This window comes from Castanea sativa, chromosome 2 (assembly GCF_040712315.1).
Source record: "Castanea sativa cultivar Marrone di Chiusa Pesio chromosome 2, ASM4071231v1".
Classification (NCBI taxonomy): Eukaryota; Viridiplantae; Streptophyta; class Magnoliopsida; order Fagales; family Fagaceae; genus Castanea; species Castanea sativa.
In genome coordinates, this window is record NC_134014.1 from 20411686 (window position 1) to 20464686 (window position 53001).

General features: G+C 36.3%; 3 protein-coding genes and 1 pseudogene across 3 annotated transcripts; 2 read left to right on the forward strand and 2 right to left on the reverse strand.

The window, feature by feature from the left end:
* The first annotated feature begins 364 nt into the window (after positions 1 to 364).
* Positions 365 to 1614, forward strand: LOC142626253 (metalloendoproteinase 2-MMP-like). The gene has a single exon (XM_075800054.1). The coding sequence runs from the start codon at positions 394 to 396 to the stop codon at positions 1333 to 1335; it is 942 nt and encodes a 313-aa protein (XP_075656169.1). The 5' UTR covers positions 365 to 393; the 3' UTR covers positions 1336 to 1614.
* Positions 1615 to 3504: 1890 nt separating this feature from the next.
* Positions 3505 to 17296, forward strand: LOC142625036 (metalloendoproteinase 1-like; annotated as a pseudogene).
* A 2538-nt stretch (positions 17297 to 19834) lies between these two features.
* Positions 19835 to 20767, reverse strand: LOC142623479 (metalloendoproteinase 2-MMP-like). The gene has a single exon (XM_075796905.1). The coding sequence runs from the start codon at positions 20765 to 20767 to the stop codon at positions 19835 to 19837; it is 933 nt and encodes a 310-aa protein (XP_075653020.1).
* A 20183-nt stretch (positions 20768 to 40950) lies between these two features.
* Positions 40951 to 42120, reverse strand: LOC142625037 (uncharacterized). The gene has a single exon (XM_075798747.1). It carries the CDS (start codon positions 42118 to 42120, stop codon positions 40951 to 40953), a length of 1170 nt encoding a protein of 389 aa, XP_075654862.1.
* Positions 42121 to 53001: the final 10881 nt, after the last annotated feature.

The window sequence follows — 53001 nt, forward strand, 5'->3', positions numbered from 1 at the left end:
TGGAGACTAATGTGTTGGACCGATCGAGGCCAGTCCAAGAGTATATGTTAAGACCCAATATTACAGAATTGGTCTCCTTTTTATATTCTTTCCTTTGAGAAGAGTCTCCTTTTAATATTATAATGCTAGATCCTTGTTTCTCACAAAAAAAAAAAAAAAAAAAAAGAAAAAAAAAAGAAAAAGCTCATTGTAATGGTCTTTAATTAATTGGTCTATAGCATTACTTCTATGAAGTCTTTCATTTTGCTAGTAAAAGTCATGTACATACGACTGACTTTGCAAAAGATCTATCAATTCCCCCCTTCTACCTAATAATCTATAAATAGCAACCAAACTATAACACTTTGCACCATTAAGTTCTAGCTTCTAGCTTTATTTCAAACTTTCTCAGCAATGTCTTATAAAGTTTTTTCTCTGTTTTCATTCACTCTCCTCCTTCTTCTCCTTTTTCCTCTCCATTCCCATGCAACATCAAGAAACATCCATGACAAAAAATCATCACCGTTTGAGTTTCTCAAAAATCTTCAGGGATGTCACAAGGGAGAAAAGGTCAAAGGCATCCATAACCTCAAAGCCTACCTTGAGAAATTTGGTTATTTGAGCTATAACCATTCTCAAAATCAAACTCATACCAATGATGATGATTTTGATGAACTCCTGGAATCTGCCATTAAAACTTACCAACTTAATTACCATCTCAACGCCACATGGTCAATGGATGTCAACACAGTATCAACAATGATGATGCCTCGTTGTGGGGTGGCAGATATCATCAATGGTACAAATTGGATGCGCTCAGGCAAGAATAAACATCACCATCGCCATGGCTCTCTTCATACTGTCTCTCACTATACTTTTTTCCAAGGAAATCCCAAGTGGCCAACTTCTAAGTACCATCTCACCTATGGATTTCTCCCTGGCACCCCAACTGAAGCAATGAGTCCCGTTACAAAAGCTTTTGAAACGCGGGCTGATAACACACACTTCAAGTTCTCAAGGGCTCAAGATCAAACAAATACAGATCTCAAAATTGGTTTTCATAGGGGGGACCATGGAGATGGGGCCCCTTTCGATGGAGCTGGTGGAACCCTAGCCCATGCTTTTTCACCGACTAATGGGAGATTCCATTATGATGCAGATGAAAAATGGAGTGTGGGAGCAGTCCCAGGTTCATATGACTTGGAGACAGTTGCCTTGCATGAAATTGGGCACCTTCTTGGGTTAGGGCATAGCGAAGTTGAAGGGGCCATCATGTGGCCTGCCATACGTTCAGGGGTGACCCAAGGTTTGCATAGGGACGATATTGATGGCATTAAAGCCTTATATAATTTTTAAGTGTTCAAGGATGTGCAATATGCAATTATTAGCAGGTAGAGAATAAAGCATAGTGCAAATACATGGCACTGGGACTATGAAACATGAAGAGAGAAAGTAAAGTTTTAACCTACTCTTGGTAGAAAGTGACACTTGATTGTATTTTACTTCAAATTGTAATAATACTATTTCATTTTTTCAAGAGCTTTGCAATTCAATTGAGATCTTTTGATCTTTACATCGAAGATGAACAATGTTCAAATCCTTCAATCCCAATTATCAAATCATAAAAATAAAGTAAAATAATAATGCTTCATTTTTATACTATCATGGAATTATACAACTTGGAAATTTGTATTGTGATAAATAAGACTTTTTAATTTCTTTTTAACTATAGTAACCAAAAATAATAATTTTTTGAGGACTTTTTATGATTGAATTTTAATATAGATGTACCATTTCAAGTGCATTAAATAGCGGCTATCAGCCACATGTTGAAGTAAAAGCGTCCCCAATCTCAACAACATACATAGAAAGTAAAAAAATGTCAAGCTAGTGCAATTGCAAAAACAGTTGCCAATATGATCAGTTCATCCTCCTTGCCTTTTTCTCAAAAAAAAAAAAAAAAATTACAGGTTCATCCAACATCTTTGACCCTACAAATTTTAGGTACGCCTGATCTACTAACGACCTCGATCTTGTACGTTCTCTTTGTGCTTAATTTTATGTTCAACTTCAACTGATTTACATCCGTTTGCTCTTTTCATTTCGTTTTTTTTTTAAACATCTCAAACTGTCTCAATTGATCCTCCTTTTTTTTTTTTTGGTCATCGATAGAGGCTAATCTACGGAGCCATAGCATTATAATCTCTTATTTATACCATATCATTTGGTATGTATTTTTACTTATGTATCTCAACATCTTCTCTATTATTCCGGAATCCAGATTATTTGATCCTTGGGTATTCACCCATTCAAGGAGCCTTACTGGTGCATATTTCATGGCTTCATAATTTAATTGACAGGTATATTTGAAGTAACATGCAAAAATAACCAACATGAAAAATAAAAAGTAAGATTGTTCTTGTGGTCTAGCCTCAAGCGATTAATATGTTCATGTGTACTTTGCCTGCAGCAGAGAAGAGCCTCCTCAAATATTCATACACAAAATCGAAGATAGCAACATTGGATCAGCTAGTGTCTGCTGGAAGTTCGAGTAGGAATTGACTGTACGTGCGGCCATGCAATGAAAATAATGACACATATCTGTATCAATATCATCGACTCTGTAACTGCTTTTTGCCTACGTTAAAGACTTAAAGTTGCTCTATAGCTTCCTTGACATCCACCATGCTTAATTGTGTCATTGTTTCCAATATCAAGATCCCATAACTTATATTGTTCTGTTCAGACAGATGCCAGCCTCTGAAGCATTGACGCGGCAAAATGGGTGCAGCACCTGCGTCCAACGTAGCTTGACGCGGGGTGTGGTGGGTGACGCCGCTGCCCATGCGTCGATGCCGCGTCTAGATTTTTTTTCCCAAGACGCGCCGATACGCACCAATTCAGCGCCGACTTGGGCCAATTCGTGTCGAATCTTTCCGTATTATCCAAAACAAACCGATTAAATCTGTACCGGCGCCGAACCGGCTGATTCAGGCCGAAATTAAAAAAAAAAAAAAGGGCAAAACACACCGTTTGAATTAACAACAAAACCCAAATGCTTTCTCCTATTCATTCTTGTCTCATGTCTCAGACTCTCAGCTTGGCTCCTCTCACTCTCATCTCTCTGTGCGCCTCCAACTCCACGCCTCCACTGCTCCCATTCCCTTCCCCGTTTTGCTCTCTACTCTCCGCCTCCCCTCTCACAATCTCACTCTCCGTCTCCCTTCCCCTCTCTGCTTCAGAGTTCTTTGCAAGTCTCAAGTCTCAAGCTCACCTCACCTCACCGACCCACTCTTAACTTAGGTATCAAACTAATCAAAGCTTTCAATCTCAGTTTTTCAATCTCAAGCTCATTATACTCTCACATGCTCTATTACAATCTGTGATTTGATTTTTTTTTTAAAATTTTTTATATAAGCTGTAATAGTGTAATGTTGTGACTTGGGTTTGATTTTTTACTTAGTTAATAGTTATTATATATTTTTCAAATTATTTGTAAGTTAAATTGAATCTATTGAATTTGCAATGGATGAAGTTACTAGAATAGAAATTTCACCTTCATCTAATGAAGAAGTGCCAAATGATGAAGCTCCTCTTTGGCAGTATGTGACTAAATTAGAAAAACCACCTGGTTCTACTATTAAATTAGCTGGAAATATACAGTTTAAGTGCAACTATTGCGGTGGAGTTTTTTTTGGGATCCTATTCTAGGGTTAAGGCTCATTTATTAAAAAATAGTAATAAAGGTATTAGAGCATGCCCTAAAGTGACACTGAGCCATAGGTTGGAAATGCAGTGAATGCATGATTAGATTGAGAATGATAAGTTAGAGAGAGAAAGCAGAAGTCAAATTCCCTTACCCCCACCTCCCCCAGGCCATGGGCTTATCCCCTCATTTCGGAGATAGGCAGGGAGTGATAGTATAGATCCAGCTGATGGTAAGAGGAGGAAGGTGATTGCGAGTTCTCCTTTGGAGAGAGCATTCCAGAATAATGTTAGACATGAATTGTATAGTAGAATTGGTAGGATATTTTACACCAGTGGGCTTCCGTTTCACTTTGTAAGGAACCCATATTATCGTAGTTCCTATGCATATGCTGCTACCCATAGCATTTCAGGTTATGCTCCTCCTGGATACAATGCCTTGAGAACATCAATTTTGCAAAGAGAAAGAGCTCATGTTTGATTTTGGGCTAAATTGATTTGTGATTGGGTGTACAAGATTTAAGCCAAGTTGTGCGAAAATATTTTTAAGGGTAATTAAATTAATAAAAAATATTATATATAGATAAATATATATATATACACACACACACACACATATACATATATATTTTGAAGTCAGGGGTTCATTTGAACCCCCTGAATTACAAGTGCAGCCGCCCCTAGTTTGTGGGCCAAGAAGACATCCTGATAGGGAAATGTGATTCTTGAAACATATTTTCTAAATTTACAAGAGTAACGATCATAAACCTAGATCTAGGCCACTTATGAAAACAAGCCCTAAAATGTCACCCACTAGTGCACCATTGGTGTCCTCTATTGATACCTCATTTTGTTTGTTCTCGATTAATTAAGCTCATAAATTTTCAAAAAAAATGTGTTTAATTTTTTTTCCTTCAAATCAAATGAGTCGAAAAAATTAAGTTGATTTGACCCAATTGAATGTCAAATTAACCAAATTCAAGAATTAAGAGCCAAAATGAGCAAAATATTCCTCGTTGATCAAACCTAGACAATAGTCAAATGGACAAGAATTAAGCGTTCAAGGATTTGCAATATGCAATTATTAGTGGGTAGAGAATAAAGCATAGTGCAAATGCATGGCACTAGGACTATTGGACCATATAAATAGAAACACGGAGAGGGAAAAATAAAGTTTTAACCTACTCATGGTATAAAGTGACACTTGATTGTATTTTACTTCATGTTGTAATAATATTATTTCATTTTTTCAAGAGCCTTGTAGTTCAACTAAAATCTCTTGATGTTTACATCGAAAATGAACAATGTGCAAATCCTTCCACCCCAATTATCAAATCATAAAAATAAATTAAAATAATAATGCTTTATTTTTATACTGTCGTGGAATTATACAACTTGGAAATTTGTATTGTGATAAATAAAACTTTTTAATTTCTTTTTAACTATAATAACCAAAATTAATAATTTTTTTAGGACTTTTTATGATTGACTTCCAATACCGATGTCTTATAAATTTGGTGCTTTCAAAAATAGGAATTAGTTAAAGTAGTCATCTTACTAATAAAGTTTATAAAAATAATATGGATAAAAACGTATTTGTCTAAGATCCTTATCCATTGAGCCATTGTGAATGCCTCAAGTAGAGCTTAATGACTAAAAAAACAAAGGAGTTAGAAGATGAGTTTGTGGGATAGACTACCCCTAAGACCACCTGGGAAGACATCTTGATAGGGAAATGTGATTCTTGAAGCATGTTTCCTAAATTTAGGAGAGTAACGATCACAAACCTAAATCTAGGCCACTTATGAAAACAAGCCCTAAAATCTCACCCACTAGTGCACCACAAGTTTCCTTTATTGATTCTTCATTTTGTTTGTTCTCAATTAATTAAGCCCATAAAATTAAAAAAAAAAAAATTTGTTTAATTTTTTTTATACCTTCAGATCAAAGGAATTGAAAAAAAAATTAAGCTAATTTGATCCAATAGAATGTCAAATTAATGAAATTCAAGAATTAAGAGCTAAATTGACCAAAATACCCCTCGTTGATCAAACCTTGACCAGCGGTCAAACCAACAAGAACAAATCATCCAACCACCAGATTCTATCATATCACACCAAAATACATCTCCCACAACTTGTTCCTAACATTCATTGAGTTTTACAACAAGAAACCAAAATTTGACCGAAAGTTGACAAAACATTAGCTCATTCAATCAGCATAAATTCATGCTCACATAAAATGTTAAGTAATTCCCTTTAAAATAATTATTTGCAAGCCCACATTGGACATAAAGCGAGCAAGGTATTGAAAATTATCCAAATACGTGGCCATTTTTGGATAAAGTGACATAAAACTTGATCATGATTAATTGAGGTTAAATCTCAATTAAATCACAATCAAACAACCTTGGCTTAGTGCAAGGTGTCATTGAAAAGGTCTTGTGACTCGATTTGGTAAGTTCAAATCACAAAAATTCCACTCAAACAAAAAGAATTCGAGAAAATACCAAAGTGGAAATTTTTGGACAAAAACTTGAGTTTGATGCTACTTTCCCAAACTTCTAGCTTATCAAATTTGAAAAGAAAGGCTACAAAGTTGGTATCTTTAGAAAGAAGATGTCACAAGCTTTCCAACAACACCTTGTTTGAGTTAAATAGAGGTTGGAAATGCCTAAAAGTATGTTTGCAAAGATGGAAAGAAAAAATCATGCCAAACTCACAAAATTTGGTCCAAAACAAGTTGGGTGCCCTCTTTACGCACAAATTTGTCATAACTCACCCATGGTTGATCCAAAAAGTTGATAATTTCGTAAACAAGGAGAAATTATCTACATCTTAAAAGAAAAAAAAATGGCATCTCAAGATCATGTCTTTATTTATAGATATTGCTAGTACAAGAACAATAAAAAACCTACTTTGAATACATATTTCCAATGTGAACCACCCTTCTTCTTGACTAAATAACCTTACCAAACTACACAAAGTTGATACCTGTATAAAGACTGTTGTATAAGCTTTCCAACTATTCCAAAAAATGCCTAAAACAGAGTTTGGTAAGGCCTCCATTCCAGTACGCGAAGTTATTACCTCAAAATTGTAAAAAAATGAACAAAAATCAAACTAGGATAGTGGAAAAATTGAAACCAAGTGCATGCACACAAATACCCTGCGCATGGGCCCTGTTTCTTAGGTAAGTGTGAGAAAGTTTGTTACTTAATAGCTATAAAAAATTAACTACAGTACCACTCCCACTAAAAAATGCAAGCAAAAAACCCATAAAATTATCCAAACTATTCCCAAATTTCTTTAGAAAATTCATAAAGAAGTGTCCTATAATCAAAATCAAGATATGCAAGGGTATTAGAGAGGCAAAATTCTCAACCTATCACAAGTAGACATATCATACTATCAAGTCCACAAAGTAAGGCCAATTACAAAGCGTCACGTACTACAACTAGGTTCTATCATCACCATTCAGGAACCAACAAAAATTTGGCAAGTGTCATGAAATAAAAACATAAAAAGGCATACAAAATGCCAATTTTCATGTAAGCAATGACATAGGCAGTCCAATTGGGTGCTGACATGTGTCACCTTGAAAATCAAAATATTTTGGCCAATCAAAAGATGCTACGAGTCTTGGAGAAAAAGTCTTAAAGCTCCTCCAATTAGACTGTAACACATGTCACCAATCAGACTTCGTCACGTGTCACTCACCCATCCCCAAACTTCTATAAATAGAAGCCTTTCTAAGGCATTTCTACATACCAAGACAACTAGAGCATAAGCAGCATCAAAGAAGATTTAAAAGCACTCAGAAGTATAGAAGCTCTGTAGGCATCAAGCCTCAAAGCCCTCTATAACTTCAATCTCAAAGTCGAAGAACATTTGAAGCAGAACCATCCAAAATACCTTCTTAGATCTTAAAGTTTGCTGGAATCAAGTCCAAAAGCCTCCAGAAACTTCAAGAAACTAGAAATCAGCAAAGCTCAATGGATTCAAGCCCCAAAAGCTCCGAAAAACTTTCACCATAAACCTTCAAAGACGAAGAACACGCGAAGAACACACAAAGAACACACAACGAACAAGGAATTTCTAACAAGCTTTTAGCCAGAGATTCGTTGTAATTCTATTTCAAGAGTCTTCGATCTATTTTTCAACCAAATTGAAGGATATTTGGTGTTTGAGTCAAAATCACATTACCTCAATTCCAATCAAGAAGTCTTGCAAGGAGATCGAATTAGAAGATCACTCTTTTGTAATTATAGAGAATTGTACCACATATTCATCAATACAAATTCGCATTAGTGAAATTATTTTACTTGTTTGATTTATTTTCAATGTTTTTGTGCACCTAGTTACTTAAATAAAGGCACGTCTATGTGTTTAATGTATTGAGCATGTTTCGGATATTTATGAATGAGCATTGACATGCATGATTGGGCTAGAATTTAATTGCAAACTTATGATTAGTTTGTTAATTCTTATATTCAGATGAACATGTTCATCTTCTCAAAAAAAAAAAAAAAAAAAAAATCATGTTCATGCATATTAATGTAGGTGTCATTTGATGTTTTATTTTACATAATATTTAGATTATGTGTTTAACCCATTTTATGCGAACGCACAAAAGCGCATGTCAACACTGTATTTTGTCTGCCTTTAATTTACATCTCGAGCCCTAGAAATTCTAAAAAAATATGTTTTTATCCACGGACCAAGGGAATGTTAAGAATAAATAAATTTATCTTTCAAACGTTGGATCACTTAAATTTCCACTCTACGAGTTGAAATGACTAAAATGCTCTTAGTCGACCAAACTTTGATTGGTTTGGCCGGTGATCTATTAAGTGCAATGTTTCACCAAAATACTAATTTTCTACCTTTTATATCAACCTACGAGTTGGCCGGTGGCTTGATAATATTTTCAAATGATTTTACTAACTTGTACCAAGTTTGACTATTGTCAACCTAGGCTTGACCACAGTTTGACCAATATCTGATCGTTTCTTCGAAATAAAATTGAGCTTGGATTGAAGAAAATAGAATTTTCTTTAAAAGAATTAGTACTTTTTTCTCTTCCTTTTTTCCAATTCTTCTTTTGGGTAACAAATTTCTCGGTTTAAACTGTATTTTCACTACATTCCTCATTGTTAGGTTGTTTAAGGAGTAGCTCCACATTGTGACCAAGGTTGTCACAAGACCACACTGACTTGGAAAAAAAAATCATTATTATATATCAATTTTAAAAATTTATGATTTTTTTATTCTTAAAAAAATTTGTGACCACCCAAATTTTTTTTAGGCCCAACATAATTAAACTTTGGACAAAAAAAACTTGATTGTAGCCTTGTAAACTAAAGTTACAACTCCACTTAATTTTTATATTTTTAATTGGATATGAATTTTGACAAATCTGCTATTAGATTTTTTATTTATTAATCCTCCATACTTGAAAATTTTCAAGAAGATCTAAGACCAATAGCTATGTCATTCATCAAATGTTTAAATTTTGAGTTTTTGACTTTTTGGAGTCTAAAATTATACATAAAAATAAGTTTATGAATCGAATAGTAAATAACATCCGATTGACATATGCTTTAAGAACATAAAGAACATGCAATTCAATGGTTAGATTTTCAAAATATGTAGTCATGTTAATTTGTTTAGTAAGAGTTGTAGTTGTAGCAAAGTTAGATTTTCAAAATATATTGTTAAGGGGACCTTATATATTGTTAAGGGGACCAAAGTTGTTGTAAAACGTTATCCTTAAATTTTGGTCCCCTTAAAAACATATAACATCTTTACAAACAAAAAGAAAAGGCTCATGAAAATTTTAATTTAACTAAAATTCTGAAAGAGATGTAGCTTGCAATATTGAGAACGAGACAACGATTTCAAAATAAGAAAATTCGTAAAAGGAAATTGCAAGATTTTATGTATTTGGTGTTTTTTTTTGTTAATGTATAAAGTTATCTTTTTATTAGATTTTGTATAATTTAAATTTTTTAATGACCACCTTGAAAAAAAATAATCCTAAAATCGCCACTGGGTTGTCTAAAGCTTAAAAAGAGAAATTAGTGCTCGGTCATAGTATAAAGTTAGATTACAATATTACAGCTCTGGTTTTCGATTTTATTTTTTATTTTTTATTTCTATAAATTTCATGTAGCAATTTCCTGTCAATATAACTAGAACTTTTTAAAGAAGAAAAAATATATAATAATAAAAAAAAAAAAAACAATTTTAGGAAAGTTTTCCCGTTGTCAACTGCGCTGCATATTTTACACACTCTATCCGAACCCGCAGTTTACGCTAATCATTTTTTGTCCCAATTAATTTGGAGAGTATATAATGTATGGCACCGAGTCCAGTCCAAGGGTATTCGTTAATACCAAAATATTAGAGAATTGGTCTCCTTTTATAATTTTAATATAACTCTGATCAACTTATACTCTGACCGAAGAATTGGAAGTCTTTCAATCTTAAATTTTACTCATACTAATTAATATAAGACTGACTTTGCAAAAGAAATCAGCCTGCTTTTATATTATCACATACAGTTATAGATTCTACTTGATAATCTATAAATAGCAACCAAACTATAACACTTTTGCAACGTCAATTTCTGGCTTAGCTTCAAACGATATTAGTTATTGCTTTTAATAAAGCTTTTTCTCTGTTTTCATTCACTCTCCTCCTCCTTCTTCTCCTCCTTCCTTTCCATTCTCATGCAACTTCACGAAACTCCCACGGCAAGAAATCGTCACCCTTTGAGTTTCTCAAACATCTTCAAGGATGTCACAAGGGAGAAAAGGTCAAAGGCATCCATAACCTCAAAGCCTACCTTGAAAATTTTGGTTACTTTGAGCTATAATAACCATTCCAAAAATCACACTTATACCAATGACGATGATTTTGATGAACTCTTGGAAACTGCTATTAAAACATATATACTAAACTACCATCTCAATGCAACTAGAACTTTGGATGCCAAATCGGTATAAACAATGATGATGCCTCATTGTGGGGTGGCAGATATCACCATTGGTACGAATTTGTAAAGTTGCGATTTAAAACTATGTTTTATGTTGGCTTTATTCCATGACAAAAAGTGTTGTAATTGCTTTCATTTTGTTACTTGTATTTTGTGGGATTTTATTGTATTAGTTTTAGTATTAAGTTGGTGAAAAATCGAGCATGTATTGGATGAACAAGTGGATTTCACGAGTGTCTCGCGAGAAGCTAACCCACGAAAGTGCCCCGTGAGAAGCACATGCTGGAAGTTGAAGAGTCATGCCAAGTTGTCGATTTCGCGAGTGTCTCGCGGATAAGGCCTTCCCGCGAAATACTTGCAAAACATTCTGCTTGGAAATTTTTAAGTGTGACTTTCTTACCCTTTACCCATACTATATATACCCTCATTACCCACAAAAGTATAAGAGGCCATTCAGAGAGAAAAATCCTAGATAGGTTTTCTACAACACAACACACCCATCTTTTAGAGAGAGAGAGCTACTCAACCTTAGTGAGAAATCATTGTAGCCTATTCACATTCCCTCTCCCATTGCCATACCTTGAGAGGAGATTTGTACCCAAATACAACCTACACTTATTTAGAGTGTAGAGAGTGTTTCGAGCTTAGGAAGCTTTAGGAATTTTCAAAAAGAAGCCGGTGAGGCTTGGCGGATGCAATCGGGCGTATTAAGGGATCCGAAAAGTTAGAGAAGACATGATTCCAAGTAGTTCGTTGGTAGTAGGTGCTTGAAGGGTTCAAGTACATTAGGTAGACTAGGCTTAGAAGGCCGTTTGTTATTCATGTACTCCTACTTTATTCTCTAGTGGATTGATTATCGCTTGGAGGGCGGCAGAGAGGTTTTTCACTGAGTTCTTCAGTTTTCTCTTTGATAACACATCTTAGTGTTATCTTGTGTTTGCATCTCTCTTCCCTTACTCTTGTGCTTTACTTTTATTATTTATTATTCATGTGTATGCGCTAGAGTAGTATCGGTTCATTGTGCACATTTACTCTTGTTCCGCACTTTGGTTAAGTAAGAGTAAAAGCAATCTAGCCATAATTTTTTATTGGGGGTCTAAACAGGCTCTTGTATTTTAGCACAAATTCGAGCTTTCAATTGATATCAAAGCGGGTACACTTGTTTGGTTTCATTACTTAAATGTGATCCTTGACCCCTTGTGTGTTTTGCCATGGATAGTGTTTTGTATGCTTTTATGGATGTTTTGGATGTTGTTGAATGTAACATGCCATGTGTTTGTGAAAATGCCTCAATGAGTGTTAATCCTCATAATTGTGATGACATGTTATATGAATCTATGGGTGTTGTTAATATTCCAAATGTCAAACTCTTGAAGAAAAAGGCAAAGAAGTTTCATGAGAATTTGAGCAAGTTTATTTTTGAAAATGATGATTTGATTCTTAAGCTCAGTGAATCCAATAAATTGGTTGAAAAGTATAAGAAACTTGCTGAACATTCTCTTGAAAAACTAAAGGAGTTTGAATGTTGGATATGAACTTGAATGCTAAAATTGTTTTGTCTAACAAATTAGTTGATGATCTTAAATGTGAAAATAAATCTCTTAGGATGCATGCCAAGTGTTTGATTGCTAAGCCTATTACTAAAAATGATGAAAATATTTGTTGCAATCATGTTGTGGTACCCGATTTTGTGTCTATTGTGTGTTCTACCTCAAAGGACAAATTTGTGTACATTCCTCCACACAAAAGAAATCAAAAGGTGGAGAGAAAGACTCTTAAGCCAAAGCCTCTGTTTAGGTCTCAATCTAAGGTTTTGGATGGATCTAAGTTTGTTTCAACTTACCACCATTGTGGTGTGATTGGTCATATAAGACCTCAATGTCCAAAGTTGAAGAAAAAAAACCATGTTGCTAGATCCCTTCCCAAAAAGCCTAGTAGACTTAAACACATTGTTTGTCACCATTGTAGTGCCTTTGGTCATCTTAGACCTCATTGCTTTAAGTTTTAAGCTCTTAGAAGAATTAAAAGAAAAGATAAACTTGAGCTTTTTGGAAGTTGTGCTATAAAAATCAAAACCAATTTTGGAGAAAAATGATAAGTTGTTGAAGAAAGGTTTTGATGCTCTTACCTTCTTGTCTATTTGCATCTTCAGTTCTCATTCTTCCAACCCTCGTCTCACTTTTCATGGGACACTCATTCCAAAAAATCATTTCGTTTGGATGAGGAAGGGTTCCTATGGTTGAGCTTATGCTTTTTTGGTCCTTGATCTAATTTTTTTGATCTTTGTAGGACCCTTTATGCATTAGATGCTTCATTGTCATGCATTTTTGCATCATGCATCTCTTTATATGCATTGTTTTTGTTGTTTCTGCATTTAATCTTACTTTTATACTTTTGATTTTGTGTGTGTAGAAATCCAAAAACACATAAAAAGTGAAAAATTCAAAAAGTTTGATCATATATGTTTGAGCACAGTTCACATGTGAGTTTTGCCTAGTACCTCCGTACTAATGGCGTAGTGCATTTACAAGCTTAGCTTGTTATGTATGCACATTTTCTAAGTGTGAGCAACATCTTGAAATCTATGTTTTGATTGTTGTAAATAGATCTTCAAGTTTGTCATGAATGATTGGTTAATAGTCTTGCTTGATCTTGATACATGAGTAGACTTGTGCCTATATATCTCCTCACATATTTTTTTTCTTTTTGAAGAGCTCTACAAATGTCAATCTTGAAAAGAGATATTGAGTTGAAAAAGTCATCACACATATTAGTATTTGACTAGGAAAAAGAGAAAGTGATTTGTATTTAATTGTATGGTGCCAAAGCCAAAGACTCAATTGTCAAAGTTATCTCAAAATGTTTATGGCATCGCTTCTAAAAAATTTGAGTTGTTTTCGATCGAAAGTATGTAAAATGGAAGCAAAACAAATGGCTTTCAATCAATTGTAATTACATTGGTGAGGGGTCATATATGTTCATTTCTACAAGTGAGATAGGTCACTTGACTTCATACTAGTCGTGTATGACTTGATTGAATTGATCATTGAAGCTCCATACTAGACTATAGACAGGTTCATACTTGATCCACACACACAATACACAAGACTAATGTTCAGTGAATGTCTATTTCATTTGTGTGATTGTACATATTCAAATGTGATGTGATGTGTGTGTGCTCAATCATATGTGGATCAAACCATAAAAATTTTGATCGTTTTATTTGTTTTTGGAAGTGATTTGTATCACCCATGTTTTTCAAAGTTTTTCAAGTTGTTTTTGTGTGAAAAACATGTTTTTTGGGAATTTTCGTGACTTATTTCATGTGTAAGTTTAGTTGCAAGTTAAATGGTCAAATTCTCAAGTTTTTCAACTTTGGACAGACTGTTTTGCAACTGTTTCGCGAGTAGGGCTTACCAGCGAAAATTCCTAGCTTCTCGCGAAAATTCCCAGCTTCCAGCAAAAATTTCCAAATCAATTTCTTAAAGGGCATTTTGTGGGATATTTGTTTTAAACTTCTCTCATATTCTCCCAAACCCCTATTTTAATATTTCTACATCAAAAATCCAACTAAATTCAAGTGTTTTTCATTCCATTAATATCTCTAAAATAATATTCAACTCTTTTCATTGTTTTTTATTCTTAGATTGTGTTTTTGGGGGGTTTTATATTCATAGTTGGAATTTTTCTCAAATGGGGTTTGGAAAATTTAATTTTTGTCAATCTTTTTTATTGGTTTTTTTTTTGAATAATGATTTTCTTTGAATGTTGGCCCCTTGTAGCGAAAATAACATGTATTTAGGCAAATTTTTCATATGTTCATGCATTGTTTAACATACATGTGTAGTGTGTGCACTAAGTGTTTGATAAAATACCCAAATGACATTTTCTCGTTGTTTTGGACTCTGATAAGTAACAATTTTTGGGGATTACCATGATTATGCATGTTTATCATGTATTGATCATTGGTTATGTGTTTTACACATTTTGTCCCGTGAGTGCTTGCTCATGCATAGGTCATGCATCTCACATGCACACTAGATGCACCTTTGTTGCACACACTCTAACACTTGACATGTTTTGCATTCACTCATGCTAGTTAAGTCTTTGTAGACCTTTTAGCACATGTAACATGTTCTTGTCATGCCTTGGTCTTTATTTTGTTCCATCATCCTTAGCATGTCATGTTCTTTATGCTTTGTAGCATTTAAAAAAAAAAAAATTTTTAATCTTTTGTTTAAGCTTTATTTTCTCACTCATCTTGCACCCTTCATGCATCTTATCCTTGTTCATATCTTCTTTTCTTTCCCTCCTTCCTCTTGATTCATTTGTCTATTCGTGACATAAAGAGGGAGAGTATACTAGAGCATATATCGAAATGTTTCATCATTTCTATATGACTCATGTGTACATCCTCAAGGGGAGTCATTCTATGTTGTGCACATTCATAGGGGGAGAAAGCCATAGGGGAGATGCATATACCATGGGGGAGAAGACATCTTTTATGAGAAAACCTTGTTTTGTCTTGTTTTACTGTATGCTTGTTTTCTCATTGTTTTATGGTGTTTTGAGTTATGTTTAGTATCTATGCTTTGTTGTTCTCATTGTATCATGTTTATGTGTTGGACATGCATACTTCCTTATGCTATTGTGCTTTAATGATTGCATGTTTGGATGATCATTTGCTTTGCTATATGATCATTGTGGTCATTTCCATATGACCGTCATGTGTTTGATCAAGTTGCTCATATGTTTCACAACATGTTTACTTTATCGCATTTTACTTGTTACATTATACTTGTCCTTTTATCACTTAATTTACCTTGAGGGTCTAATATGTTTTGTGCAAGTGTTTCAGGTTACATGTATATATGTTCCAAGTTCATCACAACTTTTAAATTTAGGTGTGAGTGAGTTCTGCCATTATTCCCAAACTCATGTTTAAGTTTAGAGTCTGTTATAAGGTGTTTTGTCATGGAATAGCCAAAGGGGGAGATTGTAAAGTTGTAATTTACAATTATGTTTTATATTGGCTTTATTCCATGACAAAAAGTGTTGTCATTGCTTTTATTTTGTTACTTGTATTTTGTGGAATTTTATTTTATTAGATTTAGTATTAAGTTGGTGAAGAATCAAGCATGTATTAGATGAATAAGTAGATTTCGCTAGTGTCTTTTGAGAAGCTAACCCGCGAAAGAGTCACGTGAGAAGTACATGCTGGAAGTTGAAGAGTCATGCCAGGTTGTCGATTTTGCGAGTGCCTCGAGGGTAAGACCTTCCCGCGAAATACTTGCGAAACATTTCGCCTGGAGGATTTTTAAGTGTGACTTTCTTACCTCTCACCAATACTATATATACCCTCATTACCCACAAAAGTATGAGAAGCCATTTAGAGAGAAAAACCCTAGAGAGGTTTTTTAAAACACAACACACCCATCTTTTAGAGTGAGAGCTACTCATCCTTAGTGAGAAATCATTGTAGGCTCTTCTCCTTCCCTCTCCCATTACCATACCTTGAGAGGAAATTTGTATTCAAACACAACCCACACCTATTCAAAGTATAGAGAGTGTTTTGGAGCTTGGGAAGCTTTGGAGATTTGCCAAAAGAAGCCAGTGAGGTTCGGCAGATGCAATCGGGTGTATTGTGGGATCTGAAAAACTAGAGAAGACATGACTTCGAGAAGTCCGTTGGTAGCAAGAGCGTAGAGGGCTCAAGTACATTGGGTAGACTAGGCTTGGAGAGTCATTTGTTATTCGTGTACTCCAACTTTATTCTCTAGTGGATCGATTACCGCTTAGAGGGCAGCAGAGAAGCTTTTCGCCGAGTTCTTCAGTTTCCTCTTCAATAACACATCTTGGTGTTATCTTGTGTTTGCATCTCTCTTCCCTTACTCTTGTACTTTACTTTTATTGTTTATTGTTCATGTGTATGCACTAAAGTAGTATCGGTTCATTATGCATATTTACTTTTGTTTCGCACTTTGATTAAGTAAGAGTAAAAGCAATCTAGCCGTAATTTTTTATTGGGGGTCTAAACAAGCTCTTGTGTTTTAGCATAAATCCAAGCTTTCAGAATTAGATGCACTCAAGGGAAAAGAAACATCATCACAGCCATGGCTCTTTACATATCGTCTCTCACTATATTTTTTTTCCAAGGAAATCCCAAGTGGCCATCTTTCACCTATGGATTTCTCCCTAGCACCCCAACTGAAGCAATGAGTCCCGTCACAAAAGTTTTCGAAACATGGGCTGCCAACACACACTTCAGGTTCTTAAGAGCACAAGACTACACAAATGCAGATATCAAAGTTAGTTTCCACAGGAGGGATCACGGAGATGGGCACGCTTTTGATGGAGCTGGTGGAATCTTAGCACATGCTTGGGCACCAACGGATGGGAGATTCCATTATGATCCAGATGAGCAATGGAGTCTTGGAGCTTCTCCAGGTGCGTTTGACTTGGAGACTGTTGCATTGCAAGAAATTGGGCACCTTCTTGGACTTGATCTTAGCTCTTTGAAGGGGCCATCATGTGGCCTAGCATACGTCCAGGAGTGACCCAAGGTTTGCATAGGGACGATATTGACGGCATTAAAGTCTTATATAATTTTTAAGTGTTCAAGGATTTGCAAATTGCAATATGCAAGTATTAGCAAGGTAGAGAATAAAGCATAGTGCAAAACTGCAAATGCATGGCACTAGGACTATTCGACCATATACATAGAAAAAGGAAGAGAGATTAGTACAAGAGACAAAATAAAGATTTTACCTACTCATGGTAGAAAGTGATGCTTGATTGTATTTTACTTCATGATGTAATAGTATTACTTTATTTTTTTCAAGAGTCTTGTAGTTCGATTAGGGATCTCTTGGTGTTTTTCAACGTAGATTTCTAGTGTTCAAATTCTTCCACCCGAATTATCAAATTATAGAAAATAAAATAAAATAATAATGCTTCATTTTTACTACCAATTTCATGGAATTGTACGATCTTGAAAATTTGTATGATGAGATAAAAAAAACCTTTTAAATTTTTTGTTTTAACAATAATAACTAAGACCAAAAATTATATTTTTTTAGGATTTTTATTGATTGGCTTTCAGCACAAATATTTTAAAATTTTTGGTACTTTCAAAAATAAAATACTAGTTAAAGCAAGGAATCTTACTATTAAAGTTTATAAAAATAACCGCAAATTATAACTTACTAACATGTGGTTTGGGTGAAATTTAAGTTGCCTATCTTTGGTTTAAAATTTGACACTTTACCTACCTGTAATTTGACCAAAATTTAAGTTGCCTACTTGCAATTTGAAATTTCATGCTACAAGTGTTCCGTTGGATTATTTTTTTCTTATTTGATCTTGTATTTTTTTTTTATGTTTTTTGTGTTTTTTGAGGAAAGAGACATAAAAGTGTAGCAAAATATATATTTAGCCATGTTTTTAACAAATGTGGGTTAAGGAAATCTAACTGAGGTAACCTCAGGTGGGTAAAATGTCAAATTTCAAATCACAGGTAAACAATTTAAATTTTAACCAAATTATAGTTGGGTAAGTTGTAATTTAACCTAAAAATAATATGGATAATGATGTATATTTCGAGGATCCTTGAGCCACTGTAAATGGAAAGCCTCACATAGAGCTCAACGATCGAGAAAAAAAGTCCAAAGATGGAATATGTGGGATGGACTACCCTCAATGCCAAGGAAGGCATCTTGACAGGGAAATATGATTCTCAAAATATGTGACCTAAATTTATAGAAGTAATAATCATAAACCTAGAATCTAGGCCACTTATAAAAACAATCCCTAAAATCTCACCCATTAGTGCACAAGTGTCCTCTATCATATCCTATTTTGCTTGTCTTATAGGTTTGCGTGCTAAATCACAATTAAGTCTAAAAAATTTCAAACTCTTTTTTAAATAAACCTTGGGATCAAGGGAATTACAAGTATTGATTTAATTTGTCTCAATTGAGTGTCTTGTTAACCAATATCAGGAATTAAGTGCCAAAATGACCAAAATACCCTTCGTTGAGAATACCCTAACTAATGGTTAAACGAACAAGAACACATCATCCAACCACCAAATTCTATCATATCACTCCAAAATACATCCCCCAAAACACGTTTACCAACATTAATCGAGTTTAACCATGGGCAACCATAATTTGACCGAAAGTTAACAATAACTTAGATCGTATAATTAGGATAAATTCAAACTCATATAAATATTATGTTATTTCCTTTAAAATGATTACTTGCAGACCCAAATCAAATGTAAAAGGAGAAAGATACCACAAAACATTGAAAACTAGCTAGACACATTACTATTTTTGGATAAAGTTACGATTGCCATTTTATCCATTATTATTTGGTCCATGGTACTCTCAAGTTGTTTTTACTTTTTAGTCTCCTCTAAAGATCAACTTGTAGATATCTTTACCAAGTCACATCCTAAAGGATGCCTTCATACTTTGGTTGACAACCTCAAGTTGGTCTCACACCCACCTTGAATTTGAAGGAGGCTGTTAACGTGTAATAAGTTGTGGGCTTTAAGTTCACCTTGTTTACTTGTATAGTACGCATACTTGTATTGCACACTCTGCCTCCTATATAAAGGCACTCATGTATATTTTATTACTTGAAAAATATAATACATTCATTTAGTATTTCTAACATATATCAGTGCAAATGGGTTAGCCTAATATCACTTAATTAATTAAATCAGTTAGTTATTAGAAATTTTTGTTTTTAATTTTTTGAGAAGAGGCTAGTTACGTATTAGAATTTGAAAGCAAACCAAAAATAAGAGTCTTAATAAAAGGGAACATTTGATTGCAAGTTATTAACTCAACTTTAATAAAGGTTACACAAAGTGGATCCTCAATCCGATCAGATAATTATGGCGTAAGCCTCGTAGCACCATCACGATGTATTTTAACAGTAGATGGCAAGTGTTTTAGGGCCTGTTTAGCATGTGAGTTTTAACACAATAACTCACATTTTAAACAATATTACACACATTTTCACCCACATGTATATCAAAAACACCCAAACAACATAATTTAAACTACTCTACCAAACACCCCTTTATTCTCTCTCTATATATTAGTACGTGCGTAACTGAAGAGTCCACCATCTTGGACACTTAGACATTATATAAGGCTTTAATTCCATTAATATCATCTTTGTCCAAACCTTTGGTTCCTCTTGAAGAAATGCTAGGCCACATAATAGCCCCTTGAACTTTGCTATGTCCGAGCCCAAGAAGGTGCCCAATCTCATGCAAAACATCAGTCTCCAAGTCAAATTGACCTGGAACAGCTCCCACACTCCATTGTTCATCAGCATCATAATGGAATCTGCCATCAGTTGGAGCAAAAGCATGGGCAAGGACTCCACCAGCTCCATCAAAAGGGGACCCGTCTCCATGATCCCTACTTTGGAAACCAATTTTGATATTTACCTTCGTGTCATCTTGAGCTCGCGAGAATGTGAAGTGTGTGTTGGCAGCCCATGTTTGAAAAGCTTGTGCAACTGGGCTCATGGCTCTAGTTGGGGTGCCAGGGAGAAATCCAAAGGTAAGGCTGTACTTGGAATCTGGCCATTTCTGCTTTCTAGGGAAGAAAGCATAGTGACTAACAGTGTGTAAAGAGCCATGGTTGTGGTCATGTTTTCTATTGTCTGAACGAATCCAATTTGTACCATTGACAATATCAGCCACACCACAACGAGGCATCATCATGTTGGATATTGTTTTGGCATCCAAAGTCCCAGTGGTGTTGAGGTGGAAATTTAGCTGGTAAGTTTTAAGGGCCGACTCTAGGGGTTCATCGAAATCATCATCATTGGCATGGTTTTGCTTTTTGGAATGTCTATAATTCAAGTAACCAAATTGTTCAAGGTAACTTTTCAGGACTTTGATGCCTGAGACATTGTCACCCTTGTGACATCCTTGTAGATGCTTGAGAAAATCAAAGGGTGATGATTTCTTGTTATTGGTGTTTCTTGAAGTTCCACGAAAAAGAAGAGGAAGAAGGAGGAGAGTGAATAAAAAGAGTGAACATGCTCTGGAAGCCATAGTCTCAAAAGTTTGAAACTTAAGCACTTTGTTAATGTTGTGTAGAAGTCTTTTAGTTTCATTGCTATTTATAGATATTATTAAATATTAACGGGAGGCTTCTTGTGAGATATTCTCATTATTCTCATGTGAATGCAAGGTTGATTCTTCTTCTACCACGATGGAATGACTTTTACTAGCAAGATATGAGATTGAGAAGTGACCTAGAACTAGAAGTGGCCTGCCACTTGGAGACTCGAGGTCTTGGGGCCCTTTTTTGCCGAATTTCTACAACTTTTAAACTAATGCCACATACCTAACTGTGGAATTTGAGACTTATAATTTGTTGTGATGATAAATTGCGATTTGTGAAACATCATTTTTATTTAAGCTCACTAATCACTATAGAAACAGTAATTCATTATAACTAATCACAAATTACCAATTAAATATTTTAAAATTTTATTATGTAGAGTGACTTGTGGAAAACTTTTTGAGAGCCATCAACAACTCAATAACTTTATAGTTTCCTTCAATAAAGATACACATGCCCCTCTTCCCCCGAGAGAATTTATTAATAATAGTAGGTCTTTTGTTGAAAACATTTTGCATGATTTCCTATTTTGTAAAAATTTTAAATTGTAATTGAATCCAAATAAAATTATTTAAAACCATAATAAAAAGAATTCAAATTAGTAAATATTCGTTTAGGAAAAAATTTTAGCTACAAACTTGGTTATAGCTAATAACTACAACTCCAATACTCTACTCAATATTTTTTTTATGAAAATGAATTTTGAGAAATTCATCATTAGATTGCATTTTCTTTTTATACACTCTATACTCACAAAATTTTTAAAAGATAAAAAAATCAATAGCTATTTCTCAATCAAAATATTTAAATTTCAAATTTTTATGGTTTAAAATTATGAATAAAAAGTAAGTTTATGGATTGAATATTAAATTTATTTTATAGAAAAGATTGAATAGTAAGTAGCAAGAGTCAAATGTGTATCACGTTTGTTATACTTAATTATTGTTATTGGTCATAATAAACTTTGACTGGAACATTTTCTACTAAAATATGACTTTTGGGTTGTGTAGAAAGTAGAAGAACGTAAATTCACCACTGTATTTATTTTGGCTGGTAGTCACCGGGGATAAAATCATGACAAAAATATTATTAAAATATAAAACCTAGACAAGTGACCAATGTAATTTATAAATAGTTAATTATATCTTATGTATGCTCAAAAGCTAATACCACTGATTTGAGGATCTTAATCTCGTGTATTGAGAACTAAGCTCGTACCAACGGTTTGGCAAACATAATCTAAAGCATAAGTATAGAATGTTCATAATAAGATGATGATTGATAAATAAAACTAGCCTCATCACACGCTCTACAAATGCATTAAGAGGGCTTTTTTTTTTTCAAGAAAACATATAGTATCAAATTTTTTATTCGTACCAATTCAAGGTTTATGTATTAGCCAAGTAACATTTATGAATGCTCCAATCACCAAAATAGTCCAGAGTGAGATAAGACCAAGCCACAAAAAATGAACATTGAAATAACATGGAAATTGGAAGGCATTATTCAATATGTGGGTTTAGGTGGGTTCAATCTTTCAGGCTATATTTTATCTCACTACCACTATTTTTGTGATTGACAATCGTACAAATCTCACTTCCGCCTAAAGCATAAACCTCAATTGGGTATGAAGAAAAATGTGAACGTTATAATTTTGTTTTCGAAAAAAATAGAGTTTGCGCATAGCATGTGCAATGACTTTAGTACTTAGTTATGATAATTGGCCATAATTAACTATGACTGAAATGTTTTCCACTAAAATATGACTTTTGGATTGTGTAGACGCATAGTTGTCGGTATTATATGATATGTGCAACATATTGTATTGTGCACAAATTTTTGTATCATAACATGTCCACTTGGTTTTTGGGTTAAAATTTATACTTTTATTTGAATCTAACAAGTTGTTATACTTGTTTTTAACACTAAATTATTAGTTTACTTAATTTATGCAATGAATAACATGTCCATATGTGTTTGTTTTTCCTCTTATATATTCTCTTACAAAATTTGGAACACTTATACTTCATTTTCATATTTGCATATTTCTTTTCTATACTATAAATAAGGTATTAACTAACAATATAATTCTTCTAAAAAAAAAGCTAACAAGATAATTACTTTTTATCTTTGTCATTATTGTTATAATTCTAGGAAGCAATAATGCCAAGAACGAAAAAAAAAAGCCTTTATAATGAATTACCTTTATATATGAAAATTTTTTTTTCTCTGTATCTTACAATACACAATACCAAAAAAAAAAAAAAATCCTATAGACGATAGGATTCACATTTTTAATCTCATGTATTGAAAACTAAGCTCATACCACCAGTTTGTCAAACATAATCTAAAGCATAAGTTTCAAATGTAGGTAATTGAATAATTGATAAATAAAACTAACTTTATTACACGCATTACAAATGTGTCAAGAGGGCCTTTTTTTTCCCTCTCACTTTTAAGAAAAAACATAGTATTTAAAATTTTCATTCATACCAATTCAATGTTTATGTGTTACCCAAGTAACATTTATGCATATTCCAATCACCAAAATAGTCCGGAGGGAGTTGAGGCCAAGCCCCCAAAAATGAACATATATATATAACCAAAACTAAGAGAAAATTCAATTAGATTTCAAATTAGAATTAAATTAGAGTTTAATTTTGTTCCATGTCATCTAATCTTTCTTTTTTTTTGGTTAATTTTTGTACAAGTGAGTTAATTAGTGTAGAAAACGAGAAGTCCAATAAAAAAAATCTAAGTAATATATATATATATATATATATATATATATATATATATAACCAAAGCTTAGAGAAAATTTGATTAGAATCAAAATTAGATATAGCCTTTGTTAGCTTTACATATAAATTATATTGTTTAGATTTTTGCTGTTATTATTTTTTTTTTTCAGAACTAGTGAGTATATTTTTTGCATTGTTTCCATTTAGATATTTAAATTGTATGTGAAGATCTTGAACGTAACAAACTTTAATTGAGCTAAACGATGCCATGCACCTATCCCAATTCAATTTATATAGGAGATACTATTGAACCCGTTTATTCTTTTATTTAGTAGGATTTTATGGACAGTGATAGTGAATTGATATTATATATGTAGTGTCAAATAGTGATTTTCAAAATTATATGCATACAGCAGTGTAATGAGAAACTTGGCGTAACTAATGTCATTAAAATTGCAAGGAAAAATCATTTTTGTAACTCCAAATGGCCTGGTCGAACTAATTTCCTATATATTTACTAACTCAAACTAATATCACTATAATTCATCATTCATATGCATAAACACGGGTTACAAACTTGTTGAAATAATATAGAAGTCATTATTTAGTGAGTGGGTGTAGGTGGATTCAATTTTTCAGCCTAGATTTTATCTAATTACCACCATGTTTGTGATTGACAAATGAATAAATCTCACATGGCTAACGCCTAAATCTTAAATGGGTAAGAAGAAAAATGCGGGCGCATAGCAACGAAGTTAGTACTTAGTTGATTCTCAAAAAAAGTTAGTACTTAGTTGTGATAATTGGTCATAATTAACTCTGACTGGATCATTTTCCACTAAAATATAACTTCTGGGTCGAGTAGAAGTAGAATAATATAAAGAAGAAGTAAGTAGTTTGTTCTCGCTGTTAATTTTTTAAGATTATTTTTGGCAATTTGAAAATGAAATAATAGCAATACCACTAAGAAAAAGGACTGAAAGATCCTTTGGATAAATTGGCAAAAACTGTGTACATATAAAAAGAACGGAGGAATGGATTTTCAAGACATTTCAGCTTTCAATTTGGCAATGCTCGCTAAGCAGGCGTGGAGGCTCATTCACAATCCTCATTCACTCTTCTATAGGGTGTATAAAGCACGGTACTTTCCAAATTGTAGCTTCATGATGGCACAACTGGATCTAACCTGTCCTATGTGTTAGGATTAGTGCCCTTAAATCCTATTGTATGATGCTATGTATGATATTATGTATTACATTATGTATGACATGATGTATGACTTAATATTGTGATTGATAAAGTTATTTTATTATTATCTAAAATAATGGTAACACGAATATGGGACATTATCATATAGTCCATGAGATGTATTGTATGTGATTTATGTGAAAAGTCACAGAAGATGTAAATCACAAATTCTTTGTAAACTCAGAATTTATAGTTCGTAGTCGGTGATGAAATTAGGCATTTCATCTGCGAAGATTATAACGTGTCAACTAAGATGATTTGTCTTGATCATGGAAGTGGAGACTTCTAGTTGATATGTTGATATGTTTTAAGAGTTAAAACATATTGAATAGGACCGCTGAGAGATTTATTATTTTCCTCATGACTGTCAAATGAATAATAAATCTCACGACTTCTATTTGCATGAACTCTTAATTCAGAGAGAATAATGGACCTGATCATGAAGTGTAGATTACTTTGATATATCAGGAATGAGATCTGAAGTGACGGTCAAAACCTCAGTATGTTGGGCAGTCACATTTAGTGTTGATAGAACATATATTCTCAAGATGGAATTCATAGTCTCTTGATGGAGATATAAAATATTCCCTTGAGATAAGTTTAATGGGTTCAGTTATTCAGAGAGTTAGGCCTAACCGCTTTAGTAAGAAATTACTAAAGTATATATTTATGAAATTGGATTTCATAAATATATAATGAATAACTTTAAATGATTAAACCGGGTACTCAAGGATAAGATGTAGTAATTTACAAAGTGGCAGTTTACATTTATGACTTTGTGTTACTAAGAATATTTTATGAAGGGGTTGCATATATAATAAAGTTTTGGGATATAATTTATTAATAAGACCTAGAGTGCAATTATATTTATATAATGGTATTAAATATAATTAATGGTAACTTTGGACTTGTCAAGAGTTGACGAAAAAACTCAAGGCCCATTGGAGCTAGTGTCTTATTGGTCCCTTTTGATCCCACTCCAAGCCACACACTAAAACCCAATTGGAAAGGCCCAATAGGCCAGCCCAATTAGATAATCAGTTATTTATAAAGGGAGAAACATACAGAATTTTTATGAGTGAAAAAAATAAGAGAAAGTGGAAATAAGAAACGGTGTGTGAGAGAGTATGAAACACACTTTCATTCTCCCTTGAAAACTGATTGAGAGACCACACATCTTGGGTGTAAAGTGGAATTGGAGTGAAAATTAAAAGTGTTCCCAAGTACTTCTAATCTTTGTTTTGAATTTCTCCACACCAAGGTACGCTATCTTGTTTTTAAATTCTGAAATTTATATTGTGCACGTTATCAATCATGAATGAAATAGATCATTGTTCGTTGCTTCCGTTGTGTGTTTTGCATGAGATGCAAAACTAGAATTTTTCCTTCAATTGGTATTAGAGCTAGGTTTTCATATCATGATTGTATAGCGTGTGATTGAATTTTAGAATTTAAGAAAACCGTTATCTTTGTGTTTTCCTGCATAAAGATATTGTTCCATAAATTTTGTGTGCATTGATAAATATATGTGATATATTATTCTGCATGTGCTCAGATTGGTCATTGATTCTATAACCATTAATGGAAGAATATGATTGAATGTTAATGCTTTATAGCCATTGAAATATGTACGGGCACATTCAAAATGATAACCACATATTACATTCTATACATGTTCCATATGGATGGGGTAGGTAGTTATTGAATGAAAGTTATGCCAGTCAAATAACTTTGTTTTGTCTTGCACCGTTTGGCTTGGACGTAGTTTCATGGAATTGGTGCATGGCTTGCATGGAATAAAAATTTTGCATGGTATAACTTTCAAGTCTTGGTTTATATGGCTTGCATGGTTTGAATATGGGTTGACTATTCAAAGTTTTCTTTGTCTTGCATATTTTATGGCCATGGGAAAGATCCATCCGTGTGTATATATGTATATATATTGCAAGTGGGACCTAATAGATATTATTGTAAACATGGAATCCTAGACTTCATGAATTCCATCTTGAATTTGCACACCAAGCATTCAACCGTGGGCCATATTATATATAAAAATTTATATATAATATAATATACCTATATATGTACTTTACATATATATATATATATATATATATATATATATATATATATATTCATATGTTAATGCTAGTTTAATGAAATTTATTCCTAATGAGATTAGGATTATATTTTTTTCACGTGTTTAGCATTATTATGGTTCTTGACCTTAAAAACTTTTATTTTAAACTATCTAGTGGGAGAGAGATATAAGGGTTGGATCTCATGGCCTCTATTGTTGGTTCATAGTAGTGTGAAATATATACTTTGTCTTTGCCTCGAGCTTAACATTCCATGCGGAGAGTATTTATTTCATGGTACTACAAGATTGAATTTCCTAGTTTATAGTGGTTTGATAAACACCTTATCTTAGCTTCGAGTTTTGCATTCCATGAGGAGGGTGTTTTATTATAGTACTACAAAATAAGCCTGTTAAAGGGGTGAAATGTTGTTACACATGATTCTAGACAATGGTATACACTAGACTAAGTATTATAGTATCCTCTATGCTGAGTTCTTACTATTATTACTTAGAGGCTAAATATAAAACGGTATATTATTAGTGTTTGATAAGAGTTATCATGATAGCACTAATAATGAGAATAGTTCTCAATCAATCATAGTATTTTATGTTCACTCTATGCTGAGGAATATTGAATATGAGATTGGGTTGTCGTTGCATATATTATTTTATGGTTTTATTAAGGTTCCATATTATATGTTTTTATGCTAAATTGATAATGTCCAATTTACTTATTATATTCATGTTTATTATTTTCAGATTTTGTCATGGCATCATTTAGCCCACTTGTTTCTATTCTTAACCAAAACAAACTGACTGGATCCAACTATGTTGACTGGAAAAGAAATTTGGACATTGTTCTTACTGCTGAAGAGCACAAATATGTGCTTACTCAACCATGTCCTAACTTTCCTTCATTAGATGCTCCTCTTGAGGAAAAACAGCGATATGATCGTTGGCAAAAATCTAATGAGATGGCCAAGTGCTGCATCCTAGCATCTATCTCAAATGTTCTACAACATCAAATGCAGGATGTAGAACTTGCTTCGGACATAATGCATAGTCTGAAAGAGATGTTTGGTGAGCAAGGCCGTTCTGCAAGGCAAGAAACCATGAGGCAAATTTATAATACCAAAATGGCTGCAGGAAGTTCAGTAAGAGAGCATTGTCTTAAGATGATTGCTAATCTGAACACATTAGAAGTTTTAGGTGCCGACATTGATGGAAAATCCTAAGTGGATATGATACTCCAGTTACTACCAGAATCATTCAAGGAATTCAGACTCAATTATAATATGAACAAAAAGATTTATTCTTTGCCTGAATTAATGAATGAGTTAGTGGCAGCGGAAGGCATCCTTGGTACTTCTAGTGTTGAAGCCAATGTGGGTGAAGCTTCTACCTCTCAACCTAAGTCGAAAGGCAAGGGTAAGAAGAAGAAGAAGAAGGACTTCACTAAGAAAGATGGTAAAAAAATTGCTTTAGGGGTTGCCAACAATGGAAAGAAAACCAAAGGAAAGTGTTTCCATTGTGGTGAGAAAGGACATTGGAAGATGAATTGTCCAACATTCAAGGCTGCCAAGAATAAGGGTATGAAAAGTTCATTTCTTCTTGAAATATGTTTGGTACAGAATCCAACAGATTCTTGGTGTGTGGATTCAGGTTGTACTAATCATATCTGCAATTCTTTGCAGGGGTTCCAGGAGACCAGAAAGTTGAATGGGGGAGAACTATTTCTTACTTTAGCTGATGGGAGCAAGATTTCGGTTGAAGCTGTTGGAGTGTTTAATTTGTGTTTTAAGTCTAGAGTTTTAATATTGGAAGACTGTTTATATGTACCTAATGTTCGTAGGAATTTAATTTCTGCAACTTACTTAGGTAAACATGGATATTGTGTTATCTTGAAAGACAATGTTGTAATAAAGAAGGATAAAGTGTTTATCTGTTCTGACAATATTGTGGATGGTCTTTATATTTTAACTCCTGATAAGCATGAATTATACAATTCTGAATTAGGTAATAGCTCTCATGTGAAATCATTAAAAAGAAAGTTTTCTTCTACTAGTGATGCATATCTATGGTGCGTTTAGGTCATATTAATTCAAGTAGGATTCAAAGACTAATCAAAGATGGACTTTTACAGCCCATGGACTTTGATGGTTTTCCAGTTTGCAAATCTTGTTTGGAAGATAAGATGACCAAACGACCTTTTAATGCAAAGGGTAGAAGAGCCCAAGATTTGCTAGAACTAGTACATTCAGATGTATGTGGTCCTATGTCAATTCAAGCAAGATGTGGCTATGAGTATTTCATTACTTTCACTGATGATTACTCTAAATTTGGTTATGTGTACCTAATGAAACGGAAGTCCGAAACCTTTGAAAAGTTCAAAGAGTTTAGGGCTAAAGTTGAGAATCAATTGGGTAAACACATAAAGGTCATTCGATCTGATCGAGGTGGCGAATACCTTCTTGGTGATTTTAAGGATTACTTGACTGAAAATATGATTATATCCCAATTGACTGCACCTGGAACTCCACAACAAAATAGTGTAGCAGAAAGAAGGAATATGACTCTTTTAGATATGGTTAGGTCCATGTTAAGTTATTCAACTCTACCAATTTCCTTTTGGGGATATGCCTTAAATATTGCAATGTATCTTCTGAATTTAGTACCTTTGAAGTTTATTCCTAAAACACCTGTAGAGTTGTGGAATGGGCGTAAGCCTAGTATGAGACATCTCCACATTTGGGGTTGTCCAGCACATGTGTTGAAAGGAAAGTCTGATAAGTTACAGTCTAAAACAGAAGTGATATTTTTTGTAGGGTATCCAAAAGGAACAGTTAGAGGTTTATTCTATGGTCATAAGGATAATAAAGTGTTTGTTAGCACAAATGCCAAATTCTTGGAAAATGACTATATGAATAATTTTACTCTGAGAATTAGAGTTGTCTTGGCTGAAATGAATGAACCTGTAGTTGAACAACCAATGGATGAAACTAGGGATGATGTGACTGTATTAGATACACCACAAGGTACTACTCATGAGATGTCTAATACACAGGTGCCTCGTCATAGTGGGAGAATTGTTCGGCCTCCTATAAGATTCATAGGTTTGGGAGAAACTTATGAGGCTATCTCAAAAGAGGCTAAATCGGATCCTTACACTTATGATGAAGCGATGAATGATATAGATGCACATCATTGGGTCCAAGCTATGAAATTTGAATTGGATTCTATGGATTCCAATCATGTATGGGATCTTGTAAAGGCGTCTAATGTCATTAAACATGTTGGTTGCAAATGGGTTTACAAGAGGAAGAGAGAGATAGATGGAAAGGTTGAAACCTTTAAAGCAAGACTAGTGGCGAAAGGGTATATATAAAAAGAAGGTATTGATTATGATGAAACTTTTTCGCTAGTAGCCATGCTTAAATCTATCAGAATTCTCTTATCCATTGCTGCTCATTATGATTATGAGATTTGGAAAATGGATGTCAAGACTGCATTTCTTAATGGCAATCTTGAAGAAGAGATATACATGTTGCAACTAGAAGTTTTCATAGCAAAGAACCAAGAGCATATGGTATGCAAGTTGAATAGGTCCATTTATGGACTTAAACAAGCATCTAGGTTATGGAACATCAGATTTGATCAAGCAATCAAGTCATTTGGTTTTGAACAAAATCTTGATGAACCATGTGTGTACAAAAGACATCGAGAGAAAGTAGTAATGTTCCTAGTGCTTTATGTTGATGATATTCTACTCATTGGGAATGATGTAGGGATAATGTCATCGGTTAAAGTTTGGTTGTCAAGCCAATTTGATATGAAGGACTTGGGTGAGGCTAACTTTATTCTAGAAAAAAAGCTTTGGCGAGATCGTAAGAATAAGATGTTAGGCTTATCACAAGCTGGATATATAGATAAGGTCCTAGAACGGTTTAGCATGCAAAACTCCAAGAAAGGATTGCTTCCTTTTAGACATGGAGTTCCTCTGTCTGATGACCAAAGGCCTAAGACTCAAGAGGAAGAAAATATGATGAGACAAATTCCTTATGCTTCTGCAGTGGGAAGTCTCATGTATGCCATGCTTTGTACTAGACCAGATATTTGTTATTCAGTTGGCATGGTCAGCCGATATCAATCAAATCCAAGACCAAAACATTGGCAAGCTGTAAAGCATATTCTCAAGTATCTTAGGAGAACGAGAGATTATATGCTTATTTACCATAGTGAGGATTTGATTCCCATTGGCTATACAGATTCAGATTTTCAGTCAGATCTAGATTTCAGAAAATCCACTTCAGGATGTGTTTTTACCTTGGGAGGTGGAGCCATAAGTTGGAGGAGCGTTAAGCAATCTTGTATTGCGGACTCTACCATGGAAGCCGAGTACGTTGCTGCTTGTGAAGCAACAAAGGAGGCTGTTTGGCTTAAGAAATTCCTTTTTGATCTTGGTGTTGTAAGAATGGAGCAAGTTCCCATCACATTGTTTTGTGACAATAGTGGAGCGGTTGCACAATCCAAAGATCCAAGGAATCACAAGAAAGGAAAGCACATTGAGAGGAAGTACCACATCATTCGAGACATTGTTGCTCATGGAGATGTTGTGGTAGTAAAGATTGAAAGTGCAAATAATCTAGTAGATCCCTTTACTAAAGCCTTGCCTCAAAGGACTTTCGAGTCACATTTGAAAGGAATGAGAGTTAGATTAGTGCACAATAGTCTTTAGGGCAAGTGGGAGATTGTTAGGATTAGTGCCCTTAAATCCTATTGTATGATATTATGTATGATATTATGTATGACATTATGTATGACTTAATATTGTGATTGATAAAGTTATTTTATTGTTATCTAAAATAATGGTAACATAAATATGGGACATTATCATATAGTCCATGAGATGAATTGTATGTGATTTATGTGAAAAGTCACAGAAGATGTAAATCACAAGTTCTTTGTAAACTCAGAATTTATAGTTCGTAGTCGGTGATGAAATTGGGCATTTCATCTGCGAAGACTATAACGTGTCAACTAAGATGATTTGTCTTGATCATGGAAGTGGAGACTTCTAGTTGATATGTTGATATGTTTTAAGAGTTAAAACATATTGAACAGGACCGTTGTGAGATTTATTATTCTCCTAATGACTGTCAAATGAATAATAAATCTCACAACTTCTATTTGCATGAACTCTTAATCTTAAGAGAATAATGGACCTGATCATGAAGTGTAGGTTGCTTTGATATATCAGGAGTGAGATCTGAAGTGACGGTCAAAATCTCAGTATGTTGGGTAGCCACATTTAGTGTTGATGGAACATATATTCTCAAGATGGAATTTATAGTCTCTTAATGGAGATATAAAATATTCTCTTGAGATAAGTTTAATGGGTTCAGTTATTCAGAGAGTTAGGCCTAACCACTTTAGTAAGAAATTACTAAAGTATATATTTATGAAATTGGATTTCATAAATATATAATGAATAACTTTAAATGATTAAACCGGGTACTCAAGGATAAGATGTAGTAATTTACAAAGTGGCAGTCTACATTTTTGACTTTGTGTTACTACGAATATTTTATGAAGGGGTTGCATATATAATAAAGTTTTGGGATATAATTTATTAATAAGACCTAGAGTGCAATTATATTTATATAATGGTATTAAATATAATTAATGGTAACTTTAGACTTGTCAAGAGTTGACGAAAAAGTCCAAGGCCCATTGGAGCTAGTGTTTTATTGGTCCCTTTTGGTCACACTCCAAGTCACACACTAAAGCCCAATTGGAAAGGCCCAATAGGTCAGCCCAATTAGATAATCAGTTATTTATAAAGGGAGAAACATACAGAATTTTTATGAGTGAAAAAAAAAGAGAAAGTGGAAATAAGAAACAATGTGTGAGAGAGTGTGAAACACACTTTCATTCTCCCTTGAAAACTGATTGAGAGACCACACATCTTGGGCGTAAAGTGGAATTGGAGTGAAGATTAAAAGTGTTCCCAAGTGCTTCTAATCTTTGTTTTGAATTTCTCCACACCAAGGTACGCTATCTTGTTCTTAAATTCTGAAATTTATATTGTGCACGGTATCAATTATGAATGAAATAGATCATTGTTCGTTGCTTCCGCTGTGTGTTTTGCATGAGATGCAAAACTAGAATTTTTCCTTCACTATGTCTAGCAATCTTTGTTGGCAGCAAGAGAAGTGATTAGAGAGGGGTCAACATGGCAGGTGGGAGATGGCAGGATGATTGGTGTTACCTCACATAAATGGCTGCCTAATACACCAGTCTTCTTACGTGAGTGACTTGATTAACCAAAACACAGGTCAGTGGGACCGGGGTAAAATTTGTGCTACCTTCACTCCACGGACATGTGCAGAAATTCTAGCTACTCCACTGGATCACTTGGACTCCCAGGATGTACTGGTTTGGATTGAAAGTACGGATCGAAAATTCTCAGTAAAGACAGCCTATCATGTAGCTATTCGGTTGAAATCATGGGGGATGGCTGAGCATTCAATGGCACGGGTACACGGTAATACATGGAGTAAAATCTGGAAGCTTAAAGTCCCACCAAAGGTTCAAACCTTTCTATGGAGAGCATGCTCCAATTGCCTAACAACGAGGGACAATTTGTGTAAAAGGAAGATACGGGTTGATGCAACTTGTGAAATCTGTCACCAGGAACCTGAAACTGTGTCCCACATACTCTGGTTTTGTCCATTGGCAAGGAATGTATGGGCACTAGTCAAGGGACGAGTCCAGAAATGCAGTAACAAGGCAATGGAATTTTTCCTACTTTTCAAGTATTTGCAGAAGGTGTTGGACGGACCGGACCTGGATAGTTGGGCAATTACAGCTTGGAGTATCTGGAACGCAAGGAACAAGTTTATTTCGAGCATACTTAGCTACATCCGCGGGTTGTCATGGAAAGAGCAGCTGGCCTGTTGTCTGAGTACCAAAGACTAACAGCAACACAGCAAGTCTGAGCCGAGTGCAGGATTGATAAGTTGTAAAACTAATACTTTGGGGATACGATTGAGAAGTTGTTTATATCTCCCACACGGCCAAACTAATTGGTTTTGGTCTTACTATATACGTTTAGTTGAGTTAATAAAAATTTTCTACCTCTCGTAAAAAAAGAAAAGAAAGTCTGAAACAATAGAAAAATGATTGTTAACTTCTTTACGTCCACAACGTTTTCAGGACATTTTACAACAAATTATAGGTGGTAAATTGTTGTTGATTCTAATTTAACTATGTCATTGAAATTACTTTTTTGCCAATCAATAACAACCCATAACAACTTGCAACATATAATTTATTGTAAAATTGTTATGGATATAACATTTCTCTATTATATTTATATGGTTGCTCACTTCCTCTTATTGTTCGTTCTCTTTCTCTCCATTCTCATTTTTTTGTGCCTATTTTTGCTAATTTTTTTTAGATATTATATTTACAATTATAAATAAAGATAAGAAGAAGAGAATTTACGATGTCCTAATTACTTTTGACTAGATTAATTTTCCATTCAAATAGCACTTTTGGGTTGTGTAGAATCTAGAATATAGAGAGAAAGTGAACCTCCACTAAAATTGGACTTTTTATTAGGTTGTGTAGAAATAGAATGCAGAGAAGACTAGAAGAGTCTTTTTGAAATAAAGTAAAAATCTTAACGTGAGGTACACTTTTAAGCTCCGTTTGGGTAAGACTTTTTGCGTTTATGTTTTCCTAAGTTGCGTTTTTTGGCTGGTCCATCGCAACTAGAAGAGTCTTTTTGAAATAAAGTAAAAATCTTAACGTGAGGTACACTCTTAAGCTCCGTTTGGCTGGTTCATGGCACTGTTTATGGACAAACCAAGTGCAAATTGTGGGTGAACAGTAAATTTGAGCAATAAAAAATATTTTGTTACGGTATTTTCAGTAATAAATTTTCAATTTTCAGCAAAATAAGCGGTTTTTAAACGCACAGTTAATCTCTGAAGTGGTTCCTCTTTGATGATTGGAATGGAAATTTTATTTATTGCCTGTTCTAAGTTCCAACGTAGCATTTCTAGGGTTCCACGGTCATTCTTTCATACATTCTATATATCTGTATCCAAAAAATATAAGTTCTTTTTTGGCAATTGGAACTAAAATTTTCAGTTTTTGAAAATGGGTTATAAGAAAATGATGTACCTACAAAAATGAAATTTTTTTTTTGAAGAGTTTCAACCTATTATTAATGATGTACCTACAAAAATGAATTTTTTTTTGAGAGAGTTCCATGGCATCACCATTAGTGGACAATAAACAAGTTAAATAATTATGATTGCCAACACTGACTAACTATAAAATTACGCAAATCTATTGCACTTTTTTTTTAATTATAAATAATTGCACATAATGTATATAGAGAGAGAGTACATAAAGAGAATATCTTCTTCTTCTTCTTTTTTTCTTCTTCTTCTTCTTCTTCTTCTTTTTATTATTATTATTATTTTTTTTTTTTTTTTTTTTTTTTTTCCATCTAGTAGTTTGGATCTATCCCAAAAATGAAATTGAAAAAAAAAAGCTTATTTTTTTTTAAAAAGTAAATGTGAATAAATTTTGGGCTTGCATGACCTTTTTTTTTTTTTTTTTTAACAATTTGTATTCATATATTATAAAAAGGACAAAATTTAACTACAAAATTAGTTGTAGTATAAGCCTACTACCATACTTAATATCTTTTTACTAGAGGTGAATTTTGATAAATCCACCGTTAGATTATATCTTCTTCTTATATCCTCTGTGCTTGCAAATTTTTAGAAATTTAAATATCAATAGCTATATCATCAATAATTTGTTTAAATTGTAAGTTTTTTTAATTTAAAATTATACATAAAATATAAGCTTATAAATCATATAATAAATAATATCCGATTAACACAAAATTTAACATGTGTATTAAGAGCATAAAGAACATGTAATATGATGATGCCAAAAAAAATCACCAATAAGCTGCAAGCACTCCCAAATCAAAACAACACCTACAAAACAAAAAGAGAGGACTTAACAGAGAGCACCGGTGTGGTGCCGACCAAAAACCCTTCGAAGGTCAAGTTAAAATTTTTACAACCCTAGAGTGCTAGAGTCGAGCTACTAATGCGTACCTTGATTTATGGGGGTTTTGGCGTATTTATAGTGGTGTAGGGTTAGCATCTATGCCTTGATCATGAAGTCCTTTTCTTCTAGGATTAGAACTCTTTCCTTTTGGATACCTTCTAGAGTTCTCTTCCTCATTGGAATCCTTCGATCAAGGCTAAACGTGCGATGCAAGAATTCTTCTTATGCATGTTCACGTGGAGATCAAGTAAGGCCACATCAGCCCTAATTATATAGCGTGAATCCTTATTTAAGGTTTCTTGGAAATAATCTCAGAAGGATGATCCCTGCATCATACTCGTCCGCCCACTGTGGATCCGTCCTCCTTGGCCATGTCAAGTATGGACCGTCATCGTTATATCAACCAAGTAGATCCGTCATGGTAGTATTTTTATTCCTGTTCAGTTGCCCCCTCATTCTATGAGACCGTCAACTTTTCTTTGTGGTTTCATGGAATGACGGTTAACTTTGACACTTGATAGGTGTGTTTTTAACGGGCAGGCTGGAATGTTATCATAAATGCGCTAGGGACACGTGGGGGTACTTTACTGGTTGTTCGTTAGAATCGATGCATCCCTTCATTTACCGCGCCATTCCCTCTATATATACTATCCACCGTTTTCATTTTTACACTTTAAAAAAAATTTTGCTGTTCAGAGCGCAACCGTCCACATTGTGTGATCTGTCACCTTTAGAAGTCGACTTTCAGCGTTCTCTTAGCTCGTCCGTCACATTTCCTTGCCGTCAACCTGTAAGTACCTTCTTTACTTAGTTTTTGTTCTTTATTTTGCATATTGGTCCGTCGTTGGTACAGATCTAAAGTCTTAGGTTTCCTTTACCTGTCATCTGTAGGCGTCAAATGTCTAGTGAGACGTCAAGTAGTCAGTCTTATGTCCACGAGGGAGCGGGCTAGAAAGAGGTGTTCCCATTAAGTCAAGCAGACCAAGACACCTCCAGCGAGGAGAGGGAATCGTCAGCTAGCTCTCTTTCCCATGTGGAAGATGAAGGGCAGGATGGGGACAAGTTAGAGTATGACTCGAACGACAACCTAGATGGTATAGATCCATTAGTCCAATCCGTCATAGGCCCTGATGGTTTCAAAGAATTTGTCCTGCTCCCCTTGTGGACGGTGAACGACTTCGTTTCCTCCATCAAGCCAGCGCACTTCAATATGCTAAGCCAAAAGTACCAAATACCCAACACCATACCCATCCGTCTTCCCTTTAAGTCAAAGAGATGTTATTACGACAGTCTTGAAGATGTCAGGGTTTACGAGCAGATGCTAAAAGCTGGCCTGCATTTTCCTTTGAGTGCATTACACCGTTGTCTTCTTCAATACCTGGGTTTGGCCGTCACTCAGATCTCACCAAATGCTTGGAGGGTTTTTCTGGGCGTCGAGGTGTTGTACAATGTAATGTCTAATGGGGTGAGACAGTTAACAGTGGAAGAATTCTTACACTGTTACCGTCCGTCTGAGATTACTAAGTCGAAGGGCGTGTATAGCTTTGTGCCGAGGAGTCCGGTACTTAGGCTAGTGTCCGAGACCCCAGACTCCAATCGTAACTGGAAGGGTCGATACTTCTTCCTTCGAGGAGATAACTGGATGAGTCGTCCAGGTGATGATGACTACATGCCAATAGATAAAACTTGGGGAATAATGCCCCCATCTGGTATGAGCCCGTCTCATTCTTAATCTTTCATGCCTCTTTTTATATGGAATTAGCCTTTTTTTTTTTTAGCGAGGGACCGTCCACCTATTACAACAGAGCAATTCGGCTTTCTGGAGAAATTTTTTCAAAAAACTAAGATGTTGAAGAGAACTTAGATTAAACTCGTCGCCTTAGATACGCTGCATTGGTATTGTGACAGTCCAAAACCTACAACTGCAGCCCGTCGATATGACGCCGGAGTACGCAAACGTAAGTTTTTAATCCTTCCATCGTTATTTTAACTCATACCACTTCTTCTAACCGTCTTCTTTTCGCAAAAATGGACGATGCAAGGAGAAGGGCCATTATCAAGCAGCAAGCAGCCAAGAAAAAACAAGGAGGTGTTCTTCCTCCCAGGACGGGTTCGTCTTTTCCAGCTATAAAGAGACCTTCCACTGAAAAATGGGACCGTCATAGCAAGAAACAAAAGCTGGTGACGGAATTATGTGTCGGTCAGGGATCTGGCGTGGTAAGGTTACCTCCTAAGCTGGGGATAGGTAAGGGCAAAGGTCTAATGACCAATCCTGACCCCGTCAAGGAAAAACCACCCGTCCTACTCCGGGAAGACCCCCAATATGCTCTCCGTCGAATTGGATCCATTATCACGGAGGAAGACTATGAGGATCTCGGAAACCATGCTACTGAAGCGATGGGCGAAACATGCTTGTTTAGCCTAACTCAGGTAGCTACTCGTCATATTTATTTTACCCGTCATATTTGTTTAGCTTCGTCTCATTTCCCTAACACCGAACTTACTTATTGGTATTGGTGCAGGGGGTCCTTATGGCCAAAGGCTTGATGGACCGTTGTCTTGCCCAAGAGAGAGCTCTTGAACGGGTTCGCGCAAAGGCGAAGGCGACGGTGGAGGAACTGGACGAGTTGAAACTTTGGAGGATTTGTCATGAAGAAAAATTGAAAATGTCAGAGCGGGCTCGGGAGGATTTGGAGAAGGAGGTAGAGTTGCTGAGGGAGATGGTAAAAGCTAATGACGACAACATCTGTCAGGCCAAAATTGATGCTATTAAGGAATACCGGGACTCCGACTCCCTTCTGGCCGAGCGTGGCTCCTCTTTTGGCGATGGGTTTGACGATTGTCTTTGTCAGGTGAAGGCGTCATTTCCTGATTTGAACCTTGCTCACATAAGTATAGATGCCGAGGCCCAAACCCCTGTTCACCCCGTCGATTCTGAAGGGACGGATGAGCTTTTCGGCGAAGGTCCTGGAGATGACGGGGCCCCAAAGGTTGATGACAAAGAATCCGCTGAAGTTGACACCCGCCAGTCGTTACCAGAGGGTCCTGAGGCCAATGAGGAAACCGTCATAATTCAAGACTGATGTGTATTTTGTAATGAACAAAAACAATTTTATCTGGTTTTCAACCGTTGCCTTTTGTTAACATTATTTTGGTGATATGTATGGCTCTCTTTTTATAATCTCGTTGATCTTTTTGATGATATGTGGACTTAAAACATATTTTTATCTTTCTTTTGATAACCCGTCCACATGGTGGTCTTGATGAATTTTCATCTTTCTTTAGATGATCCGTCCACTGTGTGGACTATATTTTCCATCCTTCTCAGATGATCCGTCCACTTTGTGGACTTGATAACTTTTTACCCTCTTGGATGATCCGTCCATTATATGAACATAACAAAGGTCCGTCCACTATGTGGACGATAAATTTTCATCCGTTTTGGATGATCCGTCCACTATGTGGACTGGATAGATTTTCATCCATTTTGGATGGTTCGTCCACTATGTGGACTTAGTAGATTTTTATCCTTTTTGATGATCCGTTCACTATGTGGACTTGAGCCCTTTTTAATGATCTGTCCACTATGTGGGCTTGATAGATTTTCATACATTTTGGATGATCCGTCCACTATGTGGACTAGATAGATTTTCATCCTTTTGGATGATCCGTCCACTTTGTGGACTTGGTAGATTTTCATACATTTTGGATGATCCGTCCACTGTGTGGACTTGGTAGATTTTCATCTTTTTGGATGATCCGTCCACTATGTAGACTTGGTAGATTTTGAGCAAAACACATTCCATACGTTCTAAATAAAACTCCTCTTATTATGACAAGCTGGTAGACTATATTGTTCATGGAAAATAAAAACTTTGGCTTTAATAAGTAAAAATTATGACTATCTAAAGATAAACTAGAAATGAGGAGGTAAATGTTGCTGTTGTCTTTGCCCTTTGTCTAAGTATTTCTTTAGGTGCTCTGTGTTCTATGGATGGCTCAGCTTTCTTCCATCTAGTGTCTCTAAGTAGTACATTCCTTTCCTACGCCATGAAATGATCTTGTTTGGTCATTCCCCGTTAGGACCCAGTTTTCCTTGGGAGGCATCCTTTGTAGCGCCGAGTACTTTTCGTAAGACCAGGTCTCCCATCTGGAAATCCCTGTGTCTAACCTTGGAGTTGTAATGCTTTACCACCATGTCTTGGTATCGCGCTAATCTCTACGCAGCTGCTGCCCTGACTTCGTCTACAAGATCAAGCTATAAACGCAAAGCTTCGTCATTCTTGTTATCGTCATAGCTTTCCACACGGTAGCTTGTTAATCCTACCTCTGCCAATATGAGAGCCTCACTACCATACGCCAATCGAAATGGTGTTTCCCCTGTCGATGTTCTCGCCGTTGTCCTATATGCCCATAAAACGCTTGGTAATTCATCCGGCTATATGCCCTTTGCCCCCTTGAGCCGGATCTTGAGGATCTTAAGCAAGGACCGGTTTGTGACTTCAACATGTCCGTTGGCCTGCGGGTGGGCGGGCGATGAGTAATGATTTTTGATCCCAAGCTGAGAACAAAAGTCTTTGAATGTGTCGTTGTCGAATTGTTTCTCGTTGTCTGAAACCAGCACCCTCGGAATTTCATATCTACAAATAATACTTCTACATACAAAACTACGGATATTCTTCTTCTTGATAGTGGCCAAAGCCTCTGCTTCCACCCATTTGGTGAAGTAGTCAATACCAACCACTAAGAACTTTAGCTGCCTCACCGCTATCGGGAAAGGACCTATGATGTCTAACCCCCATTGTGCAAATGGCCATGGGGCCGTCATAAGGGTAAGTTCTTCTGTTAGCTGCCTTATGAAATTGCCAAATCGTTGGCACTTGTCGCAAGCTCTAACATACGTGTGGGCATCCTTTTGCATTGTTGGCCAGTAGTATCCTGCTCAGAGTAGCTTGTGCACTAAAGACCTTAATCCAGAATGGTTTCCACAAACTCCTTCATGGACCTCCCTCATCACATAGTCTGCTTCTCTACGGCCGAGGCATCTTAGATATGGTCGGGAGAATCCTCTTTTGTATAGGACATCTTTAATCAAAACGAACCGGGCAACTTTAACCTTCAACTTCCTTGCGTCCTCTTTGTTATCGGGTAGCTTGCCTTCCTTGAGATACGCCACTATTGGAGCCATCCAACAACGCTTATTTCTTACCTCCTGCATGCTGATGTCATCTAATAATGATGAGAGTTGGACGAAGAACAATACCTGTTTAGGGATGATCATGGGTTCTACCAAAGCTGCCTTTGCGAGTCGGTCGACTTTTTGGTTCTCCTCCCTTGGGATTTGAATCATTTTGGCTTGGAGGTTATTCGTTCGACCCTTCACTTCCTCAAGATACCTTCTTATCCTTTCATTCTTGTAGTCATAGCTCCTATTAACATGACTGGTCACGATTTGAGAATCGGAGTAGACGATCGCACTCTTAGCTCCTGCCGCTATCGCAAGGTCCAGTCCTGCTACCAAGGCCTCATATTCCGCTTCGTTGTTAGTAGTAGCGAAGTCCATACAGATCATGCATTCGATCTTGTCTCCTTTCGGGGTGTGGAGTACAACTCCAACACCTCTAGCATGCTTATTGGAAGATCCGTCTGTATGAACTCTCCATATAGGCATCTCTTCTACCTCCTGATCCTTTGCAGTAGTGAATTCAGCAATGAAGTCTGCCAATATTTGTCCTTTCACTACTGCCCATGGTTGATATCGGATATCGAACTCACTCAGCTCGATTGCCCATAGTGCCATCCGTCCAGCAGCTTCTGGACTACTCATTGCTCTCCGTAAAGGTTTATTTGTCAGGACATTTATGGTATGCACTTGAAAGTATGGTTTGACCTTCCGAGCCTCGGTCACAAGAGCAAAAGCAAGTTTTTCCATCTGAGGGTACCTCTCTTTTGCTCCTCTCAGTGCTCGGCTTATAAAGTACACGGGCTTTTGTACCTTTCCTTCTTCTCTAATGAGAGCTGCATTGACTGCGGCTGAGGAGACGGCAAGGTACAGGAATAATTCTTCCCTCGGCATGGATGGGTTAAGTAATGACGGAGTGGAGAGATACATCTTTAACTCTTCAAATGCCTTTTGGCACTCGTCTGTCCATTCGAATGATCTCTTTAGTGTGCAGAAGAATGGGAGGCATTTGTCCGTTGCTCTTGATACGAACCTGTTCAAGGCTGCTATCTTCCCGGTCAAGCTTTGTACTTCCTTTACCGTCCTTGGAGGAGATAGTTCCATGATCGCCTTTACTTTCTTTGGGTTGACTTCAATGCCCCTCTGGGATACCATAAATCCCAAGAATTTTCCTGCTATTACTCCGAACGCACATTTGTTCGGATTTAGCTTCATTTTGTATGACCGAAGAGTATTAAAAGTCTCCTGGAGGTCCCTCAGGTGATCAAAAACCCACACGCTTTTTACCAACATATCATCTACGTAAACTTGCACGTTTCTGCCAATTTGGTGTGCCAACATCTTGTTCATCAATCTCTGATATGTGGCTCCTCCGTTTTTAAGTCCGAAAGGCATTACCTTATAGCAAAAAAGCCCCTGACTCGTTACAAACGAGGTTTTCTCCTGATCAGCCTTATCCAATTTGATTTGGCTGTAGCCGGAAAAGGCATCCATGAAGCTCAAAAGTTCATGCCTTGCGGTGGAGACTACCAGGGTGTCAATACGTGGGAGTGGGTAACTATCCTTAGGGCAGGCCTTATTCAGATCTGTGAAGTCAACACACATTCTCCACTTCTCGTTGGCCTTCTTGACCATTACTACATTTGCCAACCAATCAGGGTAGTAGACCTCGCGTATGAAGTTTGCTTCTTGTAGCTTCCGTACATATTCTGCTTTGGCTCGATCTCGTTCGGCAGCGAACACTCGTTTCTTCTATCAGACAGGAGAGAAAGAAGGTGACACGTTCAACCTATGAACTATGACCGTTGGGTCTATCCCTAGCATATCCTCGTGACTCCATGCAAAAACGTCTTGGTTTTCTTTGAGGAATAATGCAAGCACTTGTCAGACTGTTTGGTTAGCCAAGGTGCCGATTCTCGTGGTTCGTTCGGGCCTAAAATCATCCAGTTGTACTTCTTCTAACTCTTCCACCAGTTCTGCCACCATCCTCTATTCCTCGATGCTCATTGCTTATAGGTGGTCATCCATTTCCATCATGGCGATGTAACATTCTCGTGCAACCACCTAATTTTCATGCATCTCTCCAACTCCATATTCAGTGGGGAATTTGACCATTAGATGGTAGGTAGAGGTAACAGCCTTCCATGCATTGAGAGTGGGCCGTCCGAGGATGGCGTTATAAGCAAAAGAACAGTCGACCACAAGAAAAGCTACATCCTTGGTTATTTACTGTGGGTAATCCCCGACCATCACAGACAACATGACGACACCCAAAGGGTAGACCCTTGCCCCTCCGAAGCCAACAAGAGGTGCATTTGTTAGGACTAGTCATTCTCTACCAATCCCCATTTACTGGAATGTGGGGTAGTAGAGGATATCCGCTGAGCTTCCATTGTCCACCAAAACTTGATGCATGTTGTAGTCCCCTGCCTATATGCTGACGACGAGCGCATCGTCTAATGGATGGTGAGGGCGTTGCGCATCTTCTTCCGAAAACTCGATGTTGGGGTTATCTCGTCGTGTCACTTTCAGTGAGGAACCTGTTGACTGGACGCTTTGAACCATCTGTAACTAGGTCTTTCTGGCCTTTTTGGATGACCTTGCTGAAGTAGTGCCCCCTACAATCATCCATATGTCTCCTATGGGCGGTTTGGGACGTTCGTTCTCCCATCATTGATTTTGTTCTTGGAGTTGATCCGTTCTCTCCTTCCTCACAAATCTCTACAACCTTCTTTGCCTAATGAGGGCTTTAATTTGCTATTTTAAGTCATAACAGTCCGTCGTATCGTGGCCATGATCGCCATGAAAACGGCAGTATCTATCTTTTGGCCTCTTGTTCGGATCTCCCTTCAGCTTGCCAGGAAACGTCAAGGTTCCTTCATCTTTGATCTGCATTAACACTTGGTCTATTGGGGCTGTGAGAGGGGTGAAGTTCGTGAATCTTCCAGTGGGTGGTTTGGGTCGTCGATCTTCTTGTTGTTCTCCGGCTCTAGCCATCTACCGTCCCTTATCCGATCGTATATCTTCCTACTTTTCCCTTTTTCTAGGTTTTTCCTCTCGAGCCAGCAAGGCATCCTCTGCGTTCATGTACTTCGTTGCCCTGTAAAACACTTCGGACATAGTCTTTGGGTCATTCTTGTATAGAGAAAATAAGAACTTACCCTTTTACAGCCCGTTTTTGAACGCTGCTACAAGTATCTTGTCATCTGCCTCATCTATCGAGAGGGCTTCCTTGTTAAAGCGGGCTATGTATGATCTTAAAGTCTCGTCTTCTCGCTGCCTAATGTTCATCAGACACACAGTAGACTTCTTATGCCGGTGACTCCTGATAAAGTGTGATACGAACTGTACGCCTAATTCCTTAAAAGTGCTGATGGAATTTGGTGTCAGCCTACCGTACCAGTCCCTTGCAAGCCCTTTCAACGTGGTGGGAGAAGCCCTACACATGATTTCATCCGGTATGCCCTGAAGATGCATTAGGGTCTTGAAAGATTCCAAGTGATCCAATAGGTCCTTGGATCCGTCGTAATTCTCCACCTGAGGCATGCGAAACTTTAGGGGAAGGGGGCATGAACTTACGAGCGCTGTGAAAGGCAAATCTATTCTATGGACTAGGTCGTCTAGGTCACTAGAGATTCGTCCTTTGAGGGCGTTCATCATCACATCCATACGTTCCCTCATCTCCTGCATCTCAACTGCTATGTGAGTTGGTAAGGTGTCCAAGATGGATGGCTGATTAGTCTCTTGCCGCTCCGGTCTAGTCGGAGCATTGCTACCCTCAGGCCCTTCCGCGTTCCTCCCTTTTGCACTGGCACCTTCTTGGTCTTCCTCTAGTGTGCTTGGGTGTGCATTCCTTTGCCGCAGTTGCTCTTCTAAATCATGATTCTACTTGGTTAGGCGCTCAACCGCCGCCGCAAGCGTTTGGACTTGCCTCTCTAGAGCTGTGGCGTGCGGTTCGTCGCATTGATTGTTGGTTGTTGCCATCGATCGAGTGAGTACCATGAAACTTTTTGTCTTAGGGATAGAGCAAAGGCTAAATAATTTCCTACAGACGGCACCAACTGATGATGCCGAAAAAAATCACTAGTAAGCTGCAAGCACTCCCAAATCGAAATAACACCTACAAAACGAAAAGAGAGGACCTAACAGAGAGCACCGGTGTGGTGCCGGCCAAAAACCCTCCGAAGGTCAAGTTAAAATTTTTACAACCCTAGAGTGCCAGAGTCGAGTTACTAAGGCATACCTTGATTTATGGGGGTTTTGGCGTATTTATAGTAGTGTAGGGTTAGCATCCATGCCTTGATCATAAAGTCCTTTTCTTCTAGGATTAGAACTCTTTCCTTTTGGATACCTTCTAGAGTTCTCTTCCTCATTGGAATCCTTCGATCAAGGCTAAACATGCGATGCAAGAATTCTTCTTATGCATGTTCACGTGGAGATCAAGTAAGGCCACATCAGCCCTAATTATATAGCGTGAATCCTTATTTAAGGTTTCTTGGAAATAATCTCGGAAGGATGATCCCTGCATCATACTCGTTCGTCCACTGTGGATCCGTCCTCCTTGGCCATGTCAAGTATGGACCGTCATCGTTATATCAATCAGGTAGATCCATCATGGTAGTATTTTTATTCCCGTTCTCCCAACATCTACTGAGTTTAACAACAAGCAACCAAAAATCATAATTAATTTTTTTGTATTTCTATGTGTTTAGTCCGTTCATGGAAAACATCATTGTGAGCAATATGAATGACACTCTAGTTATCACAATAAAGAGGAGTAGCAGATGATGTAGACACACTTAAATCCTGAAAAAGCCGTCGAAGCCTAAGGAGATCAGATGTGGTATCAGCAAGGGCACGATATTCTGCTTTAGCGCTGGAGTGGGCCACAACGGCTTGTTTCTTTCTTTGTCAAGAAATTAGAGAAGAACCAAGAAGAAAGTAATAACCAATGGTTGACGTTCGATCAACGGGATCTCCTACCCAATTAGCATCAAAGAATGCACAAAGAACAAGGGGGGTCTAAGCAGAGTAGAAAATGCCATGTAAGAGAGTGCCCTTCAGGTATCAAAGAATGTGCAGGATAGCAGCATAATGAGTTGATCGTGGAGCAGATAGAAACTAGCTCACCTAGTGAACAGCATAAGAAATGTTTGGACGAGAGACAGTGAGATAAACTAGGCTGTCAACCAATCGTCTATAAAGAAAGGGATTAGACAATGGTTTCCACCCTAAGGGAGTCAGATGCGCATCAAGTTCAATTAGAGTGTCAACAGTCTTGCTATCAGTGAGTCTAACTCGAGACAAAAGTTCAGAAGCATACTTGGCTTGAGTAATATAATGTTCATATGTGGAATAAGTGATTTCAAGACTCAAGAAGTAGCTAAGATGTTCAAGATTTTTCATCTCAAACTGCTGATTGAGAAAATCCTTGAGTTCTTGAATGCCACTAAGGTCATCACTAGTTATGATCATATCATCCACATATAGGAGAAGCAATAGTGCCTTTGTCGGTGCTACGAAGAAATAAGGCAGAATCATTAGGACTGGTAGTGTAACCCAAGCAAAAGATGGTAGAGCTGAACTTGGCAAACCAAGCTTGTGGAGCTTGTTTAAGGCCATAAAGTGCATGTTGAAGGTAACAAACCTTGTTTGATTCAACAGAGAGACCAGAAGGAGGTTGCATATAAACTTCTTCACTTAAATCCCCATTAAGGAAGACATTTTTGACACCCATCTGAAAAAGGTCCCATTTATTAGTAGCAGCAGCAGCTAAGAGGGCATGAATAGGTGAGATTCAAGCAACTAGAGCAAAGGTGAAAGCTCGAATTTGTGTGAATACACAAGAGCTTGTTTAGACCCCTAATTAACAGTTACGGCTCAGTTGCTTTTACTCTAACTTAAACTAAGTGCGGAATAAGAGTAAATGCGTGCGAACAACTGATAAAACTACTCTAAGCCTTATTCATCAAATATCAACAATAAAATGAAAGCTAAAAGAGTAGGGAAGAAGGATGCAAACACAAGATAATACTGAGACGAGTTATCGAAGAGGAAACTGAAGAACTCAGGGAAAAACCTCACCGTCGCCCTCCAAGCGGTAAATTGATTTACTAGAGAATAAATTGGAGTACACGAATAATAAAAGACCCTCCAAGCCTAGTCTACCCCATGTACTTAAGCCCTTCAAGCTCTGCTATCAACTGGCTTCACGATGCCTTGTCTTCTCTAGCTTTCCCGAATCACGCAATTCAACCCGATTACATCCGCCAACGATTGGCTTCTTCCAATGCTTCCCAATAGCACCAAATCCTCACTTTACACTCAGATTGGGTATGGTAAGTGTTTGGGCTATCAACCTTTTAAGGATTTGGATATGGAGAGGTAGGAGTAGAGGAAAACCACAAAGAAATGTGTAGATGATTGTGGATATAACAATCTCTAACTCTCAAGGGTAATTTTTAAGGTTTTCTCTCTAAAAAGCACTCCTTACAATATATGGCTAATGAGGGTATCTATAGTGTGGGTAAAGACTAGGTAAAGCAAAAATTACAAAATAGCCAAATAGAATGTTTCGCGAGTATTTCGCGAGAATGCCTTACTCGCGAGACACTCGCGAAAACTCCAGGCTGTCATGACTCTTCGTATTCCAGTCATGTGCTCAACACGTGGCTACTTCACGGGTTAGCTTCTCGCGAAATCCACTTGTTCTTCACTTTAAGCTTGAGTCTTCACACTCTTTCACACACAACCCTTACAATAAAAATCCCATATAAATACAAGGAAAAATGATTGAATAAAATTACAATCAAATTTGGCACGGAATTAAAGCTAACACAAAATAGTTGTAAATAAAAACTTTACAAAAGGTCTCTTCATAATCAATTCCATACTCCTGTGTGAAACCTTTTGCAACAAAACAAACCTTATAGCACTCAATGGACCTATCAGAGTGAGTCTTGATCTTGTAGATCCACTTACAACCAACGACAGATTGTCTAGGAGAGAAAGTAACCAAATCTCAAGTATGGTTTTTAAATAATATATCAAGTTTCTCTTTCATTGCAATTTGCTCTAAAGGGTCAATGAAGGCCTCACAATAGATGTGAAGCTCGTGTAGTGTAGTAAGGGCAGTGTAACAATGATGGTCAAGTAAATATGCCAGAATGGATCTTACCTAAATGGAGTGACGAGGTGGATTTTCTTGTGTAACATCTTCAAGCGAAGTAGGAGCAGGGGACCCAAGCTCAATGTTGGGTAGCTCGTCATCGACCTGTTCATCTTCCACATGTTCATTTGAGGGTGATCTAGGAGAAATATAAAAAATATCTAGTGGTTAGATAGAGAAGTCCAAAGGAGGATTGGGAGAATCTATAAAAGGAAGATGTGACTTGTTTGGAAATATTTCTAAAATAAAGGAAGTAGATAGGGAAGAACGCAAGTGAAAGAGCTCAACAAAGGAGCGGTGTTTGCAAAAGACAACATTTCAAGAAACACAAAGATGATGAGAGATAAGATCATAACACTGATAGCCCTTTTAAGTTTTACCATAGCCAAGGAAACAACAAAGTATGGATCGAGGATCAAGTTTGTTATGCCCATGAGGCTAAAGAAGAATGAAACAAGCAGAGTCAAAGGGGCGCAGGTGATGATAGTCAAGGGGTGACCTAAAAACGTGCTCATATGGAGTTTGATTATGGATGACAGTGTTTGTAATGCGATTAATAGCATAAACAGCATGAAGAGCGGCTTCACCCGAAAATGAGGCAGGAACTTTGGTAGAAAGGAGAGCGCGAACAATGTCAAGAATATGATGAAGTTTTTATTCAACTCTACCATTTTGCTGAGAGGTACCTAGACAAGTTAGGTGATGTATAATGCCATAGGAATATAAAAGAGCTTGAAAATCATATTGAGTATATTTAAGAGCATTATCAGATCGAAAAATCTTGATATGTTTGGAAATTTTGTTTCAACTATTTTTGCAAAGTTGCTATAGATTGGTAGTAATTCAGAATGAGATTTCATAGGAAAAATCCAACTATAACGAGAATAAACATCAATAAAGACAACAAAATCTCGAGATCCACCAATACTGGTAATAGGGGAAGGTTCCTAAACATCAGAATAAATTAACTCAAAGATACCATTAGAGAGAGATACACTATCACTGAAAGGCAAAAGTGGTTGTTTTCCTAATTAGCATGAAGTACAATCAAAATTTTCTTTGAACTCATAACCTAACAGACCCCTAGAAACTAACTATTATACCTGAGAAGAGGGTGCATGACCAAGATGAGAATGCCAAAGTGTGAAAGAAGGTAAAAAAGAAACCGTAGTAGTTGCAGCAGCAACAGAAATAGGAGCAATAGGTGGAAGATGATGGTTGTCCACAGGAAACATATGCCCAACTCTAGGACTGGTCCCAAGCTCCTGCCCAATCCTTAAATCCTGCACAGTACACCCAAAATAGTAAGAAATAAGGCGATAATCTAGTTCAACTAATTCTCCTACAGAGAATAAATTATAAGATAGGTCAGGTACATGGAAGACCCTAAGAACTAAAGGGTTGGAGGTCGAAACAAAACCTAGACTATTGCCATGCATGGTGGAACCATCAGCCATACGAATATTAAGAGGATATGATGCAGGTTCAAGTTTAGAAAATAAGAACGAGTGAGGTGTCATATGATTGTAATAGGCAGAATCAAAAAGCCAAGAGTGAGACTTACCAAGTAAAACTAAGAGAGTAGTGGAAAGAGATGCATTACTAGCCATACGAATAGCTATGATGTTCTGTAGTTTAGCTTAGGAGAGGTTGATAGTGGATCGAGAAGACAGGGACTCAATTGAGATGGAAGACATTGGCGGAGTAGACTCAGTATTAGCAATATCAGTAGTAGATTTGTTGCGACGGTAACAAGTCTCAATAGTGTGACCAAGATGCCTGTAATAGTTGCAAAACATTTTGTTCGACTGCTTGCGATGATTACTAGAGCTAGAGGCATAAAACCTTGATTGCAGAGGTTGCTCTATGGGAGGAATAGAGGGAGCAATAACAAGAGCATTACGCTTATTCTGGGTTTGAAGGGTTGCAAGATGAGCTTGTTTTCCAACCAACTTATTTACAACGATATCAAGAGAGGGAGGAGGACTATGATTAAGAAGCTAACCTCGGATGGGCACATAGACATCGTTAAGTGACATTAAGAATTCATAAAGACAAAATTCATCTCGAACAATAGCATATTGTTGAGCATCCTTGAAGTGAAGCTAATCATAGTAGCCATTGATAGATTGCCTTGATTCTTGCCTGAGCTGATGCAACTCAACCACTAACTGATATTTCATGGATTGGTGAGAAGTGGAGTATCTTCTGGCTAACATATCCCATGCAGATTTTGCATCATCAAAGCTGCCCAACAATTTGGAGATGGAAGAAATGGAAGTGTTCCAGAGCCAACTGAGGATCATATGGTTGTGACTATCCCATTCAACCATGTGACTGATGAAGGCAATATCTTCTTCAGTTACCCCCTTGATAGGAGTAGTGACTGTACTAGCACAATATTACTAGAGCATGTGACCCTTAAGAAAATTACGCATATATAGCTTGATACCAAGATAAGTAATTCTTATTCCTCTCTATTATAGCATTGATGGGGTGAGAAAGAAAAATATCATATTTATCCATTTAAAGACAAAATATGCAAAAATAGACTGTAAAAATGAAATCTACACAAAAATTTGGGTAAGGAGCACCTGGACTGCAAAGTCAATGGTCAATGGCGGCAGTTATCGGAGTCAGCAGTGATGACATCAGCAAGATGATGCAAGCAGCTAATTGGATGCTGACGTGGCAGCTAATGTAAGCATGCTAATTGGATGCTAACATGTAGCTAACATAAGCAGTGACTGGATGCTGACATTAGCTAGGGCTGACTTAGCAATGATAACATCACAAATGACATCAACCTAGACCAAAGGATGGCGCGTGAAGCGCATGACTGAGATGCAGATTCTTTGGGTGGCGCATGAGGCACATGACTGCTGTATACAAACTTACTGATTCAAAAAATAATATAATTATTTGGACAAGAGGGCCCAGTCCACATATGTCTAAAGCCTAACCCATTGTCCAACTCATGAACATTTAAACTCATATTCTCTATCATTTCTTACGTGAGACTCAAGAATTCCAAGAATTCCCACCACTTAAATATCATGTTCAAGTAGACACATTAGGAGTCAATTTCTTATTCATTCCATAATATTTTTCTAGCACTGAATTCTGCACACACCAACTTCTTGCCATGTCCCTATTTATAGAGAACGCAGAATCCACCACATTAACCAGATAAAGTGCTTTAATCACATCACCACGTCAAATGTAGTAGGAGAAAGAAACATCATTATTCAACGTTTCATTGAAAACATTGGTGCAACCTTGGAACAATTTTCAGCCACAACATATCTAATACAACACTATAAGATCGAAAACTTGGCTCACAGGAATAAACACCCCTCATATCCAAAAGCAACCTAGTTGCTTGCCTGGGAGAACTGGTGGTCCCATAATACATAATCAAAAGGAACCCTCTCTAAATACAATCCCTTCTTCTTTCATTTGCATCAACAACCTATCTATATATTTGATATGCCTACATCATTGGAGATATTCAAATGGGCAGGTGCCCATATTGCCATTCATTTGATGTATGCTACGTATTGATAGATAAGCTTGGGGTAGCCATGGGGTTAACAAGTGACTTTCTAAGCTCTTTGAGATGGAAAGGTTTAAGCAACTAGCCTGCCCCACTTAACCAAATACCAAAACAATGTGTTTTAAACAAAGATTGTAGCTTTTTGGTAACTTCAGAAAAATAAAATAAAAAATAAAAAAAATTGATCTTTTCAACATTATTCCCAATGGTTAACTCAGAATTTTCACAAAGGAACCCAATAGTCAGAGATTTGGAGTATCTATAAAGCAAAATGGCTGTGATCCTTCTGCAGAATTGAATTGTTTGTAATCATTTGAGCTATAATGATATCTATTACCTGGAGAGGAAAGAGGAAGAAAACCAAGGACATGGCTGACTACAGTGAAAATTGAGGTGATGTAGACCATAAAATCCTATGGATGCCCACTATATTGAAGAAATCTAGAAATTTGGACCGTCACCCAGAGAGCTCCAATTTAATACAAATAACCGGTAATCTCGAGTTATTTTCATGGTTCTTGGGGATCAGGAATTGCATGATGAAATTCATCAAATCCAAAGGAATGTATTATGTTCAACTTGTCATGCTATTAATCTCAACTCAAACTCACAAGACAATCTCGAGAAATAGTAGTAATATGTTTCCAATATAATTGATGAGTTGATTTACAATTGGTTTGGTGGTTAAATAGGAATGGCAACTAATCTTTTGAATAGCCACATTTTTTTGAAATCCTAGTTCACAAGAACATTTTCTTTTTCAATTGGTTTATTATTGGTGAAGGATTTGACAAATCCTCAAAATCTTTTTTTATTAATAAAAAAATAACTATTAATCTATCTTTTTTTTTTCGGTAAGCACAAGGACACTACTCAACTTAAAACCTGAAATTTATGAATTTAGGTCCAACTATGTTATATTAACAACACACTTATATCTTTTTTGTATATGTATATATGTGATTTCAGTCACACAGATATATACCCAACATATATATACACACTACAAAAAAAAAGGTTCTATAGCCGCGTTTTAAAAACGCGGCTATAGAACCTTTTTGGCATATAGCTGCATTTTTTTAGGCCG

Excerpts from the sequence above, each read along its gene's own strand:
- LOC142626253 (XM_075800054.1), top strand. The coding sequence starts at position 394 with ATGTCTTATAAAGTTTTTTCTCTGTTTTCATTCACTCTCCTCCTTCTT.
- LOC142623479 (XM_075796905.1), bottom strand. The coding sequence starts at position 20,767 with ATGGCTTCCAGAGCATGTTCACTCTTTTTATTCACTCTCCTCCTTCTT.
- LOC142625037 (XM_075798747.1), bottom strand. The coding sequence starts at position 42,120 with ATGTATCTCTCCACTCCGTCATTACTTAACCCATCCATGCCGAGGGAA.